The sequence below is a fragment of the Theropithecus gelada genome, chromosome 15, assembly GCF_003255815.1.
Source record: "Theropithecus gelada isolate Dixy chromosome 15, Tgel_1.0, whole genome shotgun sequence".
Taxonomy (NCBI): domain Eukaryota; kingdom Metazoa; phylum Chordata; class Mammalia; order Primates; family Cercopithecidae; genus Theropithecus; species Theropithecus gelada.
Genome location: NC_037683.1, coordinates 60,508,799 through 60,580,887, shown reverse-complemented (window position 1 = coordinate 60,580,887; position 72,089 = coordinate 60,508,799). Strand labels below are relative to the sequence as shown.

The window sequence follows — 72,089 nt, the reverse complement described above, 5'->3', positions numbered from 1 at the left end:
ATATTTGTATATATGTGTATATAATATATATTGTATATATAATATATGTTCATATATATATGAAAAAAATCCTTTTCGCTGTTCTAGAAACAAAATTTTAACCCTTAACTTCCATTTTTACCCTTCTTACTTTACATAGGAAGTCAGGCCCTATTTGCTTTAGGATATACAAGATTATCTGCAGCAAATAAGCTCTTTAGAACCAAGAACAGGATTTTGCTGTTGTTTGTTTGTTTGTTTTTTAGAGATATTAGAGATGAGGTCTTAATCTGTCACCCAGGTTGGAGTGTAGTGGCATGATCAGAGGTCACTGCAGCCTTTAACTCCTAGGCTCAAGCAATCTCTGTGCCTCAGCCTCCTGAGTAGCTGGGACTACAGGTGTGCACCATCATGTCTGGCTGATTTTTTTTTGTTGTTGTTGTTAGAGATGAGGTCCCACTATGTTGTTCAGGCTGATTGCAAACTTCTGGCCTGAAACTGAGGCCTCCTGCCTCAGCCTCCCAAGTAGTTGGAATTACAGATGTGAGCCAAAAACGCGGGTTTGTTTGCTGTTTTATTCACAACAGAGGATGATGATGATTAGCGAATGAGCTTCTCTAATGTTTTTCTTCCTTCTAGAAAACATTCATGCAGGTCCATGTGGTTACGCTTCACTGGGACCACAGGTGAGGATTAATATACATTGCCTTTTCTTTCCATCATTTGCTTACTGAGGACAATAGTGCTCCCCTGTCTGTGTCAATATCACAGCTGGAATCCTGATTCTTTACAGGTGCATATGGATGTGGAGATTCTAATTCTCAGATATTTTACTTTCCCAGCATCTCCTCACTCACAAGATATTTATCACATCTAGTAATACCTTTTCCTCTAGAGTAACAAGTACTCTCAACCCAAACTCTTCCAGACTCACTCCCAGGGAGCAGTCTCACAACATCCTGATAACTTCAGAACTCTTTTGGTGAGAGAGGAGTGGTTACTTTGTGAGCAAAACAATTAACCCTCCAGGACCCTTGCCAGTGTCACTAGAGTGTTTGTCTGAAGGACCCTACCTCTCAGGGACGATCTCCTTTTCTCCTGACCCGTGTGTCCAGGTGTCAAAAGTTTTGACAGCCCTCAGATACTGATAGCAAAGGTTTCTTTTGTCTAAGGAAGGTGAAAGGATTACCCAATTATAATCATTTTACCTTCATTAGTCAAATAATTTTCCACCATTTGCTGACTGAGGTCAATAGTGCTCTTCTGGCTATGTCAGTATCCTAGCTTGGAATCCTGATATGGTTTTTATTGTTCAATTCTTTTACGTAAGCTATTGAACATTTCTTATCCTCAGTGTTTCTCAGGTGGGCACAGGGGATCAATGATGGTGTTGTCTTTCATTAGAAGCTTATATTACAGAAACTAGTGGTCTTCAGCTGCTCATCCAGTCACTGCAATTCTATCTAAGGGTTATTTCCTCCTCTATCTCTGACTCACTCTGACAGTGCAGGGAAGTTAGACCCGGACTTTGCTGTCAGGGAGAAAGAGTCTTCCTTACTTTACTTATTTGTAATTTTTTATTTTAAAATTTTGTATCTTATTTTTACATAGTGGTTTACTGGGCAAGGTTTGTCTTGCTGCTTCTGCATTACATTCTAGTTCATGACAAAATAATACAAATTAAAGGAAGTAAAAGAAAGACAAAGGAGCCATGCTATTTTTATCTGTAATTTACATGACTTCGGATTTTTTTCTTTTTCATTTCAACTTTCTTAGAAAGCAAAACTTGATAGTTGTTTTGGGGCAAGAAAGAAAACAGAATACGTAAGTCTGAATATCATGAAAGTGAAAGAAGGGAAGTGGCTTTCTGCTCATAAAATGGCCAAGTAAAAGCAAAATAAAATGCAGCAACATCGATGACTAGGGATTCTGGCAGAGGGGAAGAATGAGCCCAATGTTGAGGTACACAAAGACAGGGAAACGACTGTTTCTGCTAGAGGCTCAGAGAAGATCAAGTCCTGGGTCAATGAATTGCTCTTAGCTTTGCAAGACCAGACACTTGCTCTTTTGTTTCATTTAATATACATAGGACCAGTTCTGAGGAGGAAAGGGAGGCGTCACGCCAACCAGCTCACAAGAGATTGTCAACCAGTCCCCAATTACTAGAACAAGCAGCCTCCTCTGGCAGGATAATAGATGTCAGCCTTGCCTGAGCACGCTACCAAGTTAATAAAGCCACCTAGGCAATGAAAAGAGTGCTTTGAGAAACCCAGGGTAAAAAATAAAGAGAACTGGATAATCCCAAAGATTCTGCTCTTTATCTGGATAATAATGATGACGATGATACTAAAAATGATAACATTGGAATTTGTTGCATATTGACTAAGACCAGTCTCTGTTCTAAGATATTTGAAAATATTAACTCAATCTTTTCAATAACCATATTTAGATTCTACTCATTTATGCAACTTTCTGGAGAGAAATATATATCTGGAGAGATGAGCTATTCTGAAAACGCCAATGATTTAAGGTGAAACCTTTAGGGGTAGTCAGTATAGTGGCTTCTCTGGAAGACCCCATCAATGGAAGTGGAGGGTGGATATGAGCAGAGAATTTATAAACCAAGGAGAGGTCAGGGCATGAAGTCAGGTGAGCAGGACGGGTGAGATGATAAGGGATTCAGAGTTCCACATCACATACCAATGTGTTGCCATCTATTACTTTGTAGACAGAGCAAGGGGTGTGTGTTGTGAGTAAATTGAACTAATTTTAAGTCCTAAGTAAAAGTAGACCTTTTAAATAATCAAAATTGAGTATCTTTTTCTGCCAATTGTAAAAAAGGGCTAAGATTTAATGAGTAATTAATTCACTGAATTACAGTAAAACCTTTATTGACTCATCAACTGCAGACACTTAGAAGCCTTTTTATATTTGACTCTTGAGGTTTTCTTTTGTCATTTTAAGAATAAACAGAAAGGACCTAACAATTTCTAGTCTAACAATAGCCCAGCCATATGGGTTCTGAGTTTCTCCCTGAGGATGTCATTGATTCCCCAGGACATTTCCTTCAGGTCAGCCTACTGTTTTTATTTCTGAAAGGGACAACTCACCTCCAGGCCAGACTTTGTTTTGTCTACTGATAGATTCCAAGTAGGAATTTCTTCTCCTCCTAATCTTACCAGACAATGGTTGAGTATCCAGTGCCAAAAAGACCTATCGTATAAGCCAGATGGCAGACTCTATGTACTTTCTATATAGAAGCAGTGAAGGGATACTTACCAAGGATAATCTTATTTTAACCCCAAACTCCACCACAGTACTTAGTATAGTTGTCTTTATTTTTCTAACCTCATCATATTAAAAAAAATCCTAAAATACAATGACAGGATTGAAAGAAACTTGTCATCAAAATCACCATTGGCTGGACATGGTGGCTCTTCCCTGTAGTCTCAGTACTTTGGGAGGCCAACGCAGGAGTTCAAGACCAGCCTGAGCAACATAGCAAGACACTGTATCTACAAAAATACTTAGCTGTGCATTGTGGCATGCACCTGTAATCCCAGCTATTCAGGCAGTTGAAGCGGGAGGATCACTTGAACCCGAAAGCTGGAGATTACAGTGAGCTATGATCCTGCCACTGCACTCCAGCCTGGGAGTCAGAGTGAGACCCTATCTCTAAAACAAAGTAAAATAAAATAATATAATAATCACCATTAATGGATAAAATGATCAAGGCATTTTTTGGAATAGTTTCAATAGGATTGGTATCAGTTCGTTTTTTGTCTAGTAGAATTTGGCTGTGAATCCATCTGATCCAGGGCTTTTTATTGTTGGTAAGTTTTTTTTTTTTATTGATTCAATTTCAGAACCTATTATTGGTATGTTTGAGTATTCAATTTCTTCCCGATTCAATCTTTGGAGGTTAAATGTTTCCAGGAACGTATCCGTTTATTCTAGGTTTTCCAGTTTGTGTTCATAGAAGTGTTCAAAACAGTCTCTGGAGTTTTTTGTATTTCTGTGAGGTTGGTGTAACATCATTTTTGTCATATCTGTGTTTATTTGGATCTTCTCTCTTTTTCTCTTTATTAGTTTAGCTAGTAGTATATCAACCTTATTTATTCTTTCAAAAATCAAACCTTTGTTTTTGTTTCTTTTTTGTATGGATTTTGATATCTCAATTTCTTTCAGTTGAACTCTGATTTTGGTTATTTCTTTTCTTCTGCAAGCTTTGGAGTTGTTTTACTCTTGTTTTCATAGTTATTCTTGGTGTGATGTTAACTTGCTAATTTGGGATCTTTCTGACTTTTCGATGTAGCCATTTAATGCTATTAATTTTCCTCCTAATACTGATTTAACTGTGCCCCAGAGATTCTGGAAGGTTGTATCTTTGTTTTCGTTAGTTTCCAAGAATTTCTTCATTTTTGCCTTAATTTCTTTGTTTACCTTAAAGTCATCCAGGAATAGACTGTCTCATTTCCATGTAGTTACATGGTTTTGAGAGAACTTCTTGGTATTAATTTCAATTATTGTTGCACCATGGTCCAGGAGTGCGCTTGGCATTATTTTTTTTTAATTTGTTGAGAATTGCTTTATGGACAAGCATGTGGTCAACCTTAGAGTATGCGCCATGTGCAGACGAGAATGTGTATTCTGCTGTTGTTGGGTGGAGTGTTCTGTAGATATCTGTTAGGTACATTTAATCAAGTGTTGCATTTAGGTCTCAAATGTATTTGTTAATTTTCTGCCTTGTTGATCTGTCTAACACTGTCAGTGGGGTTTGGAAGTCTTTTGCTATTATTGTGTGGTTTTCTAAGTCTCTTTGTAGGTCTCTAAAAACTTATGACTCTGGGCACTCTAGTTTTGGGTGCATACATATTTAGGGTAGTAAGTCTTCTTGTTGAATAGAGCTCTTTATGTAATGCCACTTTTTGTTTTTGTTGATTGTACTGGTTTAATGTCTGTTTCATCTGAAATAAGAATAGTAACCCCTACTCTTTTTATTTTTCTGTTTGTTTGATAGATCTTTCTCCATCTCTTTACTTTGAGTCTATGGATATCATTTCATGTAAGATGGATTTCTTGATGACAGCATACATTTGGATATTGCTTCTTTATCCATCTTGCTACTCGGTCTTTTAAATGGGGGCATTTAACCCATTTACATTCAAGGTTAATATTGACATGTGAGGATTTGATCCTGTCATTGTGTTGTTAGCCTGCTGTTATGTAGAGTTGGACTACAGTTGGTTTATAGTGTCAGTGGCCTATTACTTAAGTGTGTTTTTGTGATGGCTGATAATAGTCTTTCATTTCCATGTTAAACACTTTCTTAAGGACCTCTTATAAGGAAAGTCTGGTGGTAACAAGTTTCTTTAGCATTTGTTTATCTGAAAAGGATTTTATTTCTCCTTTGCTTAGGAAGCTTAGTTTGGCTGGATATAAAATTCTTGGTTGGAATTTCTTTTCTTTAAGGATGCTGAATGTAGGCCCCCAATATCTTCTGGCTTGTGAGGTTTCTGCTGAAAGGTGTGTTGTTAGCCTGATGGGGTTCCCTTTGTAGGTGACCTGCCCCTTCTCTCTAGCTTTCTTTAATATTTTTTCTTTCATGTTAATGTCAAAGAATCTGATGACTATGTGACCAAAGTCACATATGTCCATTTTGTATAGTTTCTTGCTGGGGTTCTCTGAATTTCCTGAATTTGTATGTCAACATCTTTAGAAAGGTTGGGGAAGCTCTGAGTCTTCAAGCTCTGAGATTCCTTCCTCAGCTTGGTTTATTCTGCTGTTAATACTTCTGACTGTGTTATATAATTCTTGTTTTTCAGCTCTAGAAGATCAGCCGTTTCTTTTTCAAAATGGCTGTTTCATCTTTCAACTCTTGTATTGTTTTATTGGATTCTTTACATTCCTTGGATTGGATTTCAACTTTCTCTTGAATATCAATGGTCTTCATTTCCATACAGATTCTGAATTCTATGTCTGTTGTTCTAGCCATCAATTAAGAACCACTGCTGAGAAGCTAGTGTGGTCATTTGGAGGTAAGAAGACACTCTGGTTTCTAGAATTGCCAGAGTTCTTGTGCTGATTCTTTTTCATCGGTATAGGTTGATATTCCTTTAGTCTTTGAAGTTGCTGTCCTTTGGGTGGGGTTTTAAAATTTTACATTCTTTGATGCCCTTGAGAGTTTGACTATGGTATAAGTTGGGTTTAGTTGATTGGTTTCATTTCTGAATGATTTCAGGGGTACAAGTTTCAGCTCAGCACTCCTGAACTTCATGTTTTAATGCTGGGGTGTGGGGGTGCTGGGATCAGGACTATGGCTTTTTTTCTCTGGTCCCTCAAGGTTAAGCATCTGCTATGCTATGCTTAACCTTGAGGCCAAGGTGTTCCTTGTATGCTGGCAACAGCACTCCAATGAGGGGTGCTGCCCAAAATACTTCAGTGGGGAGGTGGTGGGCAGCAGGGACCCCCATGTACGACATGCTGGGAAAGCAGCAGGGAAAGTCTACAGTGAGTGAGCCCTGGTGGGGGAGGGCTGTGGGTGGGTGCTTGCCAGCAGGGGCCCATTTGCAGATCTCTAACTATTAGGTAGGGTCTGTTGGTGAAAGAACTAAGGCAGTGCCCACTGGCAAGTGCCTCGGCTTGGCAGTAGAGGCCATGCTGAAAGTGGGTGTAGACAGGCAGAGTCACTGGGATAGGCTGGTAGATCTTGGGGTGCTCACATTGGACTGGTCCATCCCGTGGGAAAGATAGACCTGTTCCGTCCAGGACCAGCAGCCAAAAAAGGCTAAAGCCACCTAGAGGAGCATGTGAGCCTTGGGGAATGAGCTGTGCTCCATTGCAGCTCTTCCTACACAAACCCTCAGCTCCATGCAGGCTGGAGTTCTGTCTTTTTCAACTCTCCAGGTAGCTAACCCTGCCAGCTCAAATGTGTATGGGGGTTATGGGGTCTCCTGAAGCTAGGGTTCCAGAGGTCCATGACAAGAGTGGCTCACTCTATGCCTATTTTACTCACCCCTTCCCCAGAAGCTGCTTCAAGTCAGGAATAAGTCCTGGAGCTTGGCAACCAAATGCAGGGTTCCCAACTTCCTCCCCTTTCAGCCTGGGGTCTGTGTCATCCCTCCATCCACTCTTCATGCCTTCTTTCCAAAGATCTGTTTAAAATGTGCCAGTCTACTTGATGATCTGGTCTTTCTTGGTGAGAGAAGTTCTTCCTGGCTGTATCTAGTTGGCCATCTTGGCTCTCTCTCTGTCTCTCAGAAGTTTTTCATGATCCACCAACTGAGGACAATCAAATTCTTCATGACCTAGAACCTAGAGTTTGTGTCTTTTAGAAAAGACATCAGAGGAATACTGACTTTGAACTCCATTTTAAGGGACCATACCAAGTTCTTCTTATTACCTACACTGCAGTAAAGCTTCAAGGCCTCAAACCTTTGGTCCACATCTCACAACTCAAAAAAACTCCTTCAGATTCTTGGAACTGCATACCTAACTTCATGCTGTCCTAATCATTCCTCTTTTTTTTTTGTACAGGAACGTACATGGAACCATAATCAGTGCAAGCTTTAGCTTAAGCTTATGTTCTAACACAAAACCAGAGCAATTGTTGGGTTTGTGGGCTACTACCAAAAAAAGTCAGAAAACAAATCTACTAATGCCAATGTCTGTGTTCTCAATGAGAGTCACGCTGACACTTCAATGGAAGAGTGAAAAGCTAATCTTGAAGCTCTGAACATCACTGTTACTTATTTTTTACACTCAGTAGAAACAGCACTCTAACCTTTCCAATTAATAATCTGATCATTACCAAATATAGAAAACCTGTTCAAGTGTTGCCTGAAAAAAAGGATATTTTGCTTTCAGGTAATACACTTTTGAGACTTAGGAATTATCATGTTGGTAAAAGTAATTGCTTGTATAATGTCACCAGGTTAAATCCAATAAAGTCCTTTTTCAGCAAATGTGGTTATACATCCTTACAGCATGCTATAAATAAACCACACACAAAAAAATAAATTTCCATTGGGCTTTGTTCAGTAGCTATGAAGATTTATGGGTAAATAAATTTAACTGATCCTTGCTCAAGCACATCTAGGTTTTCCTTTTTCCAGTCACTGAGGGTTGGGTCTGTGGAGAATCTGCTTATTCCATTCTGCCTCCTCACTGGTTTGGATCATTCTATTTGGCTTGGCTCACTCCTGCCTTTTGATTAACTTTCCCTGAACGTCCCATAATAGCTCATATGATCAGAGGCCAAAATAGTCAACAACCAGAATTAGGACTAACCTTTAAATAGACAAAGACAAGCTAGTTTCCCTAGTGGGACTCCTGGGGTCTTGCTCTTGGTGGTAGTTGGGTACTGATTATGTAAAATTGGAAGCTAATTTTTAATTTGGGAAAAAATTAGACTCAAATAGTGCTTAACTGCCTACATTGTCTGCACTTTGACTTGTTTGATTTGGTTCAGTTTATTTCACAAGGACTTTTGTTAAGGAGTACCCTTTGGATTTTTGAAATTATCCTCTTGATAGTCATCATAATATTCCCTGTGGTGCACTGTATCCTCTCAAGTCGTAAATGTTTTGTATGCAGTCATCCATTGAACATTTAATGATCTTACTTTAACTAGATCAGCAAGAACATAAAGAATTTTTCAACTAATGTGTTGTTGAAAATTGTGAATTTCATACTGAGACCAAAGACGTCCATTTAAAATGATAACAGAGAGTGGCAACAACACCAAAAGTTATGGTCAATTTCTCAAAATTGAGAGGCTAACCACAAAGAAAAGTTTGTTAAACTACATTTAGCCTGAGAAAGCTTCTGTACTCACGTAGTTCTTACGTAATGAATTGTAATGTAACTTAGTACCTAAATAATCTGAAAGCCTAATTTGGAGTATACTTCTGTAATGAATAGCTGAGTCCCAGCCAATCATCACACTTGTGCTTCGGTCAATCACAGGTGGCTGCTTATTCAAAACATGTTCAAATAAGGCTAATGCCAAGCTATAACCAATCTAACTCTTTATGTACCTCACTTCTTTTTTTTCTGTATATCACTTTTTCGGTTGATAAATGTAATCCTATCATAGGGCAGCCTCAAATTTCTCTGAACATGTTCTGCTCTGAGAGCCGCCCCATTTGCAAATCAGTTTTTGCTCAATCAAACTCTGCGAAATGTAACTTGCATAATTTTTTTCTTTTAACATTGGATATAACTGGGATATAATTACAGAGTTTTTCAGGGTAAGGTGAGAATGCAGAGCAAAATCATGGAATGTTTGCCCACTGAACATAAAATGACGAACAACAAAAAAGTAAAATTACATTAGAAAAATAAGCAGCATCAAGAAAAAAACCAAAGAATTGAAGGGGTCATAATATTTGAAAGGTGTTAAGCAATGAGAGAGAGAGAGAGAGAGAGAGAGAGAGAGAGAGAGAGAGAGAGACTGACCCAGATGAGTCCAGAAATATTTTTTTTGCCTGCTCCTGAACTGAACGCCCATAAACAGCCATAAACATGGACAAAGAAAGAAAGACAAGGATAAAAATATTGTCAAATACTATAACTTTGAGTTTCCCAACTCATCCCTCCTCCCATCTAGCAAGAAGAAATCTAAACATTGGGTTTGTAATGTGAGCAAACATTTGAAAGATTCCTCCTCCACCGAAGTCCCTTCCTGCTAGCTGAGCAATTCACATAAACTTCCTGATTAACTTCTTCAATTACAACATTGCACAAACTAATGCTTCCTAAATTTTACCCAATGGACCACATGCTTTCATTTGGCAATTATTATAGTCTCTGAAATTCCTTTACTTACGTCTTGCTGTATCTTACTACTACTGGAAGGGATACAAGTCTGTCAAAATTCAAAGCAACAATGAGAATTTTCTCCTAACTACAAAATCAAGTGACATGATCTCATAGGAGTGAATTTGTAAATTAGCAAGGTATCTTTTAAAAAAGAATTCATGTAATATCAAACAAGAGTTTTTTCTTTATTTTCCTTGCAGTTCTATACCCAGATGGGCAGGCTGTACAGATTCCTAGTGTAGCTCAATACATGTCAAGAGGTCCTGGAAGCCTGAGCAGGCTGGCGGCAAGGGACACATCCTGACCCTTTCTTTCTCCACATAGCTGCCCATTGCCCAAAAAGGAGGCCCTGTCCTGCTTGAAGCTGGCACATTTCCCTTCTGTAAGACACAAAGCTAAGGAAATGAACTTTCAGAATTGAGGTCAATTCTTTTCAGGAAAGAGCCCCTTTTAGCTTTGGAGAAAAATCTCCTGCCAGGGAACAGGATTGTGCATAGAAGAGAAGGCTGCCTGCCAGACTTGGCTGCTGTTTCTGTCCGTCACGATCAGTAGGTGGCTCTCTTCCTCTGTAAATCTTTTGATAACCTCCAGGGTAAAATGCATCCTGCCCTCTATTTCCTTTTTGCTACAACTGCTATTATGTCATTGTAACAGGAATATTCCCTTAATTCCAAAAATACTTACCAGGAGAGAAAAAGGCCTCTCATACGTGAGTTTCTGAAAAACCAAAAATTTGCACTCAACTATTGCTTTCAATTGGTAATTGTGTACACTTTAGGGAGAAATTGACAGCCAGAAACCACAATGGAAGAGAAAGCAGCTATATGAGTGGGCAGTGCAGGTTAATGAGGAGTGAATGTGGAGGGCACACTGGAGATTCCTACACTGGAGAGGGAGGAAACTATTACGATATGGGAATGAAAGAATGGGATCCGCTAAGCAGGGAGGAAAGAAAAGTGTGGCAGGCAACAGAATTAGCAAATGAAGTGTGTGTGCGCTTGTGTATATGCACACAAATGTGCAAAGGCATTTATATACACACATATATACACATATCTGTATATATTATGTATTACCTACTATATATTATATGTATTGTGTACTATATATTATGTACTCTATAATATATTGTTAAAATATTTATTATTATATTAAAATATATGTTATACATAATATAATAATATATAAAATATACACTTTTAACTTCAGTTTAGGAGACTAATCCCTGTACCAGATATTTACAAACCATCAATTTTTGATTAAATATTAATTATATATCTTCAGTGTCAAATGGTATCTAACTTTGAGTCTTCTTCAGAACTCCCATTTCTCTTTTTTTAGACTGTCAGCATTTTGCAGCCACTTACAGACAGTGGAATAGGAGAGTTCACTATTCTTATATAGACCTGTATGAATCAATAAGAAAATAGTCACCATCTCTTAAGCACTCTGGAAGATACTCTGCTAAGTGCTTTAAAATGTTTTAGTTTTTCTGATACAGAAACTCCAGGACTATTTCCATCTTATTTTACATTTGTGAAAACTGAGGCTCAGAGGGGCTAATTGAATTACCTAGGATCACAGATGTGTCCTGGCCGAATCTAGATTGAATGCAGAATTCTATATTGCATAAGTAATTAAATTTTATAGTTTGAAATTTTGATACATTTTAATCCCCAAATTATACACTCTTGCTCATTGGCCATCTTTCATTCATGGATGTTGCTGTATTTTTAAACTGATTTTAACTTAGTCAGAAAGAAAGGAAGTGATAGATAAGAATAATGAGAATAATAAAGATTGTTTTTGTTTTTTTTTCTTTTAGATAGTGTCTCACTCTGTTGCCCAAGCTGGATAGAGTGCAGTGACATACTCATGGCTCACTGCAGCCTCGACCTCCTGGACTCAAGCCATTCTCTTACCTCAGCCTCCCTGGTAGCTGGTACTAAAGACATGCGCCACCATGCCCCACTAATTTTTGTTTTGTTTTGTTTGTTTATTTTTGGAGAGATGGGATTTTTCCATGTTGCCCAGGCTGGTCTCAAACTCCTGGCTCAAGCAATCGGCCTGCGTTGGCCTCTCAAAGTGCTGAGATTATAGGTGTGAACCACTGCACTCGACTGAGGCACATTTTTAAATAACAGTAAAAACAATGTGACAAAAAGAAAACTTAGGTAACTAGATTGTTAAAATACATGATTCCTAAAAAATGTTATATTATAGTGGTAATGAGATTTACAAGAAAGAACTTATCTGATATTAAAATGGTAAAAGTGATATTTCAATAAAATGACTCTCTGGTGATCGTGTTTACTAAAAATCAATGCAAAGTCTCCTGTCAAACAATAGATGAAAATATGATCTTGATGGAATACAGGACAGACATAAGATTTTTTGAAAGAGAACTTGTACAGTACAAGTTTTATTAACTATTAAGAAGGTTAGAGCTTGTCCTACTACCTTAACAATGACAGAACTGACAAAAAAATATATGCAGCATAATTTTACAGAAATTGGATGACAGACAGCTCTGGAATGTGACCCTAATGCAAGCAAGCAAACAAATAAACAAACAAAAATCTTGTGTTTCATAACTTACCTGACTTTCTTCCTGGAGGTTTAGTGAAGAAAACAAACAGAAGACATAAATAAAAATCAATATCAAGTTTTTGAGATAAAAAATGTAATACTTTAAATGAGATAATTAAGTGTAGAGGTAAAGCTGAGTTACTTTAAAGACAAACAGTAGAATCTGTCAAAAAGGAAGCATGGAATGAAATGAACCTCTGATACTTGGAGTGCCAGAAGAAGGAAGAGGGAAGTTAATGAAAATATTTGAAGAAATAATGTCAGGTGATTTTCTGAATTGGATTAAAACAAAACAAAAAAATTTATGAATTCAAGAAGCTCAATAAATTTCAGGCAGCATAAACACGAATATATATTTAAAACCACAACAAAACACATCATTATAAAATTGCTGAGAACAAGTGATAAAGAAAAATCTTAAAAGCAGTTACTGATACAAAACACATTACATATAAAGATAAGAATGCTTTCAAACATCTCATTAAATAGCATGCAAGGTAGATGCCAATTAAATGGCATGTTTAAAAGTTGAAAGGAAAAAATAACACCAAACTTGTTAATCCGGAATGTTATATCCAGCAAATATATACTTCAAAAATGAAAGTAAAATTAAGACTTTTTCAGGGAAACAGAAGTTAAGAGAATTCATCACTACCAGACGTATACTACAAATATCATTTAAAAATCTCTTCAAGCAGAGATGAAATCATATCAGATGAAAACTTGGAGCTACACAAAATAATGTAAAGTATTAGACTGTTTAATAAAAAAAAAAAAATTTATTCAGTGATATAAAACACATGTAGCAGTAATAAATACAGCACAACAGCTCAATTTCTAGGTAGTATATGATAACTTAAAATATTATGTGATGAATACTACAAAAAAACTAAAATTTAAACAAAACAGACTAGAAGAATAGCAGATAAAATGATAGTGGAGATAAGAGGGAATTATTAAAAACAGTAAACTAATTTAGGAGAAGGCAAGAAATTAAGAAAGAAGGGAACCAGGACCACAGGAAGAAATAAAATAAGCAAGATGGGAAACATACACCCAAACATATACATAATTAGATTAAATGTTTATTGTCTAAACTTTCCAATAAAAGAGTAGAGATTGCTATACTGGGAAAACAAAAGCAAAATAAAAACCAAAAACCAAGCAAACCAAGACTCAAACAAAAAGATCCAACTTTATATATAAAAACACAGATACGTTAAAGTTAAAGATGGAAAAATTATACCATGAACACACTACTCATTAGAAAGCAGAATTGACTTTATGTTTTGATACACATAGTAAAATGGTTGCTATATATAATGTGCTTTTCTACAGACTTCTCAAAGTTTCTGTTTAATGAAAATAATTAAAATGATAGAGTATGCTCTTTAATTTCAAGCGAAACAAACCTAGAAAACAGTAGCATAGTCCAGGCACAGTGGCTCATGCCTGTAATACCAGCACTTTGGGAGGCTGAGGCATGTGGATCACTTGAGGTTAAGAGTTTGAGACCAGCTTGGCCAACAGGGCGAAACCCCATCTCTACTAACAATACAAAAATTAGGTTCCTGTAATTCCAACTACCTGGGAGGCTGATGCAGGAGAATCGCTTGAACTCGGGAGGCGGAGGTTGCAGTGAGCCGAGATTGCGTCATTGCACTCCAGCCTGGGCGTCAGAGTGCGACTCCACCTCAAAAACAAAATCAGAAACAAAAACAAAAACTCGTAGCATAAAGATATCTGAAAAACTCCCAAATATTTGAACATTAAATAATACACTTTTAAGTAATTCATGGATCAAAGAAGAAATGTCAAAAGATATGAGAAAATTTCAGTCAGATTATGTTTTAAAACGGCATGTTTCTATGCCATATTATGCAATTTTTCTGGAACTATGTAAGTAAATAAAGCAAATGTTTGTTTCCTTTCTTGATATCCCTTTTTCAAGCTTCCGATAAGAGAATCCCTTGTCCTCAACGTCTCGTGATTACTAATTTTGCTTTTTTCATTGAAATGGAAAGTTATGAGAGGATGTTTTGCATTTGCTCTTTAATTTCAACTGATCATTTTGGATCCAGTTTCCGCTTATTACTTCCACTTGTCCAGTTCTCATAAGGTCAGCACTGATCTGTGTTCCCACTGTAGTGAATGGTTTCAATCGACAGAGCAGTTTAATGACATTTAACATAGTATTAATCAAAATAATGAAGAAAAACAATGATAAATTATTATAATTAATTAAAATGTCATAATTTCAAATCAAAATATTAAATATATTAAAGTGGTTTGGCAGTCCATCAAATTCACAAAACCTATCCAGAGACAAATAAATTTTTTAAAGTAAAAATTATTCAGAGAAAAAAATCTACATTCTTTTCAAAGTCCCACTCTATTTCTCTCCTCCAATTCTGAAAACAAAGTTTTCAAGATCACTTTCTATATGTATTGTCACTGATTTCTCTTCTCTGATTCACTCTTTCAGCTGACTCCACTATGCTTAATTCCACCCAACTAGCTCTATAAGTGACAATGCCATCTATTTTCCAGATGTAGTGGACACTTTCAATCCACATTTTGCATGAATGCATTGATTCTTCTAAGCAGTTTCAGTGTTTTAAATATGCTCTTAACAACACTCTGTCTTGTCCCAATGCATGGCCATTCCAAATCTTTCCTGGTTCTTCTCTCCCTTTAAAGTTGAAGTTTGCAGGAATAAATTTTAAGTCTTTTTCTCGTTCTATTCAACCTATGTGACAACTTCTGTTTCCAGGCTTTCACTTCATAGCATTGCTTCTAAATTACAGACAAAAATACAGGTTGCCAATAGACACTTGCACTTAGATGTCTATTTCTCTATAATAGAGGATATCTACTACTTAAAGAAATTTTTTTTTATATGCCTTCCTTCAGTTTTACTGAATTTCATTTGTTTTTATTTCTTCTCACTATAGCAGTTAATGTACCAGGTATTAGAAAGTAGAGTTATTATTTTCCTTAAAAAATAAAAGACACAAGAAAGCGAAAACTGTGTTTGTTATGTTCACCTAGATATCCTAAGGGCAATATAAAACTTGGCTTAGAGAAAGTCAATTTTTACTTACAATTTGGATATAATGATGACGGGTAAATGAATTGTACCACCCATTCTTTAATGAGATTGCACATTTGGTCTTGGTATTTCTTTATTAAAGAATAAACAAATAATACAAGAAATTTTAATACTAAAAATTAATAAAAAAGCAAAATAATATATTGACTAAATATAAAGAAGATATTTTGATATAACAAATACAATGTAAAAGTATACATAATAATATATGGAAAAAATTTAAATCTTATAAATAAACAAATATTTTAATAGATAGATAAACAGATCTATCAGCATGCTCATCTGTAAAGGACTAGTGCCTGCACAGGTAAACATGATGTTTCCTTAAACTCCTGAAAATATTTGAAAATTTTGATTCAACTCGTGTAGTGCTCATAGCAGAAATGAGTCTTTGAAATGGCAGAAGTCAAGGAAGTGTGGAATAGTGTATTAGTCAATATGGATCATTTCCATGTAGAACCAGCTTTCATTCCTTCCTCCTTAATCTTTCTTGCAAGTTTGTTGAAAAAGAGAAGGATCTCATGATTTCTGCTCTGACAACCTCCCAGGCACAAGGGCTGTATTTCTTCTCCATCAGATAGAGGGTGATTCTTTGGAAGTATTTCCTCACAGCCAGGATGGAGTCCACATTCGTCAGTGGAGTCTCTTCCACTCCAACCTCCTGTATCACACAGGCTTCCAGGTCATTCAGTTGCTGGTAAAGTCCAGTGGAAAATTTTTCTAGGAGGTTGTGTTCCCAAGCAGCAGATGAGTCCTTTGTGCTGAAGAGATTGAAGGTCTGCTGGATCATCTCATGGAGGACAGAGATAGCTTGAGCCTTCTGGAACTGGTTGCCATCAAACTCCTCCTGGGGGAATCCAAAGTCATGTCTGTCCTTCAGACAGGAGAAAGGAGAGATTCTTCCCATTTGTGCCAGGAGTATCAAGGCCCTCCTATGACCCAGGCTGTGGGTCCGAGGCAGATCACAGCCCAGAGAGCAGATGGATTTGTAGCTGAGCACCACCACGGCCATCAGTAAAGTAAAGGACAGGGCCATTGGGATGTTGCAAATATTGCTAGGCTACTTGAGGTGGGTAACCTTGAACCTTGGACTCTAGGTTTTCTGAAGACCTTGCTCTGTGCATAGGTCTTAAATAGTGAACATACTAATTTCCATTTTCTAAATGCTCTAGTTTTACTTTCTATCTCTGTTTTTGCTTTCTTTATTCACTCTCTACATGTGTTGAAAGATGTTTTTCATCATTGCCTATTTTTCACCTACACTCAAAACTTTTTATGGTATTATTTTCTAATTGAAATCTTCATGAACTTTTAATAACACACATTTGGCGTCTCTATTTATGTATACTGTGTACACCTGTACTTCACAAATTAAAAACTATAACCTTTGCTCTTTTTATTCAATGTAAAGTTAAGAATGACAGAAAACTTAAACTAAAATCTAAGTTTAAAAGCTATTGACATTTAACCTAATTTGATGAGTATTATTGTGGAATCACTTTTAATGTAATTTGTTCATGTAAATTTTGTTGTGTGAAATTACATATGCAAAATAAAAATCTATATAAATTCACATTAATAATATGAATGTAATTATCTACCTAATCATTAAAAACTGCTAAAAATGTGAATAATTTTTTTTTGAATTTTATGATTTTTTTTTTATTTCTGTGATGAATGTCACTAAATTCTGATAGGGAATGCATAGAATCTGTAGATCGCTTTGGGCAGTGTCGTCATTTTAACAATATTAATTATTCTGATTCATATACATGAGTGTATTTCCATTTGTTTGTATATTCTTGGATTTATTTCATCAGTGTTTTGTATCTTTCCTTGTAGAGGTCTTCTCCCTTCTTGGTTATATTTATTTCTATGTATTTTACTTTTTTGTAACTATCGTAACTGGAATTTTCTTCTTGATTTCTTTTCTAGCTAGTTTGTCTTTTGTGTATGGAAAGGCTACTGATTTTTGTAAGTTAATTTGTATCCTGCAACATTACTGAATCTACTAATCAGTTCTAAGAGATTTTTGGTAGAGTGTTTAGGTTTTTCAGTGTACAAAATCATGTCATCCACAGAGACATTTTGACTTCCTCCATTCCGGTTCATATGCCTTTTCTTTCTCTTGCCCATGGCTGTGGGTAGGACTGCCAGTACTGTACTGAATAAGAGTGGTGAGAGTGGGCATCTTGTCTTGTTCCAGGTTTTAGAGAAAAAGCTTTCTACTTTCCCTCACTGAGTATGTTGTTAGCTATAAATCTGTCATCTATGACCTTTATTGTGTTGAAGTACTTCCTTTTTATTGAGAGTTGTCATCATGAAGGAATGTCGAATCTCTCGGATGCTTTTTCTGCATTTATTGAGATGATCATATGGTTTTTGTCTTTTCTGTTGATGTGATGTAACATATTTTTAAATTTGTGTATGTTGAACCATCCTTGTATCCCTAGGATAAATCCCATTTGATCATGATGTATTATCTCTTTGATTTGTTGTTGGATTCTGTTTGCTAGTATTTCATTGATGATTTTTGCATCTATGCTCACCAGGAATATTGGCCTATAAATTTTTTGTTGTGTCCTTGTCTGGTTTTGTTATCTTGGTTATGCTGGTCTTATAGAATGAGTTAGGGAGACTTCCCTCCTCTTCAACTTTTTTGGAACAGCTTGAGAAGATTTTTTATTCTTCTTAAAAATTTTCGTAGAATTCAGCAGTGAAGTCATGTGGTCCTGGGCTTTTATTTGTTGGGATACTTTTTTAAATTTATTTTTTATTTTTTACTTTTTATTTTATTATTATTATACTTTAAGTTCTAGCATACATGTGCATAATGTGCAGGTTTGTTACATATGTATACTTGTGCCATGTTAGCGTGCTGCACCCATCAACTCGTTAGCACCCATCAACTCATCATTTACATCAGGTATAACTCCCAATGCAATCCCTCCCCTCTTCCCCCTCCCCATGATAGGCCCCGGTGTGTGATGTTCCCCTTCCCGAGTCCAAGTGATCTCATTGTTCAGTTCCCACCTATGAGTGAGAACATGTGGTGTTTGGTTTTCTGTTTTTGTGATAGTTTGCTAAGAATGATGGTTTCCAGCTGCATCCATGTCCCTACAAAGGACACAAACTCATCTTTTTTTATGGCTGCATAGTATTCCATGGTGTATATGTGCCACATTTTCTTAATCCAGTCTGTCACTGATGGACATTTGGGTTGATTCCAAGTCTTTGCTATTGTGAATAGTGCCGCAATAAACATACATGTGCATGCGTCTTTATAGCAGCATGATTTATAATCCTTTGGGTATATCCCCAGTAATGGGATGGCTGGGTCATATGGTACTTCTAGTTCTAGATCCTTGAGGAATCGCAATACTGTTTTCCATCATGGTTGAACTAGTTTACAATCCCACCAACAGTGTAGAAGTGTTCCTATTTCTCCACATCCTCTCCAGCACCTGTTGTTTCCTGACTTCTTAATGATTGCCATTCTAACTGGTGTGAGATGGTATCTCATTGTGGTTTTGATTTGCATTTCTCTGATGGCCAGTGATGATGAGCATTTTTTCATGTCTGTTGGCTGTATGAATGTCTTCTTTTGAGAAATGTCTGTTCATATCCTTTGCCCACTTTTTGATGGGGTTGTTTGGTTTTTTTCTTGTAAATTTGTTTGAATTCTTTGTAGGTTCTGGATATTAGCCCTGTGTCAGATGAGTAGATTGCAAAAATGTTCCCCCATTCTGTAGGTTGCCTGTTCACTCTGATGGTAGTTTCTTTTGCTGTGCAGAAGCTCTTTAGTTTAATGAGATCCCATTTGTCAATTTTGGCTTTTGTTACTGTTGCTTTTGATGTTTTAGACATGAAGTCCTTGCCCATGCCTATGTACTGAATGGTATTTCCTAGGTTTTCTTCTAGGGTTTTTATAGTATTAGGTCTAACATTTAAGTCTCTAATCCATCTTGAATTAATTTTCGTATAAGGAGTAAGGAAAGGATCCAGTTTCAGCTTTCTACTTCTGGCTAGCCAATTTTCCCAGCACCATTTATTAAATAGGGAATCCTTTCCCCATTTCTTGTTTGTCTCAGGTTTGTCAAAGATCAGATGGCTCTAGATGTGTGGTATTATTTCTGAGGACTCTGTTCTGTTCCATTGGTCTATATCTCTGTTTTGGTACCAGTACCATGCTGTTTTGGTTACTGTAGCCTTATAGTATAGTTTGAAGTCAGGTAGCGTGATGCCTCCAGCTTTGTTCTTTTGACTTAGGATTGTCTTGGAGATGTGGGCTCTTTTTTGGTTCCATATGAACTTTAAAGCAGTTTTTTCCAATTCTGTGAAGAAACTCATTGGTAGCTTGATGGGGATGGCATTGAATCAATAAATTACCTTGGGTGGTATGGCCATTTTCACGATATTGATTCTTCCTATCCATGAGCATGGTATGTTCTTCTATTTGTTTGTGTCCTCTTTTATTTCACTGAGCAGTGGTTTGTAGTTCTCCTTGAAGAGGTCCTTTACATCCCTTGTAAGTTGGATTCCTAGGTATTTTATTCCCTTTGAAGCAATTGTGAATGGAAGTTCATTCATGATTTGGCTCTCTGTTTGTCTGTTACTGGTGTATAAGAATGCTTTTGATTTTTGCACATTAATTTTGTATCCTGAGACTTTGCTGAAGTTGCTTATCAGCTTAAGGAGATTTTGGGCCGAGACAGTGGGGTTTTCTAAATATACAATCATGTCATCTGCAAACAGGGACAATTTGACCTCTTCTTTTCCTAACTGAATACCCTTGATTTCTTTCTCTTGCCTGATTGCCCTAGCCAGAACTTCCAACACTATGTTGAATAGGAGTGGTGAGAGAGGGCATCCCTGTCTTGTGCCACTTTTCAAAGGGAATTTTTCCAGTTTTTGCCCATTCAGTATGATATTGGCTGTGGGTTTGTCATAAATAGCTCTTATTATTTTGAGATACGTTCCATCAATACCGAATTTATTGAGCGTTTTTAGCATGAAGGGCTGTTGAATTTTGTCAAAGGCCTTTTCTGCATTCTATTGAGATAATCATGTGGTTTTTGTCTTTGGTTCTTTTTATATGCTGGATTACGTTTATTGATTTGCGAATGTTGAACCAGCCTTGCATCCCAGGGATGAAGCCCACTTGATCATGGTGGATAAGCTTTTTGATGTGCTGCTGGATCCAGTTTGCCAGTATTTTATTGAGGATTTTTGCATCGATGTTCATCAGGGATATTGGTCTAAAATTCTCTTTTTTGTTGTGTCTCTGCCAGGCTTTGGTATCAGGATGATGTTGGCTTCATAAAATGAGTTAGGGAGGATTCCCTCTTTTTCTATTGATTGGAATAGTTTCAGAGGAAATGGTATCAGCTCCTCCTTGTACCTCTGGTAGAATTCAGCTGTGAATCCATCTGGTCCTGGACTTTTTTTCGTTGGTAGGCTATTAATTATTGCCTCAATTTCAGAGCCTGCTATTGGTCTATTCAGGGATTCAGCTTCTTCCTGGTTTAGACTTGGGAGAGTGTAAGTGTCCAGGAAATTATCCATTTCTTCTAGATTTTCCAGTTTATTTGCATAGAGGTGTTTATAGTATTCTCTGATGGTAGTTTGTCTTTCTGTGGGGTTGGTGGTGATATCCCCTTTATAATTTTTTTTTTTTTTTTTTTTGCATCTCTTTGATTCTTCTCTCTTTTCTTCTTTATTAGTCTTGCTAGCAGTCTGTCAATTTTGTTGATCTTTTCAAAAAACCAACTCCTGGATTCATTGATTTTTTGGAGGGTTTTTTGTGTCTCTATCTCCTTCAGTTCTGCTCTGATCTTAGTTATTTCTTGCCTTCTGCTAGCTTTTGAATGTATTTGCTCTTGCTTCTCTAGTTCTTTTAATTGTGATGTTAGAGTGTCAATTTTAGATCTTTCTAGCTTTCTCTTGTGGGCATTTAGTGCTATAAATTTCCCTCTACACACTGCTGTAAATGTGTCCCAGAGATTCTGGTATGTTGTATCTTTGTTCTCGTTGGTTTCAAAGAACATCTTTATTTCTGCCTTCATTTCGTTATGTACCCAGTAGTCATTCAGGAGCAGGTTATTCCGTTTCCATGTAGTTGAGCAGTTTTGATTGAGTTTCTTAGTCCTGAGTTCTAGTTTGATTGCACTGTTGTCTGAGAGACAGTTTGTTATAATTTCTGTTCTTGTACATTTGCTGAGGAGTGCTTTACTTCCAATTATGTGGTCAATTTTGGAATAAGTGTGATGTGGTGCTGAGAGGAACGTATATTCTGTTGATTTGGGGTGGAGAGTTCTGTAGATGTCTATTAGGTCTGCTTGCTGCAGAGATGAGTTCAATTCCTGGATATCCTTGTTAACTTTCTGTCTTGTTGATCTGTCTAATGTTGACAGTGGGGTGTTGAAGTCTCCCATTATTATTGTATGGGAGTCTAAGTCTCTTTGTAAGTCTCTAAGGACTTGCTTTATGAATCTGGGTGCTCCTGTATTGGGTGCATATATATTTAGGATAGTTAGCTCTTCCTGTAGAATTGATCCCTTTACCATTATGTAATGGCCTTCTTTGTCTCTTTTGATCTTTGATGGTTTAAAGTCTGTTTTATCAGAGACTAGTATTGCAACCCCTGCTTTTTTTTGTTCTCCATTTCCTTGGTAGATCTTCCTCCATCCCTTTATTTTGAGCCTATGTGTGTCTCTGCATGTGAGATGGGTCTCCTGAATACAGCGGACTGATGGGTCTTGACTCTTTATCCAGTTTGCCAGTCTGTGTCTTTTAATTGGAGCATTTAGTCCATTTACATATAAGGTTAATATTGTTATGTGTGAACTTGATCCTGCCATTATGATATTAACTGGTTATTTTGCTCGTTAGTTGATGCAGTTTTTTCCTAGCCTCGATTGTCTTTAGATTTTGGCATGTTTTTGCAATGGCTGGTACTGGTTGTTCCTTTCCATGTTTAGTGCTTCCTTCAGGGTCTCTTGTAAGGCAGGCCTAGTGGTGACAAAATCTCTAAGCATTTGCTTATCTGTAAAGGATTTTATTTCTCCTTCACTTATGAAACTTAGTTTGGCTGGATATGAAATTCTGGGTTTAAAATTCTTTTCTTTAAGAATGTTGAATATTGGCCCCCACTCTCTTCTGGCTTGTAGAGTTTCTGCCGAGAGATCTGCTGTTAGTCTGATGGGCTTCCCTTTGTGGGTAACCCGATCTTTCTCTCTGGCTGCCCTTAAGATTTTATCCTTCATTTCAACTTTGGTGAATCTGGCAATTATGTGTCTTGGAGTTGCTCTTCTCGAGGAGTATCTTTGTGGTGTTCTCCGTATTTCCTGAATTTGAGTGTTGGCCTGCCCTACTCGGTTGGGGAAGTTCTCCTGGATGATATCCTGAAGAGTGTTTTCCAGCTTGGTTCCATTTCCCCCCTCACTTTCAGGCACCCCAATCAGACGTAGATTTGGTCTTTTTACATAATCCCGTACTTCTTGCAGGCTTTGTTCATTTCTTTTTCTTCTGTTTTCTTTAGATTTCTCTTCTTGCTTCATTTCATTCATTTGATCCTCAATCGCTTTTACTCTTTCTTCCAGTTGCTCTAGTTGGTTACTGAAGCTTGTGCATTTGTCACATATTTCTCGTGTCATGGTTTTCATCTCTGTCAGTTCGTTTATGGCCTTCTCTGCATTAATTATTCTAGTTATCAATTCTTCCACTCTTTTTTCAAGATTTTTAGTTCCTTTGCACTGGGTACGTAATTCCTCCTTTAGCTCTGAGAAGTTTGATGGACTGAAGCCTTCTTCTCTCATCTCGTCAAAGTCATTCTCCGTCCAGCTTTGATCCGTTGCTGGCGATGAGCTGCGTTCCTTTGCAGGGGGTGATGCGCTCTTATTTTTTGAATTTCCAGCTTTTCTGCCCTGCTTTATCCCCATCTTTGTGGTTTTATCTGCCTCTGGTCTTTGATGATGTTGACGTACTGATGGGGTTTTGGTGTGGGTGTCCTTCCTGTTTGTTAGTTTTCCTTCTAATAGTCAGGACCCTCAGCTGTAGGTCTGTTGGAGATTGCTTGAGGTCCACTCCAGACCTGTTTGCCTGGGTATCAGCAGCAGAGGCTGCAGAAGATAGAATATTGCTGAACAGCGAGTGTACCTGTCTGATTCTTGCTTTGGAAGCTTCCTCTCAGGGGTGTACTCCACTGTGTGAAGTGTGGGGTGTCGGTCTGCCCCTAACGGGGGATGTCTCCCAGTTAGGCTACTCAGGGGTCAGGGACCCACTTGAGCAGCCAGTCTGTCCGTTCTCAGATCTCAACCTCCGTGCTGGAAGATCCACTGCTCTCTTCAAAGCTGTCAGACAGAGTCGTTTGCATCTGCAGAGGTTTCTGCTGCTTTTTGTTGTTGTTGTTGTTGTTGCTGTTGTTTAGCTGTGCCCTGTCCCCAGAGGTGGAGTCTACAGAGACAGGCAGGCCTCCTTGAGCTGCTGTGAGCTCCACCGAGTTCGAGCTTCCCAGTGGCTTTGTTTACCTACTTAAGCCTCAGCAATGGTGGGCGCCCTTCCCCCAACCTTGCTGCTGCCTTGCCGTTAGTTCGCAGACTGTTGTGCTAGCAATGAGGGAGGCTCTGTGGGCATGGGACCCTCCCGGCCAGGTGTGAGATATAATCTCCTGGTGTGCCTGTTTGCTGAGACCCTTGGTAAAGTGCAGTATTGGGGTGGGAGTTACCCGATTTTCCAGGTGTTGTGTCTCAGTTCCCCTGGCTAGGAAAAGGGATTCCCTTTCCCCTTGCTTCCCAGGTGAGGCGATGCCTCACCCTGCTTCGGCTCTCGCTGGTCTGGTTGGGCTGCAGCAGCTGACCAGCACCGATTGTCCAGCACTCCCTAGTGAGATGAACCCAGTACCTCAGTTGAAAATGCAGAAATCACCTCTCTTCTGTGTCGCTGGCGCTGGGAGCTGGAGACTGGAGCTGTTCCTATTCGGCCATCTTGCTCCGCCCCCCGCAAATGTGAATAATTTTTAAAAAATTTCTCATAGTGAATGAAGCTTTGAATTTTCCTTTATATGAGAAAATAATTTGTAAACTTCACTAGCTGCAGTGTTCATCCAGTTATTGCCAATACTTTTTTCTTTTCAGTACTTAACATAAATATTGATGTGTTGACTAACTTTAGTAGACATAAATCATATAATATAAGCTATTTGCATTTAATTCTCAAAGTCTACAAAACACCCTGAAAAACTGAGGATCAAACATAAGTAATAACCATCAGATAGTCAATGGCAGCCCAAAGTTATGCAGGCTAAAGCTACAAATTGTGATAAGACTTTAAGATCCAGCAAAAAATGGACAGAAAGTCCTCCAATCACGGTCATCTATTTGCCCTAGGTTTGTGACACTGATCTTGCACATATTTTGTGTATCTTCCTGAACTCAATATCAGTGCTTCTCATGTGATACACAACAAAACCCAATGAGAAAGATGTATATTAAGCAATCAAATTTTGTTGGATAGACTTGTTGGAGAGTCACAAACTATTGTAATATGTCAGATTTGTTTATACTACGAGAACTAATTTTTGTACCTTTCGAAGAAGTATCACTCCAATAAACGTATGTGACTTAGAAAATATTATCAATTAAATCATTGTCATTTTTCAAAGGTTTTCAGTTCTTATCCAAGTCAATTCTTATCGAATAAAAAAGACCATCTTTGCTCTAAAATCATAAATTTACAAATATTGAATATTATCATGTAAAGAATTAACTTTCAGGGCGGTCCTGAACTCTAACTCTAACTTTTTATTTTGCATAAGAAGTCAGTTTGTCTTGGCCCTATAGATACTGAGTCCTTAAATGGAATGAGGTTTGCTTCAGCAAATCAGCTATTTAGTAAGTGGAGTTTTTACTAGTTTCTCATGTTCTCTTCTACTAGGAAGTGTTCAAGAATGAAGCTATTTTGCTTCATCATGGCCATATTTGCTGGGATTATAATAAACAATGACAAAAGTTTCCATTCAGCTCTTATTGAGAGTCAATAATGCCCATTTAGTTTACTGCTAAAACTACTGGGATTCTAGTTTTTTTAAGGTGCATGTAGATCTGGGGATCCCAATTGCAAGAGCAGCACAATATCATCCTCTGCCCAGCACTATATTAACCATTTATGACTTCATCTCTGATCTGCCCTCTACTTTGTTATAATTGAAAACAACCAGCCTGGTGTCAAATACAGATTCACATATCTAAATTCAAACTCTCCCATTCACACAGTTTATAGGAATCAGACAATTTACTATTCCCAAAAGTAGAGAATAATAGCCTCTTTCCCCCAGATAATCCTACAGCTTTCCTTCCCTGTATCAAATCCCCAGAATGTGTATGTGAACTGTAAATACTTGTGACATCATTTTTTATGACTGAAAATACTTGTGACATCATTTTTCCACCACTGGCTTGGGCCCACAGCACAGATACCCCCATTCCAGGCAGATTGCACTGAGTGATTGCTGGCCTGCATCTCTGGGGTGCAGCCCCCAGGAGACAAGCAAAAGACCCTCAGTTACAACTACTATTAAGGTCTCATCCTTTGATGCCTCCAAGATGGGGAGAAAACATTAACCCTGACATAACCCCAGAGCTGTTGTGGGCAGCCCGGGAGTGACAAGATACAAGCTACAGTCAGCACTCAAGTGGGAGAGGAGCCCACACTTACATAGCATTGAGCAGGAGCACGGCTGCAACCATGAGGAAATATAGGGGAGCCACATGACTGAGCAAGAGCCTGACAACTGACCACCACACCTCAGAGTCACCTACTAGATCATGCCCAAAGCTTCAACACTAAGAAATCTCACTAACATACCCTCATTAAACCAAAGACAAGTCAGCTACAAATAAAGGCCCTGCACAAAGCTACAGCCCTGTGAAAACATCCAGAAAAGAAGTCTACTTATTGATTGAACTCAAGCTACCCTCCCATATGCAGAGATGAGAAAGAACCAACGCAAGAACTACAGTAACTCAAATACAGTTTCTTATGTCCTCCAAATAATCACAACTAGTTCTCCAACAAGGGTTCTTAACCAAAATGAGTTAGCAACAATGACAGAAATATAATTCAGAATATGGATAGAAGGGAATTTCATTGAGATTCAGGAAAACAGTAAACCCTAAACCAAGGAAACTAAGAATCACAAAGGATACAGGAGCTGAGAAACAGTCAGTATGAAAAAGTACCCAATGGACCTAATAGATCTGAAAAACACACTGCAAGAATTTCACAGTGCAATCACAAGTATTAACAGCAGAATAGACCAAGCTGATGATAGAATCTCAGGACTTGAAGACAGGCTCCCTGAAATAAAACAGTCAGACAAAAGTGAAAAAAAAAGAATGAAGAGCAATAAACAAAACCTCCAAGGAATAGGGGATTATATAAAGAGGCCAAATCTAGGAATCACTTCCATCCTTAAAAGAGACAGGGAGAAAGCAAACAACTTGGGGAAAGTAATGGATAAACCCACAAGAGAACTGAAGACAGCGGTATGAAGCGGCAGTGCAGGCTAATGATGAGTGAAGAAGAGAGCACAGTGCCGATTTCTAGAGGAAGAGGAAGGAAACTAATGTGATAAGGGAGTGAAAATGGAATACAGAAAAGCAGGGAGGAAAGGGGAAAGTGTGTTAGCCACCAGAACCAACATAAATGTATGTATGGTTTTAACTATACATAAAAGATGTATATTTTACTTAAGTTTAGGAGACTACCTTCATATGGGAGTGTGCTCTGGAATTTCGAGAGCCAGGAAACCAATGTGCCCAGGTGCCAGAATCAGTTAACCATCAACACGTGTATTCTGCACTTCAATCTAGATGCCGCTCCTCTGTCAGGTATTTCTACAAGCCACCATTTCCTGACTGAATATAAATAGGACTTTGAAATGAGGTGAGACAATTTTTCAGCCCCTCCAGAATTTATGACAGAATTCTGTTTTGTTTTTTGTTTTTTGTGGTTTTTTTTAGGCTGCCTAAAAAATTATATGCAAGCAGAATGGAATTTCAATGTAAAATAATTTATTGTTATTTATACCTGATGTGCAAATTTTGTATTGGGATTTCCTAAATAATTATTAATCTTCTCTTTTCCTCAATTATACACAACCATCTCCTGCTCTCTCAAATTCCTTGGTTCATGTTGTATTTTCACCTGATTTTGACCAACTTCCTTTCTTTCATTCTTTATTTATTTATTTATTTATTTATTTATTTATTTATTTTTGCTTTAAGTTCTGGGATACATGTGCAGAACGTGCAGATTTGTTACATAGGTATATGTGTGCCATGGTGGTTTGCTGCACCTATGAAGTCGTCACCTAGGTTTTAAGCACAATCTTTTTTAATCCTGTCTGTCATTGACGGGCATTTGGGTTGGTTTCTTGTCTTTGCTATTGTGAATAGTGCTGCAATAAACATACACGTGCATGATTTTATAATAGAATGACTTATGTTCCTTTGGGTATATACTCAGCAATGGGATTGCTGGGTCAAATGGTGTTTCTAGGTTCTAGATCCTTGATGAATCGCCACACTGCCTTCCACAATGGTTGAAGTAATTTACATTCCTACCAACAGTGTGAAAGCTTTCCTAATTCTCCACAGCTTCACCAGCATCTGTTATTTCCTGAATTTTTAGTAATTGCCATTCTGAGTGGCATGAGATGGTATCTCATTGTGGTTTTGATTTGCATTTCCCTAATGATCAGTGATGTTCAGCTTTTTTCATGTTTATTGGCTGCATAAATGTCTTCTTTTGAGAAGTGTCTGTTCATGTCCTTTGACAGCTTTTTGATGGGGCTTTTCTTTTTGTAAATTTGTTTAAGTTCTTTGTACATTCTGGATATTAGACCTTTGTCAGATGGGTAGACTGCAAAAATTTTCTCCCATTCTGTAGGTTGCCTGTTCTCTCTGATGATTCATAGTGTCTTTTGCTGTGCAGAAGCTCTTTAATTACATGCCATTTGTCAATTTTAGCTTTTGTTGCAGTTGGTTTTGGTGATTTCATCATAAAATCGTTGCCCATGCCTATGTCCTGAATGCTATTGCCTATGTTTTCTTCTAGGGTTTTTGTCGTTTTGGGTTTTACATTTACGTCTTTAATCCATCTTGAGTTAATTTTTGTATTAGGTGTAAGGAAGGGGTCCATTTTCAGTTTTCTGCATATGGAAACCAGTTTTCCCAGCACCATTTTTAAAATAGGGAATCCTTTCCCCATTCCTACAGTACTGAGAAAGAGAATCTCTTTTCCAGTTTCCGATTTTATTTTATGAAAGAAATGTGTTAGTTTTACTGACATTTTCCAGAGTATTAATCAAAATAATGATCAATTGCTATTGTTAATAATTTTATATTTTGTGCTTTAAATATATAAAAATTAAATGTATTAATATGATTTACCAATGCATCACATTTATGAAATTTATTCAGTAACATATATTTTCAAAAAGGAAACACTATGCGGATAAAAGATAATCCACATGTTTTGGGATTCCAACCTTATTGCTTCCCTCCATTGCAAAGGCAGATCTCTCACAATTTTCCATATGTGTTACCTTGATTTTTCTTTTCGGATTCACTCTTTTACCTACCCCAGTATGACTTCTGCTGAGTAATTCTATCAATCCAGCTCTCAGTAAGCTCTGCACTGTCATCTATTTTTTTGCTGTAGTGCTCAGTTTTAATTCATATTTTCCGTAAGTCTGTTGATTCTCCTTCTAAGCACATTTATTTTTTAAATACGCTTTTATCACCGCTCCCTCTTCTCCTTCTGATATTAAGGTATTCCACCTCTGTTTTCTTTGTGTCTCTTCTGTTTCCGCACTTTAATGTTGGAAGGTCCTCAGAAACCAGTTTACGTCTTTTTTTTTTCTCTCCCCACTTGCTCCCCACATGACAGCCTTCATTTTTGGCCTTTCCATTGCCAGTTAGGAACTTCTAGATATGGTATTCCTTGGAAACTGCAAACTCATATATCTGACTGGCAGTGTACATTTTCAATTACATGTTTGAAAGTCAGTTTACAGAGAATATCTCTGCTTTTAATTCCAGACATGTCTCAATTTACCTTCTGCTATGCATAATTCATTGTGTTTTTTTTACTTCCTCACATTACAGCAGTTAGCATAACTGATATTAATTCAACATTATTATTATTTTTAGATTTCTTTCTGGATAAAATCAAAGATACAAGAGAACAGGAGCTGTATTTTTTATGTTCCCGTTTATATTTTGAAGGCAACATATAACCGGGTATAAAAAAATGTATTTTTCCATATTTGAATAAAATTATGATAGGTAACTTAACTAAATCATCTATTTTTAACTCAGGTTGTGCAGTCAGGCTTGGCATTTAATCTTAAAGAATAAACAAACAGTGCTTACTCCTGCAGCACATATACTAAAATTGGAACCATACAGAGAAGATTAGCATGGCCCCTGCGCAAGGATGACATGCAAATTTGTGTAGCGTTCTATATTTTTAGCAAACTATTGCAAGAACAGAAAACCAAACACTGCATGTTCTCACTCGTAGGCGGGAATTGAACAATGAGATCACTTGGACACAGGAAGGGGAACATCACACACCGGGGCCTGTTGTGGGGTAGTGGGGAGGGGAAAGGGATAGCATTAGGAGATATACCTAATGTAAATGATGAGTTAATGGGTGCAGCACACCAACATGGCATATGTATACATATGTAACAAACCTGCACATTGTGCACATGTACCCTAGAACTTAGAGTATGATAAAAAAAAAAAGAATAAAAAACACAAGAAATTTTGTATAGTAAAAATTTAATGAAAAAGGAAATTAATATACTGGCTTAGAATATGAAGAACATATGTTATTACATTAACCACAATGTAAAGGTACACATTATATTACATACAAATAAGTTAAATCTTAAAAATAGTTAAATAAATAAATATTTAAATAAATAGATGACACTGCACTCGAGCCTGGGCAACAGAGCGAGACTGTCTCAAGAAAAAAAATAAAAATAAATAATAAATAAATAAATAGATGAACAGAGACATCAGCATGGTCATCTGTAAAGGACTAGTGCCTGCACAGGTAAACACGATGCTTCTTTACACTCCTGAAAACATTGGAAAATTTGGATTCAACTTGTGGTGGTTATAGGAGAAATGAGTCTTTGAAATGGAAGAACTCATGAAAGTGTGAGATGATGTATCAGTCAATGAGGATCATTTCCATGTTGAACCAGTTTTCAATTCTTCTTCCTTAATCTTTTTTGCAAGTTTGTTGAAAAAGAGAGGGATCTCATGATTTCTGCTCTGACAACCTCCCAGGCACAAGGGCTGTATTTCTTCTCCATCAGATAGAGAGTGATTCTTTGGAAGTATTTCCTCACAGCCAGGATGGAGTCCTCATTCATCAGTGGAGTCTCTCCCACCCTGGCCTCCTGTATCACACAGGCTTCCAAGTCACTCAGTTGCTGGTAAAGTTCGGTGGAAAATTTTTCTAGGAGGTTCTGTTCCCAAGCAGCAGATGAGTCCTCTGTGCTGAAGAGATTGAAGGTCTGCTGGATCATCTCATGGAGGACAGACATGGCTTGAGTCTTCTGGAACTGGTTGCCATCAAACTCCTCCTGGGGGAATCCAAAGTCATGTCTGTCCTTCAGACAGGAGAAAGGAGAGATTCTTCCCATTTGTGCCAGGAGTATCAAGGCCCTCCTATGACCCAGGCTGTGGGTCTGAGGAAGATCACAGCCCAGAGAGCAGATGGATTTGTAGCTGAGCACCACCACGGCCATCAGTAAAGAAAAGGACAGGGCCATTGGGATGTTGCAAATATTGCTAGGCTACGTGAGGTGGGTAACCTTGAACCTTGGCTTCTAGGTTTTCTGAAGACTTTGCTCTGTGCATGGGTCTTAAATAGTGAACATACTAATTTCCATTTTCTAAATGCTCTAGTTTTACTTTCTATCTCTGTTTTTGCTTTCTTTATTCACTCTCTACATGTGTTGAAAGATGTTTTTCATCATTGCCTATTTTTCACCTACACTCAAAACTTTTTATGGTATTTTTTTCTAATTGAAATCTTCATGAACTTTTAATAACACAGATTTGGCATATCTATTTATGTATACTATGTACACCTCTACTTCACAGATAAAAACTATAAACTTTGCTCTTTTTATTCAATGTAAAGTTAAGAATGACAGAAAAGTTAAACTAAAATCTAAGTTTAAAAGCTATTGACATTTAATTTAATTTGATGAGTATAACTGTGGAATAACTTTTAATGTAATTTGTCCATGTATATTTTGTTGTATCAAATTAAATATGCAAAATAAAAATCTGTATAAATACACATTAATCATATGAATGTAATTACATACTTAATCATTCAAAACTGCTAAAATTATGAATCAATAATTTTTAAACATTTTTCTCACAGTGTATGAAGCTTTGAAGTTTGCTTTATATGAGAAAATAATTTGTAAACTTCACTAGCTGCAGTGTTCATCCAGATATTGCCAAGACTTTTTTCTTTTCAGTACTTGACATAAATATTGATGTGTTGAATAACTTTAGTAGAAATAAATCCTATAATATAAGCTATGTAATTCTCAAAGTCTACAAAACATCCTGAAAAACTGAGGATGAAACATAAGTAATAACCCTAAGATACTCAATGGCAGCCCAAAGTTATGCGGGCTAAAGCTACAAATTGTGATAAGACTTTAAGATCCACCAGAAAATGGACAGAAAGTCCTACAATCACAGTCATCTATTTGCCCTAGGTTTGTGACACTGATCTTGCACATATTTTGTGTATCTTCATGAACTCAATATCAGTGCTTCTCATGTGATACACAACAAAACCCAATGAGAAAGATGTATATTAAGCAATCAAATTTTGTTGAATAGAGTTGTTGTTGGAGAGTCACAAACTATTGTAATATGTCAGATTTGTTTATACTATGAGAACTAATTTTTGTACCCTTCGAAGAATTATCATTCCAATAAACATATGTGACTTAGAAAATATTATCAATTAAATCATTTTTGTCATTTTTCATTGATGTTCAAATTCTCTAAAGGTTTTCAGAAGTTCCTATCCAAGTCAATTCTTATTGAATAAAAAAGACCATCTTTGTTCTAAAATCATAAATTTATAAATATTGAATATCATCATGTAAAGAATTAACTTTCAGGGTGGTCCTGAATTCTGGCTCTAACTTTTTATTTTGCATAAGAAGTTAGTTTGTCTCGGCCCTATAGATACTGAGTCCTTAAATGGAATGAGCTCTGCTTTAGCAAATCAGCTACATAGTAAGTGGAGTTTTTACTAGTTTCTCATGTTTTCTTCTACTGGAAAGTGTTCAATAATGAAGCTATTTTGCTTCATCATGGCCATATTTGCTGGGATTATAATAGACAATGATAACAAAGTCCATTCAGCTCTTACTGAGAATCAATAATGCCCATTTAGTTTACTGCTATAACCAGTGGGATTTTAGTTTTTTAAGGTGCATGTAGATCTGGGGATCCCAATTGCAAGAGCAGCACAGTATCATCCTCTGCCCAGCACTATATTAACCATTTATGACTTCATCTCTGATCTGCCCTCTACTTTGTTATAATAGAAAATAACCAGCCTGGTGTCAAATACAGATTCACGTATCTAAATTCAAACTCTCCCATTCACACAGTTTATAGGAATCAGATAATTTACTATTCCCAAAAGTAAGGAATAATAGCCTCTGTCCCCTAGATCATCCTACAGCTTTCCTTCCCTGGATCAAATCCCCAGAATGTGTATGTGAACTGTAAATACTTGTGACATCATTTTTCCATCATTTATAAATTTCAGCTTCAAATCATGTGATAATCTTTAGAAGACACTAGTAGAAAATGAGCCTGTTTATATAAAGGTAGAGATTATGAAATGGATCAATTTTAGAAAATAACCAAACACATTTTATTATTCATTATTTTAAATAATTCAAATTCTTCATATCTCTGAACAATTAAAATATTCTACATTGTGAAATGTGCACAGTGGTTTCCATAATAGAGGAGTCTTCATTTCACAAATGCATATTTTGTACATGAATTTAGTAGTTTATACAGTCGACAAATTTGTATTGAATTTTGAGCTTATCCTTTTTATCAGACCCTGAGAATACAGGGCAATTTTGCCCAAGTTATTGTTCTTAGTCTTTGAAACACTGGGAGAGAGAGTATTTTTCCTTTGTTCACTTGAGATTGTGTTGGGAATTTTTGCATATTCATTTTTTACATAGTATGTTACTGTGAAAATTTGTTTTTCTATACTTTGATTTCTTTGATTTTCATATTCAGGTTAGTGTCAATGAAAGAATATGAATATAATTTTTAAATGGGCTATACAGTAGTTCTGTGTGGCATTCATGACAACCAATATATTTATATTTCTCACTTCACTTTTCCTAGAAGGTAAAAGTGGTCTGATTTTTCATCTTAATTTATGGGAACAAAAAGAAAACAAATGTATGTCTAAATGTGATAAGCATGTAAGAGGAGAAATACCTAATGTAAATGATGAGTTAATGGTGCAGCACAGCAACATGGCACATGTATAGCTATTTAACAAACCTGCATGTTTTGCACATGTACCCTAGAACTTAAAGTATAATAAAAGAAAAGAATGACCAGAAGGGAACTTAGAAAATATCTTGAGACAGATGAAAATGTAAACACAACATAACAAAATGTATGTGATGCAGTGAAAACAGAGCTAAAGGGGAAATTGAAAGCTATAAAAGTTTATATTTAAAAAGAAGAAAGACCTCAAACCAATGAACTAACTTTACAAATTAAGGAAGTAGAAAAAGTAGAAATAAACACAGAGCTAGGAAGAGGAAGAAAATAAGAAAGACTAAAGCAGAAATTAATAAAATACAGAATAGAAAAGCAATTAACTTGAAATACCATTTGACCCAGCCATCCCTTTACTGGGTTTATACCGAAAGGTATTATACATCATGCTGCTATAAAGACACATGCACATGTATGTTTATTGTGGCACTATTCACAATAGCAAAAACTTGGAACCAACCCAGATGTCCCTCAATGATAGACTGGATTAAGGAAATGTGGCACATGGCTGGGCGTGGTGGCTCACACCTGTAATCCCAGCACTTTGGGAGGCCACGGCGGGCGGATCACAAGGTCAGGCGATCGAGACCAGCCTGGCTAACATGGTGAAACCCTGTCTCTACTAAAAATACAAAAAAGTTAGCCAGGCATGGTGGCGGGTGCCTGTAGTCCCAGCTACTCGGGAGGCTGAGGCAGGAGAATGGCATGAACCCAGGAGGAGGAACTGGCAGTGAGCCGAGGTCACACCACTGCACTCCAGCCTGGGCGACAAAGCGAGACTCCGTCTCAAAAAAAAAAAAAAAAAAGAAAGAAAATGTGGCACACAGACACCATGGAATACTATGGAGCCATAAAAAAGATGCGCTCATGCCTTTTGTAGGGACATAGATGAAGCTGGAAACCCTTATTCTCAGCAAACTATCACAAGGACAAAAAAACAAACACCGCATGTTCTCACTCATAGGTGGGAATTGAATAATGAGAACACTTGGAAACAGGAATGGGAACATCACATACCAGAGCCTGTGGTGGGCTAGGGGGTAGAAGGGAGGGATAGCATTAGGAAATATACCTAATGTAAATGACGAGTTAATGGGTGCAGCACACCAACATGGCATATGTATACATATGTAACAAACCTGCACATTGTGCACAAGTACCCTAGAACTTAAAGTATAATAAAAAAATAATAATAAAAAGGAAAGAAAAGCAATTAAAAAATCAATGGAAGTGAACATTGGTCTTTTGAAAGGATCAACAAAATTGACAAACCCTAAATTATATTAAGAGATAAGTAGAGAAAAATCACATGAAAGTCAGAAATAACAGAGGACATAAAACAACTGACGGCATAGAAGTAAAAAGGATTGGCCAGGAGCGGTGGCTCACGCCTGTCATCCCAGCACTTTGGGAGGCCGAGGCGGGCAGATCACAAGCTCAGGAGATCGAGACCATCCTAGTTAACACAGTGAAACCCCATCTCTACTAAAAATACAAAAGGAAATTAGCTGGGCATGGTGGCAGGTGCCTGTAGTCCCAGCTACTCAGGAGGATGAGGCAGGAGCATGGCCTGAACCCGGGAGTCAGAGCTTGCAGTGAGTGGAGATCATGCTACTGCACTGCAGCCTGGGTGACACAGCGAGACTTGGTCTCCAAAAAAAAAAAAGAAGAAGTAAAAAGGATTATAACAGACTACTATGAGCAATTATACTCCAACAAAGTGATTAAGCTATAAGACATAAATAAATTCCTAGAAACAAACAACTTACCAAGACCAAATCATGAATAAACAAAAAATCTGACTAGACCTATAACTAGCAAGGAGATCAAATCAGTCATCAAACTTCCCAATAACAACAACAATATAGGGGAGCCACATGACTAAGCCTGACAACTGACCACCACACCTAAGGGTCACCTACTAGATCATGCCCAAAGCTTCAACACTAAAATATCTCACTAACATACCCTCATTAAACCAAAGACAAGTCAGCTACAAATAAATACCCTGCACAAAGCTGCAGCCCTGTGAAAACATCCAGAAAAGAAGTCTATTTATTGACTGAACTCAAGCTACACTCCCATATGCAGAGATGAGAAAGAACCAATGCAAGAACTACAGTAACTCAAATGGACGGAGTTTCTTATGTCCTCCAAATAATCACACTAGTTCTCAAACAAGGGTTCTTAACCAAAATAAGTTAGCTACAATGACAGAGATACAATTCAGTTTATGGATAGAACGGAATTTCACTGAGATTCAGGAAAACAGTAAAACCTAAACCAAGGAAACTAAGAATCACAATCAAAGGATACAGGAGCTGACAGACAAAACAGCCAGTATGAAAAACAACCTAATGGGCCTAATAGATCTAAAAAACACTATAAGAGTTTCACAATGCAATCACAAGTATTAACAGCAGAATAGACCAAGCTGAGGAAAGAATCTCAGGTCTTGAAGACTGGTTCTCCGAAATAAGACAGTCAGACAAAACTAAAGAAAAAAGAATGAAGAGCAATGAACAAACCTCCAAGAAACAGGGGACTGTATAAAGAGGCCAAATCTAGGAATCACTTGCATCCTTAGAGGAGACAGGGAGAAAACAAACAACTTGGAAAATATATTTCAGGATATCATCTATGAAAAGTTCCACAACCTTGATAGAGCCCAAAAGTCAAATTCCCTTGAAGTTCTACACCCAGATTGGGAGGCTGTTCTAATTCCTAGTGTTGCACAATACATATAGGAAGGGATAAGTTAGGAAGCCCCGGGGAGGCCGGGCAGGCTGGAGGAAAGGCACACATCCTGACCCTTTTTCTTTCCCCATAGCTGTCCATTGCCCCAAGAGGACACGTCCTGCCTGAAGCTGGGAGTATTTTCTCTCTCTAAGATCCAAAAGTTAAGGAAATGGGTTAATTCCAGTACCGGGGTCAGTTCTTTCTTGGGAAGAGCCTCTTTTTAGCTATGAAGATACATCTCCAGTCAGGAGGCCTACTTATGCATTAGCAGCCTGTTCACAAACTTGGTTGCCGTCTTGATGCATTTTGACCAGTTGGGGGCGCTCATTCCCTGTAAATGTTGTAATAGTCTCCAAACCTGCCTTTTATTTCCTTATTTGCTAAGCTACTGTTATGTCATTGTAACAGAGACATTCCCTCTTTGTCAGAAATATTCATCATAAGAAAGGAAAAGGAGTATTTTATAAAAGAGTTTCTGAAAAACCTAGAACTTTTATTGAACTTCTGCTTTCATTTGTGATTTTGTACTCTTAAGGGGAAAGTGATGGGTAAAACCCACAAGAGAACTGAAAACAGGTGTGTGAAGAGTCAGTGCAGGCTAATGATGAGTGAAGAAGAGAGCACAATGCCGATTTCTAGAGGAAGAGGAAGGAAACTAACGTGATATGGGAGTGAAAAACGGGATACAGAAAAGCAGGGAGGAAAGGGGAAAGTGTGTCAGCTCCCAGAACCAGCAAAGATGTATATTTTACTTAAGTTTAGGAGACTATCTTCATATGGGAGTGTACTCTGGAATTCTGAGAGCCAGGAAACCAATGTGCCAGGTGCCAGAATCAGTTAACCATCAACACGTGTATTCTGCACTTCACTCTAGATGCTGCTCCTCTGTCAGGTATTTCTACAAGCCACCATTTCCTGACTGAATATAAATAGGACTTTGAAATGAGGTGAGACCATTTTTCAGTCTCTTTAGAATTCATGACAGAATTCTGTTTTTTGTTTTTTAGGCTGCCTAAAAAAGTATATGCAAGCAGAATGGAATTTCAATGTAAAATAATTTCTTGTGATTTATACCTGATGTGTAAATTTTGTATTGGGATTTCCTAAATAATTATTAATCTCCTTTTTTCCCCAATTATACACAACCATCTCCTGCTCTCTGAGGAGATGTTGCATTTTCAGCTGATTTTGACCAACTTTCTTCCTTTCTGTTTTTTTGACATTGCTTTAAGTCCTGGAATACATGTGCAGAATGAGCAGATTTGTTACATAGGTATACGCGTGCCATGGTGGTTTGCTGCACCTATCAACTCGTCACCTAGAATTTAAGCACATTTTTTTTTTAATCCCGTCTAGCATTGATGGTCATTTGGGTTGGTTTCTTGTCTGTGCTATTGTAAATAGTGCTGCAATAAACATACACGTGCATGTATTTTTATAATAGAATGATTTATATTTCTTTGGGTATGTACTCAGCAATAGGATTGCTGGGTCAAATGGTATTTCTGGTTCTGGATCCTTGATGAATTGCCACACTGTCTTCCACAATGGTTGAACTAATTTACATTCCTACCAACAGTGTAAAACCTTTCCTATTTTTCCACAGCTTCACCAGCATCTGTTATTTCCTGACTTTTTAATAATCGCCATTCTGAGTGGCATGAGATGGTATGTCATTGTGGTTTTGATTTGCATTTCTGTAATGATCAGTGATGTTGAGCTTTTCTCATGTTTATTGGCCACATAAAAGTCTTCTTTTGAGAAGCATCTGTTCGTGTCCTTTGCCAAGTTTTTGATGGGGCTTTTTGTTTTTGTAAATTTGTTTAAGTTCTTTGTACATTCTGGATATTAGACCTTCGTCAGATGGGTAGACCGCAAAAATTTTCTCCCATTCTGTAGGCTGCCTGTTTGCTCTGATGATTGATAGCTTCTTTTGCTGTGCAGAGGCTCTTTAATTAGATGCCATTTGTCAATTTTAGCTTTTGTTGCAGTTGCTTTTCGTGATTTCATCATAAAATCTTTGTCCATGCCTATGTCCTGAACGCTATATTGCCTAGGTTTTCTTCTTGGGTTTTTATGGTTTTGGGTTTTACATTTAAGTGTTTAATCCATCTTGAGTTAATTTCTGTATAACGTGTAAGGAACAGGTCCAGTTTCAGTTTTATGCTTATGGCTCTCCAGTTTTCCCAGCACCATTTATTAAATAGGGAATCTTCTCCCCATTCCTAAAGTATTGAGAAAGAGAATCTCTTTTCCAGTTTCCGATTCTATTTTATGAAAGAAATGTGTCAGTTTTTACTGATATTTAACAGAATTAATCAAAATTTTGATCAATTACTCTTGTAAATAATTTTATATTTTATGCTTTAAATATATAAAAATTAAATGTATTAATATGATTTACCAATGCATCACATTTATGAAAATTATTCAGTGACATATATTTTCAAAAGGGAAACACTATGCAGATAAAAGATAATCCACATTTTTGGAGAGTGCAACCTTATTACTTCCCTCCATTGCAAAGGCAGATCTCTCACAATTTTCCATATGTGTTATCTTGATTTTCTTTTCTGATTCACTCTTCTACCTACCCCAATATGGCTTCTCCTGATTAATTCTATCAATCCAGCTCTCAGTAAGCTCTGCACTGCCATCTCTTTTCTTGCTGTAGTGCTCAGTTTTAACTCACATTTTCCATAAGTCTGTTGATTCTTTTTCTAAGCACATTTATTTTCTAAATACACTTTAATCACCATTCCCTCTTGCCCTTCTGATATTAAGGTATTCCACTTCTGTTTCCTTTGTGTCTCTTCTGTTCCCCCACTTAAACGTTGGAAGGTCCTCAGAATCCAGTTTAAGTCTTTCTTTCCTTCTCCACTTGCTCCCCACATGACAGCCTTCATTTTTGGCCTTTCCATTGCCAGTTAGGAATTTCCAGATATGGTATTCCTTGAAAACTGCAAACTCATTTATCTGACTGGCAATGTACCTTTTCAATTACATGTTGAAAATTACAAAGTTTACAGAGAATATCTCTGCTTTAATTTCCAGACATGTCTCAATCTACCTTCTGCTAAGAGGAATTCATTGCCTTTTCACTTCTTCATATTACAGCAGTTAGCATAACTGATATTAATTCAGCATTATTATTGTTTTTAGATTTCTTTCTGGACAAAAATCAAAGATACAAGAGAACAGGAACTGTATTTTTTATGCTCACGTTTATATCTTGAAGTCAACATGTAACCTGGTATAGAAAAATATATTGTTCTATAACTTGAATAAAATCGATAGTTAATTAAATCATCTATTTTTAAGTCAAGGTGTACAGTCAGGGTTGGTGTTTTATCTTAAAGAATAAACAAACACAAGACATTTTGTGTAGTAAAAATTTAATGAAAAAGAAATTAATATATTGGCTACATAAGAAGAACATATATTGTTACATTAACCACAATGTAAAGGTACACATGATATTACATAAAAATAATTTAAATCTTAAAAATAGTTAAATAAATAAATATTTAAATAAATAGATGAACAGAGACATCAGCACGGTCTTCTGTAAAGGACTAGTGCCTGCACAGATAAACGCGATGTTTCTTTACACTCCTGAAAACATTTGAAAATTTGGATTCAACTCGTGGTGGTTATAGGAGAAATGAGTCTTTGAAGTGGAAGAACTCATGAAAGTGTGAGATGATGTATAGTCAATGAGGATCATTTCCATGTTGAACCAGTTTTCAATCCTTCCTCCTTAATCTTTTTTGCAAGTTTGTTGAAAAAGAGAGGGATCTCATGATTTCTGCTCTGACAACCTCCCAGGCACAAGGGCTGTATTTCTTCTCCATCAGATAGAGAGTGATTCTTTGGAAGTATTTCTTCACAGCCAGGATGGAGTCCTCATTCATCAGCAGAATCTCTTCCACTCCAACCTCCTGTATTACACAGGCTTCCAGGTCATTCAGTTGCTGGTAAAGTTCGGTGGAAAATTTTTCTAGCAGATTCTGTTCCCAAGTAGCAGATGAGTCCTTTGTGCTGAAGAGGTTGAAGGTCTGCTGGATCATCTCATGGAGGACAGAGATGGCTTGAGCCTTCTGGAACTGGTTGCCATCAAACTCCTCCTGGGGGAATCCAAAGTCATGCCTGTCCTTCAGACAGGAGAAAGGAGAGATCCTTCCCATTTGTGCCAGGAGTATCAAGGCCCTCCTATGACCCAGGCTGTGGGTCTGAGGAAGATCACAGCCCAGAGAGCAGATGGATTTGTAGCCGAGCACCACCACGGCCATCAGTAAAGAAAAGGACAGGGCCATTGGGATGTTGCAAATATTGCTAGGCTCCTTGAGGTGGGTAACCTTGAACCTTGGCCTCTAGGTTTTCTGAAGGCCTTGCTCTGTGCATGGGTCTTAAATAGTGAACATACTAATTTCCATTTTCTAAATGCTCTAGTTTTACTTTCTATCTCTGTTTTTGCTTTCTTTATGGACTCTCTACATACGTTTAAAGATGCTTTTCATTTTTTTCATCATTGCCTACTTTTCCCCTGCACTCAAAGCCTTTTATGGTATTTTTTTTCTAATTGAAATCTTCATAAAATTTTAATAACACAGATTTGGCATATCTATTTATGTATACTGTGTACACCTCTACTTCACAGATAAAGACTATAAAGTTTGCTCTTTTTATTTGATGTAAAGTTAAGAATGACAGAAAAGTTAAACTAAAATCTAAGTTTAAAAGCTATTGACATTTAACTTAATTTGATGAGTATAATTGTAGAATAACTTTTAATGTAATTTGTTCATGTAAATATTGTTGTATCAAATTACATATGCAAAATAAAAATCTATATAAATACACATTAATCATATGAATGTAATGACATACCTAATCATTCAAAATTCCAAAAAAATGAACCAGTTGTTTAAAATTTTTCTCACAGTATATGAAGCTTTGAATTTTGCCTTGTACGAGAAAATAATTTGTAAACTTCACTAGCTGCAATATTAATCCAGATATTGCCAACACTTTTTTCTTTTTAGCACTTGACATACATATTGATGTGTTGTATAACTTTAGCAGAAATAAATCATATAATATAAGGTATTTGCAATGAATTCTCAAAGTCTACAAAACATCCTGAAGAACTGAGGAGAAAACATAAGTAATAACCATAAGACAGTCAATGGCAGCCCAAAGGTATGCAGGTTAAATCCATATATTGTGATAAGACTTTGAGACCCAGCAAAAAAATGAACAAAAAGTCCTCCAATCACAGTCATCTATTTGACATAGGTTTTTAACACTGATCTTGCAAATATTTTGTGTATCTTCATGAACTCGATATCAGTGCTTCTCATGTGATACGCAACAAAACCCAGTGAGAAAGATGAATATTAAGCAATCAAATTTTGTTGGATAGAGTTGTTGGAGGTCACAAGCTGTTGTAATATGTCAGACTTGTTTATACTATGAGAACTAATTTTTGTACCCTTCAAAGAAGTATCATTCTAATAAACATATGTGACTTAGAAAATATTATCAATTAAATCATTTTGGCATTTTTCATCGAAGTTCAAATTCCCTAAAGGTTTTCAGAAGTTCCTATCCAAGTCAATTCTAATCGAATAAAAAAGATCATCTTTGTTCTAAATTCATAAATTTATAAATATTGAATATTATCATGTAAAGAATTAACTTTCAGAGGGGTCCTGAACTCTGACTCTAACTTTTTATTTTGTATAAGAAGTTAGTTTGTCTCAGCCCTATAGAGGCTGAGTCCTTAAATGGAATGAGCTCTGCTTTAGCCAATCAGCTATTTAGTAAGTGGAGTTTTTACTAGTTTATCATGTTTTCTTCTACTGGAAAGTGTTCAAGAATGAGGCTATTTTGCTTCATCATGGCCATATTTGCTGGGATTATAATAGACAATGACAAAAATGTCCATTCAGCTCTTATTGAGAGTCAATAATGCCCATGTAGTTTACTGCTAAAACCACTGGGATTCTAGTTTTTTTAAGGTGCATGTAGATCTAGGGATTCCAGTTGCAAGAGCAGCACAATATCATCCTCTGCCCAGCACTATATTAACCATTTATGACTTCATCTCTGATCTGCCCTCTACTTTGTTATAATTGAAAATAACTAGCCTGTTGTCAAATACAGATTCACATATCTAAATTCAAACTCTCCAATTCACACAGTTTATAGGAATCAGACAAGTTAGTATTCCCAAAAGTAGGGAATAATAGCCTCTGTCCCCCAGATAATCCTACAGCTTTCCTTCCCTGGATCAAATCCCCAGAATGTGTATGTGAACTGTAAATACTTGTGACATCATTTTTCCATCATTTATAAATTTCAGCTTCAAATCATGTGATAATCTTTAGAAGACACTAGTAGAAAATGAGCCTGTTTATATAAAGGTAGAGATTATGAAATGGATCAATTTTAGAAAATAACCACATTTTAGAAATTTAGAAATTTTAGAAACAAACACATTTTATTATTCATTATTTTAAATGATTCATTTAAATTCTTCATATCATTGAACAATTAAAATATTATACATTGTGAAATGTGCACCGGGGTTTCCATAATAAAGGAGTCTTCATTTCAGAAACGTATATTTTATACATTAATTTAGTAGTTTATCCAGTCAACAAGCTTGTATTGAATTTTGGGCTCATCCTTATAATCAGACTCTGAGAATACAGGGCAAGTTTGCCCAAGTTATTATTCTTAGTCTTTAAAACACTGGGGGCGAGAGTATTTTTTCTTTTTTCACTTGAGATTGTATTGGGAATTTTTGCATACACATTTTTATGTAGTGTTTTACTGTGAAAATTTGTTTATATTTTGATTTCTTTGATTTTTATATTCAGGTTAGTGTCGATGAAACAATATAAATATAATTTTTAAATGGGCTATACAGTGGTTCTATGTGGCATTCACAACAACAAATATATTTATATTTGTCACTTCACTTTTCCTAGAAAGTGAAAGTGGTCTGATTTTTCATCTTAATTTGTGGGAACAAAAAGAAAACAAATGTATGTCTAAATGTGATAAACCTGTAAGAGGAGAAATACCTAATGTAAATGATGAGTTAATGGGTATAACAAACCAACATGATACATGTAGGGCTATTTAACAAACATGCACGCTTTGCACATGTGCCCTAGAACTTAAAGTATAATAAAAGAAAAGAATGACCAGAAGGGAACTTAGAAAATATCTTGAGACAGATGAAAATGAAAATACATCTTACCAAAACATATGTGATGCAGTGAAAACAGAGCTAAAGGGGATACTGAAAGCTTTAAAAGCTTATATTAAAAAAGAAGAAAGGCTTCAAACCAATGAACAAATTTCACAAGTTAAGGAAGTAGAAAAAGAAAAAATAAACACACAGCTAGGAAGAGGAAGAAAATAAGAAAGATGAAATTTTACTAATAAGAAATTAATAAAATACAGAATAGAAAAGCAATTAAAAATCAATGGAACTAAGCGTTAGTCTTTGAAAGGATCAGTTGAAAGCTATAAAAGCTTATATTAAAAAAGAAGAAAGACCTCAAACCAATGAACTAACTTTAAAAGTTAAGGAACTAGAAAAAGAAGAAATAAACACATAGCTAGGAAGAGGAAGAAAGTAAGAAAGACGAAAGAGCTTAGAAAATATCTTGAGTGAGATGAAAATGAAAACACAACATACCAAAATGTATGTGATGCTGTGAAAACAGCTAAAGAGGAAATTGAAAGCTATAAAGGCTTATATTAAAAAAGAAGAAAGACCTCAAACCAATGAACTAACTTTACAAGTTAAGGAAGTAGAAAAAGAAGAAATAAACACATAGCTAGGAAGAGGAAGAAAATAAGAAAGATGAAATTTTATTAATAAAGAAATTAATAAAATACAGAATAGAAAAGCAATTAAAAAATCAATGGAACTAAGCGTTGGTCTTTTGAAAGGATCAACAAAATTGACAAACCCTGAAGTGTATTAAGAGATAAGTAGAGAAAAATCAAATAAAAATCAGAAATAACAGAGGACACATAACAACTGATGGCATAGAGGTAAAAAGGATTGGCCGAGCGCGGTGGCTCACGCCTGTCATCCCAGCACTTTGGGAGGCCGAGACAGGCGGATCACGAGGTCAGGAGATCGAGACCATCCGAGCTAACACAGTGAAACCCCATCTCTACAAAAAATACAAAAAGAAATTAGCCAGGCTTGGTGGCGGGTGCCTGTAGTCTCAGCTACTCAGGAGGCTGAGACAGGAGATGGCCTGAACTCTGGAGGCAGAGCTTGCAGTGAGTGGAGATCTCGCCTCTGCACTCCAGCCCGGGCGACAGAGAGAGACTCCGTCTCTAAATAAATAAATAAATAAATAAATACATACATACATACATACATAGATAAATAAGTAAAAAGGATTATAACAGACTACTATGAGCAATTATACTCCAACAAATTGATTAACCTGGAAGAAATATATAAATTCCTAGAAACAAACAACTTACCAAGACCAAATTGTGAATAAACAAAAAATCTGACTAGACCTATAACTAGTAAGGAGATCGAATCAGTCATCAAACTTCCCAATAACAAAAACAACAACAACAACAACAGCAAAACATAATCGGATGGCTTCAGTGGATAATTCTATCCAACATTTAGGGAATTAACACCAATCTTTCTCAAAATCTTCCAAAAAATTGAAGAGGAAGGAATAGTTTCAAACTCATTTCATGAGACGAGCATTTCCCTGATGTCAAAGCCACACAAGGATACTGCAAGAAAACTACAGATCCATTCCCCCGATAGATATTCATACAAAAATCCTCACTAAAATACTTGTAAACCAAATTCAACAGCACAATAAAAGGATTATACATCATGACCAAGGGGGACTTACTACTCGGTTGGAAGAATGTTTCAGCATATGAAAATTAATCAATGCAATACATCACATTAACAAAATGAATGAAAAATATACATAATAATCTCTATAGATACAGAAAAAGAAATTGACCAAATTCCATATCCTTTCATGATAAAAAACATTCGACAAACTTGGAATAAAAGGAAGTTAGCTCAACATAATAAAGACCATATACGAGAATCCCACAATTAACATTATATTCAATGGTGAGAAACTGAAAGCTTTTCCTCTAAGATGAGGAACAAGGCAGGGAGGCCACTCTTACCACTTTTATATAACATAACATTTGTAGATCTAGCCATAGCAATTAACAAGAAAAAGAAATAAAAAGCGTTCATATTGGAAAGGAAGAAGTAAAATAATCTTTTTTCAGATAGCCTGATCGTGTATGTAGAAAACTCTAAGTTTACACACATACACACACTCACATACAAACTATTAGAACTAATAAATGAATTCAGCAAAGTTGTAAAATATAAAATTAAGATGCAAAAATAAGTAGCATTTTTATATGCTAACAATGGACAAATCTGAAAAGGAAACTTAAAAAAAAACCCATTTGCAATAGCATCAAAACAGTAAAGTACTCAGGAAAAAACTTAAACAAAGTGGAAAAAGATTTATATATTGAAAACTAGCAAACACTGCTGAAAGAAATTAAGAGAAATGAAAAGACATTTCTGTTCGTGGATTGGGAAGCCTGTCATTGTTATGATTTTCAAACTATCCAAAGCAATACACAGATACAATGCAAGCCCTCTGAAAATCACTAAGGCATTTTTGGAAGAATTTAAAAAATCTGTCCTATTTTTCTACAGCTTCACCAGCATCTGTTATTTCCTGACTTTTTAGTAATCGCCAGTCTGAGTGGCATGAGATGGTATCTCACGGTGGTTTTGGTTTTCATTTCTCTAGTGATCAGTGATGCTGAGCTTCTTTTATGTTTATTGGCCACATATATATCTGTTTTTAAGAAGTGTCTGTTCATGTCTTTGCCCACTTTTTGATGGGCCTTTTTTTTTTTTTTGGTAAATTTTTTTAAGTTCTTCGTACATTCTGGATATTAGACCTTTGTCGGATGGGTAGACTACAAAAATTTTCTCCCATTCTCTAGGCTGCTCGTTCGCTCTGATGATAGATAGTTTCTTTTGCTGTGCAGAAGCTCTTTAATTAGATGCCATTTGTAAATTTTAGCTTTTGTTGCAGTTGGTTTTGGTGATTTCATCATATAATCTTCGCCCATGCCTATGTCCTGAATGCTATTGCCTATGTTTCTTCTAGGGTTTTTATGGTTTTGGGTTTTATATAAGTCTTTAATCCATCTTGAGCTAATTTTTATATAAGGTGTAAGGAAGGGGTCCAGTTTCAGTTTTCTGCATACGGCTCTCCAGTTTTCCCAGTAGCATTTATTAAACAGGGAATCCTTTCCCCATTCCCAAAGTATTGAGAAAGAGAATCTCTTTTCCAGTTTCTGATTTTATTTTATGATAGAAATGTGTCAGTTTTTACTGACAATTAACGGAGTATTAATCAAAATAATGATTAATTACTATTGTTATATTTTATGCTTTAAATATATAAAATATTAAATGTATTAATGTGATTTACCAGTGAATCACATTTATGAAATTTATTCAGTGACATATATTTTCAAAAGGGAAACACTATGCAGATAAAAGATAATTCACTTTTTTTGGAGTCCAACTTATTACTTCCCACCTTTACAAAGGCAGATCTCCCACAATTTTCTATATGTGTTATCTTGATTTTTCTTTTCTCATTAATTCTTCTACCTACCCCAAAATGGCTTCTGCTGATTAATTCTATCAATCCCGCTCTCAGTAAGCTCTGCACTGCCATCTCTTTTCTTGCTGTAGTGCTCAGTTTTAATTCACATTTTCCATAAGTCTATTGATTCTTTTTCTAAGCACATTTATTTTCTAAATATGCTTTTATCACCATTCCCTCTTGTCCTTCTGCTGTTAAGGTATTTCACCTCTGTTTTCTTTGTGTCTCTTCTGTTCTCCTACTTTAAAATCGTGGAAGGTACTCAGAATCCAGTTTAAGTCTTTTTTTTCCCTCTCCACTTGCTCCCCAAATGACAGCCTTCATTTTTGGCCTTTCCATTGCCAGTTAGGAACTTCCAGATAGGGTATTCCTTGGAAACTGCAAACTCATATATCTGACTAGCAATGTACATTTTCAATTACATGTTTGAAAGTCAGTTTATAGAGAATATCTCTTCTTTTAATTCCAGACATGTCTCAATCTACCTTCTGCTAAGAAAAATTCATTGCTTTTTGACTTCCTCACTATACAGCAGTTAGCATAACTGATATTAATTCAGTATTATTATTATTTTTAGATTTCTTTCTGGACAAAAGTCAAATATACAAGAGAACAGGAACTGTAGTTTTTATGTTCATGTTTATATCCTGAAGGCAACATATAACCTGGTATGGAAAAATGTATTTTTCTATAACTTGAATAAAATTATGATAGGTAACTTAATTAAATCATCTATTTTTAAGTCAGGTTGTACAGTCAGGCTTGGCATTTTATCTTAAAGAATAAACAAACACAAAAAATTTTGTATAGTAAAAATTTAGTGAAAATGGAAATTAATATATTGGCCAAATATGAAGAACATATATTATTATGTTAACCACAATGTAAAGGTACACATGATATTACATAAAAAACAATTTAAATATTTAAAATAGTTAAATAAATAAATATTCAAATAAATAGATGAACAGAGACATCAGCATGGTCTTCTGTAAAGGACTAGTGCCTGCACAGGCAAACACGATGCTTCTTTACACTCCTGAAAACATTTGAAAATTTGGATTCAACTCGTGGTGGTTATAGGAGAAATGAGTCTTTGAAATGGAAGAACTCATGAAAGTGTGAGATGATGTATCAGTCAATGAGGATCATTTCCATGTTGAACAAGTTTTCAATTCTTCTTCCTTAATCTTTTTTGCAAGTTTGTTGAAAAAGAGAGGGATCTCATGATTTCTGCTCTGACAACCTCCCAGGCACAAGGGCTGTATTTCTTCTCCATCAGATAGAGAGTGATTCTTTGGAAGTATTTCTTCACAGCCAGGATGGAGTCCTCATTCATCAGGGGAGTCTCTTCCACCCCAGCCTCCTGTATCACACAGGCTTCCAGGTCATTCAGTTGCTGGAAAAGTTCAATGTAGAATTTGTCTAGGAGGGTCTCATCCCAAGCAGCAGATGAGTCCTTTGTGCTGAAGAGATTGAAGGTCTGCTGGATCATCTCATGGAGGACAGAGATGGCTTGAGTATTCTGGAACTGGTTGCCATCAAACTCCTCCTGGGGAAATTCAAAGTCATTTCTGTCCTTCAGGCATGAAAAAGGAGAGATTCTCCTCATTTGTGCCATGAGCATCAAAGTCCTCCTGTTATTCATGTTGTGGGTTTGAGACGGATTACAGCCCAGAGAGCAGCTTGACTTGTAGCTAAGCACCAGCAGGGCCATCATTAAAGCAAAGGGCAATGCCATTGGGAATCCTGAAGATGCTGCTGGGCTGGTTGATGAGGAGTAACCCTGAACCCTGGGCTGTAAGTTTTCTGAAGACCTTGCTCTGTGCATAGGTTTTAAATAGGGAACATGCTAGCTTCCATTTTCTGAACGTCTTCATGTTTCTTTCTACTTCTCTTTTGGCTTTCCTTTGTGTCATGTCTACATGGGTATAGAGCAGTTTCTCAACCACTTTTATTTTCATTATTACCTCCTCTTTCCCTGCCCCATAGGCTTTTTAGAAATTTCTTTCTAATTCAAAGTCCCATTAAGTTTTAATAACAGGGATACACCATATATTTGTTGAGGTACTCTACATATCTATTTATAAGGAGTGTAAAGTTTAATCTTTTAATTCAACTTAGTGTTAAGAATGACCAAATGGGCTGGGCCCAGTGGCTCACACTTATAATTCCAGCACTTTGGGAGGCCAAGGCAGATGGATCACGAGGTCAGGAGTTCGAGACCTGCCTGGCCACCATGGTGAAACCCCGTCTCTACTAAAAATACAAAAATTAGTTGGGCATGGTGGCAGGTGCCTGTAATCCTAGCTACTCGGGAGGCTGGAGCAGGAGAATTGCTTGAACCCGGGAGGCAGATGTTGCAGTGAGCCGAGATTGCAACATTGCACTGCAGCCTGGGCGACAGAGTGAGACTCCATCTCAAAAAAGAAAAAAAAAAAAGAAAAAAAGAGAAAAAAAGAAAAGAAAGAAAGAAAGACCAAATGAAATTTTTAAGCTAAAAGTTAATAGTTAAATTTAAAACCCATGGGCATTTAACTCAATTTGTTTTTGTCTTTAAAGTGATTTATTTACCTATATAAAATGTAATATGTTCAATTACATCAGCAAATTAACAAATTATAAAAATACATAATAATACTTAATACAATAAAATACTTAAAAACATTTAAAACTGCTAAAGACTATTAAAATTTAATTTTTTTAACATTTTCTTTTAGTCTATTTACCTTTTAATTTTCCTTCATGTTAGAAAATGTTTAACTTCACTAGCTGCTAGATATTCATCCAAATATTGTCTAGATTTTTTTCTCTTCAGTGCTTGACAATTATTGATGTATTTGAACACCTTTAGTAGAATTAAATAATAAAATATAAAGTATTTGCATTTAATTCTTAAAGCCCACAACACAGTCAGAAATGCTAAGGATTAAACATAAGCAACATTCATAAGATGGCTGCTGACAGCCCATTTGTATACAGAGGCCACCTGAGATGATATGACTTTGACATCTAGTAAACCTTGGAAATTCCTCCAATCACAGCACCCATTTGACATAGGTGTGTAACGCTGATCTTATATACCTTGTATCTTCCATGAACTCAATGTCAGTGCTTTTCATGTGACACACAAGAAAACCCACTGGAAAAAAAAAGTACTAAGGAATAAGGTTTTGTCAGATAGAGTTGAGTTTTAGAGTGTTACCAATCACCGAAATACCTGAGATTTGTTTCCACACTCAGAAATAACTTTTACACCGTTGGGAGCAATATCATACGGAATGAGAATATGTAGTTAAGAAAAAAACATTAATTTGATTAAACAAATTTTTTGGCACTAAAATTTAAATTTCCAAAGGACCTGCAGATGTTCCAATTCTGGTTCATTTTTATCAAACTAAAGGAAACCCTTTTTGTCCTGAATGTCCATAATAGGATGTAAATGTGATCACATAAATGTGTTGTACAATTGTTTTACATGCAGGACAGCAGAAACCTTTATTTCTCATTTTCATTTTCATTTTTATTGAAAACAAAGGTTGTCCACTTTTTGCATCCTAAAGAAGTGGGACAAAAGAAACCCCAAAACAAATGTATATCTAAATTTGATAAAAGTATAAAAAGGAAGCAATATATTAATGGGAAAAAAACAAGGACAAAAAGCAACTTACCCACATTCAGCCCAGCCAAGGTAGAGATTAAGGAATGGAGAAGAAAAGAGGCAAGAAAGTGGAACAGATGTAGATCAAAGGCAGCAAATGATCATGGGCTAGAAGAAAAGTAATCATTTCTGATCAAGGGTGTCTTTTTGTTTTGCTGAATACAGCCTTCACAGAGAGTCATGGGACACACACCAACTGCATGAGTTTGTGCATTAAAAAGGCAAATTTAAAAGACTACAGTATACTCTCCACATAATGGTTAAGTGTTATTTCTCAAGCTCTCCCTTAATGTATACGTAAACTCAAGAGGTCAATGTTTTTCTTATCATGTCTCTTAGAAGGGAATTGATTATCTCAAAGGACACTTCTCCCAACTTAATGTGTGTGTTGTCAATGTTTTGGAATTTAGCCATTCTAATATGTATGTAGTGGTATCTCATTATTATTTTAATGTGCAATTCCCTAGTAGTGTATGATGCTGAGCATATTTTCATATGTTATTTTCCATCTTTATATCTAGTTTGGTTAGGAGTATATTCGGAGGTTTTTCCTAATTTCTAATTGGGTTGTTTGTTTACTTATTGCTGAGTTTTAAGTATTCTTCGAATATATGTATACACACACACACACACACACACACATATATATGTTAATTTTTAATTTTTGTGGGTATATAGAAGTATATATTTAAGGGATACATGAGATGTTTTGGTACAGGCATACATTGAGTAATAATTTCATCAGGGTAAATGGGTAAATCACCTCAAGCTTTTATCCTTTCTTTGTGTTACAAATAATGTAATTATACTCTTTTAGTTATTTTTAAATGTACAATAAATTATTGTTGACTGTAGTCACAATGTTATGCTATCAAACTTGATCTTATTCATTCTATATAACAGTATTTTTGTATCCCTTAGCCTTTCCCTCTTTCCTCCTCCACTACCCTTCTCAGACTCTGGTAACTACACTTCTACTCACTATCTCCATGAGTTCAATTGTTTTAATTTTTAGCTCCTACAAGTAAGTGAGAACATGTGAAGTTTGTCTTTCTATGCCTGGCTTATTTCACTTAACACAATGACTTCCAGTTCCATCCATGTTGTTTCAAATGACAGGATATCATTTTTTAAATGTGTCAATTGTACTCCATTTTATATGTATATGTATTATTTGTATATTTTGGATAACGGCCATTTATTAGATGTCTTTGCAAATATATTCTCCCAGTATGTGGCTTTTCAAATTCTCACGACAGTGTCTTCTGCAAAGCAGAAGTTTTAATTGTAATAAAATCCAATGTATCATTTTTTAAAATGAATCATACTTTTGGTATTTTATCTAAAGTTATCACCAAACACTAGGTCATCTAGATTTCCATGTTTTCACAAGGACATGTTTTTGGAAAACATACCTTATTTTCTTACTAGGTACGATTCTTTCAGTTGGTGCCAATATTCGGAGTGCAAATCCAAGTTATACTCAGGTATAATGGGTGTGGGAATTTAAATTACAAAACCAATATTATTTTCATCCTTTTCACAGTACCATCTCACCTTAAAATCCTGAGGTTTCACATCTCTAGTGACACCCTCTGTTCTGAAGTGACAAAGTGTAGCTTGATTAATATGGGATCAGGAGTTAATCCCATTTAATTCTAACAGGGAATTAGATTCCAGAATACACAAGGAACTCAAACATCTCAAGAGCAAAAAAAAAATAATGTGATTATAAAATGGGCAAATTACTAGGAGTTTGAGAGAGTTTAATAATAAACAGAAAATGCCAAACAAGTTTTGGTATACTGATAGTACCGCCATATAGGGCCTGCCTTATCTCCTTGAAGACCTCACTAATTCCACAGGAGAATCAGATTTTTATAAATCAAATAAATGTTATTATCCCTTATTTTGATGATTAAAATAAACTTTTCCTATAATTAAACAATTAAAATGTGCAAAGTTTTGAAATTGGCATACAAGTTTCTTTTATAGGTGAGTATTCTGTTCAGAAATGTATTTTGCAAAAATTGGTAACTTTTACTAGTTTATCCAATCATTTTTATTAGATTTTAGAGTTCATTCTAATCATCACATCCTGAGAATATTCATTATTTCTGAGCAAGCTATTTTTCTTAGTCTATCCAACACTGGGAAAGCAGCATTTTTTTTCTTTGTTCACTTGAGATTCTATTGAGAAATTATGTATAACCTCTCTTCATGTGGTGTTTTACTGTGCAAATTTGTTTTTCTACCCCAGGTTCTTTTCCTTTATATATTCAATTTTATATTAATGAAGGGAGGTGAGCATGACAAAACAAATGAAATGTACAATGTTTCCATATAGCATTCACAAGGCCAGATCTTTCTTTCTTCATTCCACTTTTTTTTTAGAAAGTAAAAGTGGTCTGATTTTGCATCCCAATGCACAGGAACAGAAAGAAAACACATGTATATCTAAATGTGATAAAAATACAAGGATCACAAATTTAAAAAGGAAATTAAAACATATATTAAGATAAATGAAAATTTAAACAAAACATTCCAAATGTTTTGGAAACCAGTACTAAGTGGAAAATTTACAGCTGTAAAAGCATACACTTTTACATACACTTTTACAACTATAAAAACATAAATAGAAGAGATTCAATCAACAACCTAACTTTAAACTCTAAGTAAAAAAAGAACAAACTAAACCCAAAGCTAAGAGAAGGAAGGAAATAAAGACCTGAGCAAAGTTAATGAAATAGAGCATGGAAAAACAGAAAAAAATTAACAAAATTGAGTTAAATTTTTGAAAAAATTTACAAACCCTTAACTAGATTATGAAAAAAGAGACATAACTCAAATAACAAAAACTAGAAATTCAAGAAAAGAGATTACAACTGATGGTACAAAATGTGTCCAGAATTGGTGGGTTCTTTGTCTCGGTGACTTCAAGAATGAAGCCACGGACTCTCGCAGTTGAGTGTTACAGTTCTTAAAGATGGTGTGTCCGGAGTTTGTTCCTTCAGATATTCAGATGTGTCTGGAACTTCTTCCTTGTGGTGGGTTTGTGGTTTCACTGACAGGAGTGAAGATGCAGACCTTTGCAGTGAGTCTTACAGCTCTTAAATGCAGCACGTCTGGAGTTGTTCCTTCTTCCTGGTGGGTTCGCGGTCTGCCTGGCTTCAGGAGTGTTAACAGCTCATAAGTGTTAACACCTCATAAAAGCAATGTAGACCCAAAGAGTGAGCAGCAGCAAGATTTATCCTAAAGAGCAAAAGAATAAAGCTTCCGCAGTGTGCAAAACGAGGCCAGCTGGTTACGGCTGGTTGGAGCCAGCAGCCTGCTTTTATTCCTTTATCTGGCCCCACCCACATCCTGCTGATTGTTCCATTTTACAGCGAGCTGATTGGTCTATTTTACAGAGAGCTGATTGGTTCATTTTACAGAGAGCTGATTGGTCCATTTTGACAGAGTGCTGATTGGTGCATTTACAATCCCAGAGCTAGACACAGAGTGCTGATTGGTGCGTTTACAATCCTTTAGCTAGACACAGAGTGCCAGACAGAAAAGTTCTCCAAGTCCCCACTAGGTTAGCTAGATACAGAGTACTTATTGGTGTATTTACAAACCTTGAGCTAGACACAGAGTACTGATTGATGCATCCACAATCCCTTAGCCAGACATAAAAGTTCTCCAAGTCCCCACTAGATCCAGGAGCCCAGCTGGCTTCACCCAGTGGATCCTGCACCAGGGCTGCAGGCAGAGCTGCCGGCCAGTCCCGCGCTGCGTGCCTGCACTCCTTAGCCTTTGGGCGGTCGATGGGACTGGGCCTTGCAGCACATGGAGCGGTACTGGTCGGGGAGGCTCGGGCGGCACAGGAGCCCACAGTGGTGGGGGGAGGCTGGGGCATGGCGGATTGCAGGTCCTGAGCCCTGCCCAGTGGGGAGGCAGCTGAGGCCCGGCTAGAATTCGAGCAGGGTGCATGCCAGCTGGCAGTGCTGGGGGACCAGGTGCAACCTCCACAGCTGCCAGCCAGGGTGCTAAGCCCCTCACTGCCCTGGGCTGGCAGTGCAGCCCGCGCCACCCCCACTCCCCATGCCCACCGGAACTTGCGCTGGACTGCGAGCACTTTGTGCAGCCTCGGTTCCTGCCCACGCCTCTCCCTCCACACCTCCCAGCAAGTAGAGGGAGCTGGCTCTGGCATCGGCCAGCCCAGAGAGGGGCTCCCACAGTGCAGTGGCGGGCTGAAGGGCTTCTCAAGTGCCACCAGAGTGGACGCTGAGGCGCCGAGAGCAAGGGCTGCTAGAACGTTGTCAACTCTCAAAAACGTTAAGGCTCACAAAAGAGTCCTATAAACAATTAAACACCAACAAATTATATAACCTAGAAGAAATTGATTAATTCTTAGAAACACACTAATTCATGAAGAAATAAAACATTTGAACCAACTTATTACTTGTGAGGAGATTTAATTAATATACAAAAACTTACCCACCACTACCAACAAAAAGGCCCATGATCATGTGGCTTCACTGCAGAACTCTACCTGCCATTTTAAAAAGTATCACTAATTCCTCTCAATTTCTTCCAAAACACTGAAGAGGAAGGCAGATTTCCAATATCATTTGATAAGGCTGTCATTACTCTGAAATCAAAGCCAGACTAAGATACTATAAGAAATGAAAACCATAGACTAAAATCCCTGTTGAATATTGATGCAAAAATCCACAACAGAACACAAGCAAACCAAATTCTATAGCACATTAAAATGATTATACACTATGACCAAGTGGGACTTAGTTCTGGAGTACAAAGCTCAATACATGAAAAATCAATCTATGTATCACACTGCATTAACTAATGAAGAAAAAAATGCATGATTATCTCAACAGATGAAGGAAAAGCATTTGACAAAATTCCCCTTTCATGATAAAAACACTCAATGAAGTTGAAATAGAAGCAAATTGCCTCAAAATGATAAAGGCCATATATAAAAATCCCACAGCTAACATTGTAGTCAATAGTGAAAAATGGAAAGCTTTTCCTTTAAGATCAGGAACAAGTCAAGGCTGACTTTTGCAAACGTCTTTGCTTCATTAGAAATTGTGATCTTGCAATGTCGACATTAATAATACCTGTCCTCATGGGAAGGCTCTGTCCCCTCCCTCTCTTGCTAGTAAATGTACTCAAACACCTGCCTATCTCTGCTCTGTTAAGGTATTGTTTCATTTTGTTTTGTTTTGAACAAAGTCTCCATCATGACCAAAATTCATGAGATTCCTGCACTGGGATGACTTGCTGGGCCCTAGGGAGGAAGTAGAAGTTTGCAGCTGGCACTGGAGTAACTCTTACCACTTCCAATTCTTTCAAGTTGAGAGAGCATCAAGGTCACCCATGCTGGAGACACTGATGTTGGCCACATCTCTGTTAGAGAACATGTGCTGTCAGCATTCACTTCAGTCTTCTCTCCTGATCACAATGATTTGAACAGTTGACTTAGGGCTCCTGTTGGAATTGTTCAGTCTCCCGAGGTCTGTCTTTAATTTCATGATGTGTACTTTCGGTTGCTAAAAAAATGAGAGAGCCCTGTCCCTTCTGCAGTCTCTTCTAGTGGAATTAGAACTTGGAAGCTTCTGAATAGAGGCACAGATGAGATTCTGCACCCAAAGAGCTGGTAAGAATGCAGAATTGCATCTGTGCCTCCATTCAGAAGGACAGGGGTTGTCTCCGTTTACCATGGTTGTGCTGGATTGGGCTTCAATAGGTGTTGACCTCTGCAGCTCATGAATCACCTGGCAGGAAGACTGGAAGCAAAGCCAAGTTCCTACCCTTGCTTCTGAGGCTTGAAAAACATGGCTGTCTCCAGTTGTTCCTACATAGTAATCCCTCGCCCTGTCTCCCTAGGCACGGGGGCACTGATCCCTACTCTCCACACCCCTTCTAGATCTACTAGATGTGCTTTGGCTGGGGTGAGGGTAAGAAAAGTAAAATCAAGTCCACAGTGGGACGTGGGTGGGGCGGCCAGCTCAGCGCTCACGCTGCCTATGACACCCCTGCACAGTCGGTCCAGATCTGCTGCTCAGTTCCCCAATACTGTAGAATATATAACAAATTAGTATCTCCAAGATATAAAACAAGATATGGCTATTGAGATTTCCAGGTCAAGGTGCCAGTAATGAGCCAAGTCATGAAATAGTTGCACCCTAAAAGGTAATGGGAAAAAAAAAGCACATAAAAAAATCAACGAAATAATTAAAGGGGTCATAATATTTGAAGTTTTTATACAATTACAAAGACAGAGATAGGTTTACGAAAGAAGGACAAAAGAAAGAAAAGAAAAAGAGAGAAGAAAGCAAAGGAAGGAAGGAAGGAAGGAAAAGAAAGAAAAAGAAAGAAAGAGAAGGAAAAGAAAGAAAGAGAAGGAAAGGAAGGAAGGAAGGAAGGAAAAGAAAGAAAGAAAAAAAAGAAAAGAAGAGAGAGGAAGGGAGGGAGGGAGGGCAGGCAGGCTGTGTGCTCCTGCTCCTGTCCTGGTTCCCCATAAGTGGTGGGGGAGGAAAGGAAGGTAAGGGACAAAAACCCTTTAACATGTAAATTAGCATCCTCTAACCCATCAATAGGATAGAAGCAATCTAATGGTTGGGTCTCTAACCTGAGGTAGAGATTTGAGAGATGCCTTCCAAATTGAAATCCCACCCTGCTGCCTGAGAAATTCACATGGGGCCAATTTACACACGTTTCCTGAGGAACTTCTTCAATTACAATTTTGAGCAGGTTACCTCAGTATATTTCAATTCTACCCAAATAGATAGTGCACAGGTGTCAACTGGCAATCACTGTAATCTCTGAAATTCCTTTACTTACGCTAGTGCTCTAACTACTAAGTCTAGGTAGAACTGATGCAAGCTCATTCATTATTCAAAGTGAGAGTAAGAATTTTCTCCTGATTATAAAGTCAAGGGACAGAATCTGATAATAGGAAGGAATTTGTAAAACTGGCAGCTTAGTCTTAAGAAAGAGCTAATGTAGCTTCAAACAGGAGGTTTTTTTCCTGGTTTCTCTTGCAGTTCTACACCCAGATTGGCAGGCTGTACTGATTCCTAGTGTAGCAGAATACGTAGTGGGAGGGATGAGACAGGAGGCCCTGGGAGGTTGGGCAGGCTGGAGGCAAGGGAAACATTCTGTCTCTTTCTCTCTCCTCATAGCTGTTCATTGCCCTTAGAGAATATGCCCTGCCTGAAGCTGGGAGTATTTTCTCTCTGTGTGATACAAAACCTAAGGAAATGGGCTTATTTCAGTACTGGGGTCAGTTCCTGACAGGAAAGAGCCTCTTTTTAGCTCTGAAGAAAAATCTCCTGCCAGGAACACACTTCTGCATAAACAGAAAAGCCTGCTCCCCACAGACCTGGCTGCTGTCTTGCTCTGTCATGGCCAGTAGGTGGCTGCCTGCTTCTGTTAATGTTGTAATAGCCCCCAAGTAAAACGGAACCTGCCTTTTATTTTCCTACAGCTGCTGTTACATTGTTGTAACAGGGGCATTCCCTCATTTCTGGAAATATTCATCAGACGAAAATAAAAAGAGGTTTTTTATATATAAGAGTTTCTGAAAAACCTAGAACTTTCATTCAACTTCTGCTTTTAATTAGTGGCTTTGTACTCTTAAGGGGAAATTGAAGGACAAAACCCACAAGAGGACTGAAATCAGCTATATGAATAGGCAGTGAAGGTTAATGAGGAGTGAAGAGGAGAGAACACTGGGGATTTCTAAAGGAAGAGGACGGAAACTAACGTGATATGGGAGTGAAGAATGGGATCCAGACAAACAGGGAGGAAAGGGGGAAGTATGTCAGATATCGGACTTGAAAAATGGGTACTATGTGCAGGTCTATTTTACTTCAGTTTAGGAGATTAACTTATCTTTCAGATATTTCTACAAGTTGCGTTTTCCTGACTGAATATACAATTCAGACTAATCTTCCATCTGAAGGGTGACTATTTTTCAGTCTTCTAGGAACACTTCCTAGAATGCAGTTGTTTAGACTGTCATGTTACTGAAAGGAGGTGGGAGAGTTCAGTATTCTGATATTTATATCTATATAAAAAATAGAAAATAACCATATTTGAGCCCTTGCTCAGTGGCAAATACTCTTAAGTGCTTTAAAATGTTTTTGTTTGTTTAATACAACTGTATGAATATTTCTACCCTATATTTACTTAAGGGGACTGAGGCTCAGAGAAGTTAAGTGAATTTCCCAAGATTATACATAATTGGTGGCAGAATCAAGATACAATGTAGAGTCCTGAATTGCATATTATGCACAATTTTTAAAGTTTCATATTTTAGAATTCTATTAAGTTTTAAAACGTGCTTTGACTCCAGAATTAAACATCTGTCTTGATCCCTTGTCTTTATTTTATTGGTGCATGTGCATGCTGTTGTATTTTTTGCTGGTGCTCACCTATTCTCTACCTTAGATATTGGGGAAAAGAAATTCCTTGATCCACTTTTACTCTTCCATTGTATGAAGATATTGTCCCAGAATATTGTATTCATTGCAATTTGTTTACTCGTTCATCCTCAAGGGCCAGTGATTTTTTGTGAAGTTTATGCTCTACATGGTAGATAAAATATGAATTTAATCAGGAATAATACATTATAATAATGTAAAAGTATAGAAGAAGAATTCTTGGCATAACTATCCCTACTAGAAAATGAAATGAGTCTTTAATAGTAATGCTGGAAACAGTGTGATATAGGGGAATATTAGATAAACCAACTTTTAAAGTATATAGTCTTTGAAATTATGTGTAGTAATTAGATTTGGGAATATATATATATATAATGCTAATGTGGCAGAAAGGAGTTTTCCATAAGTGGTTCTAAAATGATGAATTGGGAATAAAGGCAGAAGTCAATGTAAAATCTCATTCTATGCCATAGATGATAATAAAATTTTGATGGAATGGAGACTTGAAAATAAGATTAGATTTTAAATAAAGAAGAGGGGTCCTGGGCTGTTATTGTAAGCTCATGAAAAATAGTTAAACTACAAAAATATGTGGTTATTTTTAATGTACAAATATTTCTGACTTCTTCCTATGAAACAGAGCATGGCTAAGAGACTTTTCCTAGTAAGATGATGGAGTGGACCCTGATCTTAGGATTTGCTCACCTAGAAACAAAAAAGGTAGGAAAATTATGTAAAATATATAAAACACACAAACCACTGTCGAAGAATGGAAGAGGAATAATATTTGAAAAGTGTTAGAACATCAATTAGAAAGGGGCAGTATGATGGTTAATTTTATATGTCATCTTGCCTAGGCCAGGGAACCCAGATGTTTGGCCAAACATTCTTCTAGGTGTTTCTGTGAAGATATGTTTTAGATCAGATTAACATTTAAATTAGTAGACTTTGAGTAAAGCAGACTATCCTCCATAATGTGGGTGGGCTTCCTCCAATCAGTTGAAGGCCTTAATAGGGAAAGATATACCTCCTCTGAAGAAGAGGGTATTCTGCCAGCAGACTACCTTTGGACTCCAATTGCCACTTTGTCCATGGTCTCCACCCTGCCAGACTACCCTACACATTTGAATCTGCCAAGATTGCACAATTATGTGATCCAATTTCTTAAAATAAATCTCTCTCTCTCCATCCTCTTTGTTCTGTTCTCTGGAGAACCCTCACATATACAGCGTGGAAAGCTATGCCATGTCCACCTCCTAAATTTCTTCATCCTCCCCTCTGGAGGACAGAAGAAGTCTACAAAGGACAAAATGTGTTGAACTTTATCTAAGGCTCGGGTCAACTCCCATTTGGAAAGCAGCAAATTCAAATGTTGAGTGTACAGCCTAAGGAAAACATTCAAGTCCCCTCTGCAGTTGCAGGCCCTCCCTCCCTGCTATCTTAGCAATTCATGCACTTCCTGGTGAAATACCTTCGTAAAAATATGGTGCCTATTATAAGGATGCCTCTAAAATTATACCAAATTTGATATATTTGAATAAATAAGTCATACTAGCTCTCAGGTAAAATGACAGTATTCTTTCATATTCCTCAGCTTTCCTGAAACTTCTGTTTTTTGCTACCTAGGCAGTGTTTTTACTACTAAGTAAAAGAGATGTCAAAATCATTATTCAAAGCAACAGTGAAAGTATTCTACTATTTGTTAATATTTGAAGTCTGATATTAGGAATGAATCTGTGAAACTAAGATTGTACTGTTGAGAGTTTAATGCGCCCTATTAACATGAGATTTTTACAATGACCATTGAGTTCCATGCCAAGATTGGCAGCTCTGCCTATCCCTTGGAGTCCCAAAGTATGTAGAAGGGGTGATTCCAAGGAGGGTAGACTGCTTTGCACCATAGACTCTAGGCAGGGGTACAACCCTTTCTGTTTCTCTAACTGCCAATCCTAAGGATTCCCTGCCCTGCCTGAAGCTGGAGAGTCACTGTCTTTGTAAGGAAACAAACAGGGTAGGAAACAAGCTTATGACAATATTTGAATCTGTTCTTGCCAAGAAGTAGCCTTTTTCCACATAAAGATAAATCCCCAGAAGTGATAGGGTTTCTGAATAAATCAGCCCTCTAGTCTTGGTGGCTGCCCTTGTCACCTTTGACCATCTTCCCCTGAGAGGTTTTCAGGAGCACACACATAAACTGGATTGTCTTTTCTCTTTCCTTTTTACTAAGCTACTATTACATTATAGTCAACGGAAATTCAGGAAAACCTCTCTTATAGATGTTTCTGCAAAACCTAGAAATTTTATTTCACTTCCGTTTAGCATTTGTGGCATTTTGCTCATTTGGGAACCCATGAGGTCAAAAGCACAACAGAACTGAAAGCAGCTGTGTGAATGGGCAGGAAAATGAAGGGAGTGAATGACCTGGGTCCCATGGGGAATCCACCCTGGAGAGGAAGGAATCCCTAGTGATATAAGAGTGCATCCTGGAATGCTGAGAGCCAGGGAGGAAATGTATCAGGTGCCTGAATCAGTAAATAAACATCATGTGTCTTCTGCACTTCGATCTACATGCTTATTCTCCTGTGTCATGTATTTATACAAGCCACCATTCCCTGACTGCATATAAATAGGACATTTCTTTGAAATGAGGAGTGACCATTTTTCAGCCTCTCTAGAGATAACAGAATCTAGTTTTTTAGGCTGCCTTTCTGGGAGGTCAGTTATTGAAAGGTAGGACATAGTTCCTAAGAATTTTACAGAAACACAAATAATATTCTTATTTACAGCTGAATGAAGAAAAATAGGGAAATACCTCCCATATTTTAACTCCTTACTCAATGGGAGGTACTATGGTAGGTACTTTAAACTGCATGGGTTCCTTTAATATTCACAAGTATCTAAATAGTTTGAACCCATTCTATTTATGAGAAAACTAAGGCTCAAAGAGATTAGACGCCTTGATCAACATCACACTTACGTCTAAGCAGAATGAAATTTTAATGTCAAATTCTTTCATGTAAATTACAGGTGATTTTGTCAGTTTTGTATTCAGGATCTCTGTGCAAATTGTTAAATTTCCTTTTACTCATGAATTACACAGAACTTTTTCTTGCTGTCTGAATTTCTATGGTTCATGCTGTATTTTCAACTGGTTTTGACCAATTTTTTTTCTTCACTGTATATTGGGAAAGAGATTCTTTGATGCAATTTCTTACTTTTGTGAAGGAAGTTTATCACTAATGTTTATAGTAATTTGGTTATTTTGGGATCAATATAAGACTCCAATATTCATAAAATCTGATAAAATTACCAATTACCAATATAAAAGAATTCTTATCATATCTACATCCACCAGAGAGCAGCAGTAAAACTAGTAAATCAATGATGTAAGTAACTTAATTAATAAAGCCAATAATTCCAGTAACTATTATATTAACAGTATTAATGTAATATTTTCATTGAATTAGTCATATATTCTAGCCCAACAAATTAACAAAAACTGATCAGCTTTGATATTCAAGGTAGTATTAAAATAATAATAAATTATAATTATAAGTTATTGAATGTCATGATTTATAATAAGTATATATAGCATATCATATAATTTGTCACTACATCAATTCTATGAAATTTATCCAGAAAAAATATTGCAGAAAAGGAAAACCTATGTACAGAAAAAATAACCTACGTTTTTTCAAGATTTCATCCTATTTCCTTCTTCTCTCCCTACCTTCTCTTATTTACACTTCCACCTTCTTCATTATGGTTTCTGCTGATTAAATCTACCAAAACAGCTGTCACTGCAATTGCCAGTGCCATCTATTTTTCCATTGCAGTGGGCAGTTTCAATCCACACCCTTCATGAATCCAGTGACTACTCTTCTAAGCATGTTTATTTTCTTAAATACGCTTCATCACCTTTCTCTCTCATTGTTCATAGTCTCATATGGCCATTCCACTTGTTTTCTTTGTTGCTCTTCTCTCCCCTTCTTTTAAGGGTTGAAGGCTCTCAGAACCAAATTTAAGTACTTTTCTCCCTTTACACTCTCTCCCCACATGATCACCTCCATTTCTGTGCTTTCAGTTACCACACATGAACCTCTCCCAGTTGCATTTCTTGTAAATTGCAAATTCACATAACAAACTAACAGTGCACATTTGCACATAGATTTCTACCAGTCAACTTATAGAGGATATCTCTGCATTAGTTTCTATTGCCTTACATGCCTCAGTCTACTTTCTGCTGAGAGAAATTCATTGATCCTTCTTTTTGTTATAGTATTTAACATAACTGATATTAAGTAAAATTACTATTTGTAGGGATTTTTCCCTACAAAAATCAAAGACATCAGAAAGCAAAAACTGTATTTGTTATGTTCTCTTAGATATCCTGAGGCAGCATATAATCTGGCTTAGACAGAGTCCATTTTTACTTATAACTTGAATATAATAATGGCGAGTAAATGAATTGTGCCACCTATACTTTTATCAGGTTGCAAAATCAGGCTTAGGGTTTCATTTAAAGAATAAACAAATAAGAGAATTTTCTATAGTAAACATTTATTAAACAAGGTAAAATACATTAAGTAAATATAAAAACCATATTCCTGTTACATAATTCACAATATAAAGGTGCACATGCTATGTGAGCAAGAATAATTTAAGTTGTATAAGTAGTTAAATAAACAGATACATCTGCATGGCCATCTGTAAGTCTTTAGTACCTGTATAGCTGAACAGGATGTTGATTAACACTCGCGAAAACATTTGAAATATTTGATTCAATTCATCTTGTGTTATAAATGAGTCTTTTCTTCCTCCTTAATCTTTCTTGCAAGTTTCTTGATGAAGAGAAGGATCTCATGGTGTCTGCTCTGACAACCTCCCAGGCACAAGGGCTGTATTCCTTCTCTGTCACATGGAGAGTGACTCTTTGGAAGTATTTCCTCACAGTCAGGATGGAGTCCTCATTCATCAGGGCAGTCTCTCCTACTTCCACCTCCTGCATCACACAGGTTTCCAGATCATTCAGCTGCTGGTAAAGTTCTGTGTAGAATTTGTCTAGGAGTGTCTCATCCCAAGCAGCAGATGAGTCCTTTGTGCTGAGGAGATTGAAGGTATGCTGGATCAGCTCATGGAGGACAGAGATGGCTGGAGCCTTTTAGAACTGGTTGCCATCAAACTCCTCCTGAAGAAATTCAAAGTCATGTCTGTTGTTCAGACAGGAGAAAGGAGAGATTCTCCTCATTTGTGCCTATATAGTCCTCCTGTTATCCAGGCTGTGGGTCTGAGGCAGATCACAGTCCAGAGACCAGCTTGACTTGCAGCTAAGCATCACCAGGGCCATCAGTAAAGAAAAGGGCAAGGCCATTACAGATGTTGCAGATGCTGCTGGGCTTGTTGACATGGGTGACTCTGCACCTTGGGCTCTAGGTTCTCTGAAGACCTTGCTTTGTGCATAACCTTAAATAGGGAATATATTAGTTTCCATTTTCTGAATTCCCCTCTCTTACTTTTTACTCCTGTTTTTGCTTTCCTTTATGCACTCTCTATGTGGGCTTAGACTAGTGTTTCTCAGCCATTTTTTTTTTTCACTATTGCCTTCCCTTTCCTTACCTCCAGAGCCTTGATGAAGAGAAGGATCTCATGATGTCTGCTCTGACAACCTCCCAGGCACAAGGGCTAGATCATTTTACCTAATTGATTCCCTCATGATAATAACACATATATATTGTATATGTATTTATACGTTGCATTTATATCTGCATTTTATACATTTGAAAAAGTAGAAGATATGGCTTTTAATTTAATGTAGAATTATGAATAACTAAATAAAAAATTTTAAGCTAAAATTTGAATTTTAAAGCTACTGACATTTAACTTGAATCCTTAAAATTTAATTTTCTAAGTAACCTTTAGTATAATTTATTTACTGATATAAGTATTATTGAATAATTTATATATACAAAGTTGCAATCTATAAAAATATATAACACCAATATAACACTTTAAATTATTTCAAAACTGCTAAAAATTATTTATAATTAAATGATTTTCTCAATATTTATTTGTAGTGTATGTAACTTTTAATTCTACTTCATACAGAAAATAATTTAAAACTTGACTGGCTGCTAGATATTCATCTAGGTATAATCAATTTTTTTTCAGCCCTTGACTTAAGTATTGATGTGTTAAATAACTTTAGTAGAATTAAATAATTTTATTCTCAAAGTCTATCACACATTCAGAAGCACTGAGGATCAAATATAACCTACATCAGTAAGACAGCCAATAGCAGCCCATATGCAAATGGAGGACACATCTCGTGGTATAACTTTGGGATTGAACAAATAATGGAGAGAAAGTCCACTAATGGCAGCCATCTATTCCACATAGGTTGGTAGCTCTGGTCTTGCATTCATTTTGTGTATCTTCCCTGAACTCAATGTCAATGCTGTTCATGAGATACACAAGAAAACCCAAATGAAAGAAAATAAATAATAGAGTCATGATTTGCTAGAGGTAAGCTTTGAAGTGTCATAAGCCATTGTAATATATATGACTTTTTCACAACCCCAGGAATTGATTTTTGCAGCTTTGGGAGCAATTTCATCCCTAATGACAGTATACAATCGAGAAAACTTCAATTAATTAAAAAAATTTATTGACATTAAAGTCTCAAATTTCCATTGAGACATTTCAATCCTAATTGAGTTTAAAAAAATCTCATCTTTTTTCTAAATATCAATAATGGTATGTAAATAGTATAAATGGACAGTACAGTTGTTCTATATAACACGTAAGACACCATATATCTTTCTCACTTCCTTTTTTATAGGAATCAAAAGTTGTTGCTTTTTGCATCCCAATTAATGGGGACAAAAAGAAAACAAACGTATAAGTAAATATGATGAAAATGTAAGAATGACAACAATATCCCACTGGAAAAAAAAATGACAAAATGTAACTTAGCTACATTCAGCCCAGGCAAGATGGACATTAAGGGATGGGAAGGAGCAGAAGCAAAATTATAAAAAGGATGTAGATCAAAGGTAGCATATGGAAATGGGATTGAAGAGAAGTAATCATTACTGGTCCAGTGGGTGTTTTGGTGAATTCAGCCTTAACTGACAGTTGTGGTAGACACACCACACAGAAGACGTTGTACACAAAAAAGGCAAATTTGTGAAAGCACAATATTCTCTCTGAAGAATGGACAAGTGTAATTGCATCAAGCTCTCCCCTGGTGTCAATGATCTTCATGTGATACACAAGAAAATCCAATGAAAGAACATAAGTACTAAGAGATAAGGTTTTGTTAGAGGGGAGCTTTGAAGGGTCATAAGCCATTGTAATATCTACCATTTGTTTGCACCCCTAATAATTAATTTTTGCACTGGTAAATAAACTCAGAAGATCAACACTTTTCTTGTCATGGCTTTAATATTAATAAGAAGAAAGGGAATAGATGATGTCAAAGGAAACTTCCTTAAACTTAATAAAGATACGAAAAATAACATTAATAAAAAGAATAGTAAGTAGCTAAATTGTTTAGTGTTTCTTATCAATCAGATATTGTTCTTAGCACTGACAAAATCTACCCTAATTTTATCTAATAAGGAATACCCTCATTTTTCATATTTATTGAATATTTACTATGTACCCAGCCCTATTTAGTCGCTAGAGGTATCAGTAACCAAAGCAGATAGTGATAGGTTGCACTATTTTCCCCATTTACAAAAGAAAAACCCAGAAGCACAGGGAGCTATTGAGTTGTGGAGCCACAGCTGGAATCCAGAAAATTAGACTCTCAATCCTCAGCTCTTACATGCTTTCTGGAATATTTCTGGCCATAAAAACTAAAGCTGATTTCTAGAGTCTGATCAATATTTTCTAAGTACAGTCCTGCCTAAAGCATGGCATTGTCCTTCTTTTCATCTCCTTTTCCTCTCCTTCATTTGCTTATGCCTGGTATGCTGCACTATGATTAAGAAAGGCCTCAATTTACTTACATATGTTATATACTAGTTTTGTCTTCTTGAGAACGTATCTTCATAAACTTAAATGTACTTGTAAAACTCACCCTAGTAATATATTAATAAGTAGCTCCTTGAAAAGCTCAGCATATGTCTACCCTTTTGTTCAAATATCCATAAGGCTTTAGATTTCTGTTTGGCACAAGCCTAAGTAAGACTAGGTCATGACAAGGCTAGAGACATGAGCTAAATAAGAATGAAACCAATAAGCTAAGTCTCAGAGCTCAGGGAGACCACATCTAGAAGGGCTCACTAGAGGGACTAAAGGAGAAAATGGCAGCGCTTCTGGAGAAGCGAGGAGAGTCCAGCGCATTAGAGTAGGAGGACTGAGATGTGAAAAGGCTCTGAGTCACTTGACTTGCCTGCTGTTTGATACCTTTTATGTTGTAGGCCAGCAGAGTTTACTGCTGTGTTAATTTTACCCACTTGCTTTGAGAAACAGAGCTGACATGATGGGCAATACCTGGATAGAACTAAAGAAAAAGGGTTGGAAAAAAAAGTGTTTGCACAGGTGGGAAGTAATTTGGCAAAAGTGAGCATAGAATTGGAGCAAAGTTTGACTTCAGCCTTTCATTTTTTGGTGTGTCTTAGACGTGATAGTTACCTATCCTTATCCTGTAATTATTTCTATGTTCTCATCACACACAGAAAATATGAATGACCTTGTTATCACCATCCATTTTACATGTGATAGTAGTGTCCATTTCAGTTTGATTTCCAAAATATGGAATGTAGTATTCAGAATGCCACTTCAGGTAGATAAACCAAGATTTTGCAATTTGAGTCCTTGGCCAAATTTTTTGCCTGGAAATGTTTTCATTCTTTATACATGACTATATTCTTTTTTGCTTTTTCAATTTAGTATTGTGGTTTTCCATGGCTGAAAATCAAGATAGTCCCATTTCCAATCCCCCTCCCTCCAGAAATATATGTGTGTATATATATGCTTATATACACCTAAATTTTATGTAACATAAGTTTATATACTTATATTAAATATATATTACATTTTTAGATTATGTATTTTGTATTTAATATGTGTAAATATAATTATGTATACTTAAGTATATACAGCTTTAAGTACTATATACACTTTTACAATATCATATAATTTAATATATGCTTATTAAATTATACTTAATATATTAAAATATATTAAATTTGTATATTATTAAATACAAAAGTATACATAATTTAAGCATATGTTTTTAAATATACATAAAGAATATATAGGCCTGGTGTGGTGGCTCAAATCTATAATGCCAGCACTTTAGATGACCAAGGCAGGAGGATTGCTTGCAGCCAGGATTTACCAGCCTGGTCAACAGGAGACACCATCTCTACCAAAAAACAAAACATTAGCCAGGTGTGGCAGTTCACACCTGTAGTCTCAGCTATTTGGGATGACAAGGTGGGAGGATCACTTGGGCCCAGGAGTTTGAGGATGTAGTGAGGTATGACAGCACCACTGCACTGCAGCCTGAACAAAAGAGTGAGACTTTGCCTCAAAAAAAAAAAAAGAATATATATTTATATATCTTATATATGTTTTTGTACATTTAAAAATCCATATGTAAATATAATGTACAAAAATATGTATACATTTGTATATTTTAACTTATATACTTCAATATATACCTTATATGGAATTATAACATATATACTGATTACAATATTTACTTATTTATATGTATTTAAATATGTATAAATATGTAAGTGTATATTCTGTATATATCTATAGGTAACTATATAATACTATATTCAGTTAGTTTCAAATCACCTTTTTCTTTTAGGGTTGAATTAAAGAGTTGTAAAGACTGGGAAAATGGTTTACAAAATATTTTTTACTTGGGCCTAAAAATAATCATCAATGGTGATTTGAAACTAACTGAATCTGAGTAAAGGGATTATTTTATTTATTTATACTATTCACAGAGCAGCCGTTTTCTGTCACAACTTGCTGAGACACTGGTTCCCTGGAACAAGCTTCACGGGGGCTGTACAATTTTTCTTCTGTGCAAGGCACTACTCTGACAATGGAAACCTGGGCTCTACTCCTTCACAGTTTTACAGACAGTCCCCTTTCCTAGAGTTTGGGACATCAATGTGTTAGACCTCAGGAATGTTAGGGGAGCTGCAATCAAAACTTCTCTTGTCTGGATTTGGTGAAATGTGGACTATACACAGGATTATGTTATTTATTACATTGAAATTAAAGGTAACTATCATTTACCATGTTCAGAGTCTCAGCCAGTAATTTGCAAACTTTATTTAATCTTTTCAATTTCCTATGTGACAACTATTAAAATTGTCTCAATTTTGCAGAAGAGGAAACAAAAACCTGATGTTGTTTAAGCTCCTAGGAGCCACAGATTTTGTCAGAAAGTGGCAGTTTCTGCTGACTCCCAATTTCCCTCTTTATTAGCTTTTAGTTCGTCCTCTTGGCTGCACTGAGCATGCTAGTGTTTAATTAATCACAATCATGTCTTAAATGCCATTCTTTGAATCCATGGAGGGTAGTTATCATCCTGTTTTACTTATCTCTTAATCCAAATTACCAAGCCTATTGTCTGTCACATATATGCAGTAAGACATTTTTAGTGACAGAATAAAGACAACTGGATGACTTAACCCTGGGTTTTCAAGTTTTATGCCACCGTTATCTACAGATTATGAGCTGTGGCTCTTGTAAAGAAGGGTGGAAGAAATCAAATCTAGTGTATTAGTTCATTAAAAGGGAAATGCAGAGAAGTGAGGAAACATGTATTTCAGTGCAGTTTAAGAAGTAAAAATGTCCAAGATGAGACCTCTAAGTACCATTATTAGAATTTTAAAAGAGACATAGATTGAGACTCAGATAGGCTTTTATTTCAACATTGAGTCTCATTTGGATGGGTATATCCTATTAGATTGAGAGTTCTGCCATTTTCTGAGTGTGTTTAATTTCCATTGTCATAATACAAAAGAAGTGTTGAGGTCATGACATTATCTGAGACCCGTAAATAGAAGAGGTGAACAAAGTGGAAATAAAGTTGAGATAAGTACAAAAACTGAAAATCCTAATCTGGTTATGTAAGAATCTCACAACAAGGAAGTGCTGAGACAGGCGGGTAAAGACTCAAATGACCTAGCCAGCTGCATCCCACCAATGACCCTGCCAAACTCTTCCCTAGTGACACTGAGGATGATATTCTGCAGTTCTCTCTGCACCCTTAGCTGTGGCCTAGCCCAGAGCCATGGGCTACCATAAATAGGTGACCTTCAAAGTTCTGCACCAAACTGGGAGAATCTTTCTTTTCTTCCTGTCTGAAGAACAAGAATGTTTTCAATTTTCCCCTGGAGCAGCTGCATGGCACCAAATTCCAAAAGGCTCAGGCCACCAATGTTCTTCATGAGATGATCCAGCAGATGATCCAGCAGATCTCCAGTGTTTTCAGCACAAAGAACTGAAATTCTTTACTGGGCTTGATCAGTAGCTAGAATTTCTGGAGACCTGTTTGGGTATAGGAAATCAAAGAGACCTTGAGCAGGAGAATTCCAGCCTGGCTATGAAGTAGTATTCACAAGGAATCAGTCTCTATGTGAGAAAGAAAGAACACATCTGTTGTGCCTGGGACATTGTCAGACTGCAAATTAAGAAAGGAAAATCAATAAATGCCTTTTCTGTGTTAATAGGCTCATCAGAACTCCCAGGAGGTTGGAAAGGAAACTTATATTTAGACCCAATATCAGTCAATTGGGTCTCATCTACTGATTATGTGGCTTCAAGTTTGTAAATATTCTTTCAATTCAAAGACTTTCTGCTTCATTTTTCAATGTATTGAGTCATTTTTGTAAGATTGTGTTTCAACAATAAGAAGAAATTGTACTTTTTTGTTTGTTTGTTTTTGACAGAGTCTCACTCTGTCACCCAGGCTGGAGTGCAGTGGCAGAATCTCGGCTCACTGCAACCTCCGCCTCCCAAGTTCAAGTGATTCTCATGCCTCAGCTTTCCAAGTAGCTGGGATTACAGGCATGCACCACCATGCCCAGCTAATTTTTGTATTTTTAGTAGAGATGGGTCTTTGCCATGTTGGCCAGGCTGGTCTCAAATTCCTGACCTCAAGTTATCCACTCACCTTAGCTTCCCAAATATTGGGGTTGCAGGCATGAGCCACTGCACCTGGCAAAATTGTACTTTTGAATAGGGAGAAATTACATTTTTAGCTCGTAATAATTAAAATATATCCAATGATAATTGCTGTGTATTCAAAATGTATTGTTTATAAATACAGTCAGCTTTGCCTTCTGGTTTCGT

The 72,089-nt window shown here is 36.6% G+C and overlaps 4 protein-coding genes, 1 non-coding gene and 1 pseudogene across 5 annotated transcripts; 1 reads left to right on the top strand and 5 right to left on the bottom strand.

The window, feature by feature from the left end:
• Positions 1-15,566: 15,566 nt before the first annotated feature.
• Positions 15,567-16,586, bottom strand: IFNA21 (interferon alpha 21). The gene has a single exon (XM_025360005.1). The coding sequence runs from the start codon at positions 16,536-16,538 to the stop codon at positions 15,969-15,971; it is 570 nt and encodes a 189-aa protein (XP_025215790.1). The 5' UTR covers positions 16,539-16,586; the 3' UTR covers positions 15,567-15,968.
• A 13,343-nt stretch (positions 16,587-29,929) lies between these two features.
• LOC112608835 lies at positions 29,930-30,036 on the top strand. The gene has a single exon (XR_003116109.1). It is a non-coding gene; the product is annotated as a U6 spliceosomal RNA (small nuclear RNA).
• A 606-nt stretch (positions 30,037-30,642) lies between these two features.
• On the bottom strand, positions 30,643-31,494 carry LOC112608216 (interferon alpha-17). Its single transcript, XM_025359998.1, has one exon. It carries the CDS (start codon positions 31,356-31,358, stop codon positions 30,789-30,791), a length of 570 nt encoding a protein of 189 aa, XP_025215783.1. The 5' UTR covers positions 31,359-31,494; the 3' UTR covers positions 30,643-30,788.
• Positions 31,495-40,294: 8,800 nt separating this feature from the next.
• LOC112608232 (interferon alpha-10) lies at positions 40,295-41,354 on the bottom strand. Its single transcript, XM_025360023.1, has one exon. It carries the CDS (start codon positions 41,220-41,222, stop codon positions 40,653-40,655), a length of 570 nt encoding a protein of 189 aa, XP_025215808.1. The 5' UTR covers positions 41,223-41,354; the 3' UTR covers positions 40,295-40,652.
• Positions 41,355-48,454: 7,100 nt separating this feature from the next.
• LOC112608259 (interferon alpha-14) lies at positions 48,455-49,433 on the bottom strand. The gene has a single exon (XM_025360053.1). It carries the CDS (start codon positions 49,381-49,383, stop codon positions 48,814-48,816), a length of 570 nt encoding a protein of 189 aa, XP_025215838.1. The 5' UTR covers positions 49,384-49,433; the 3' UTR covers positions 48,455-48,813.
• A 15,109-nt stretch (positions 49,434-64,542) lies between these two features.
• LOC112607721 lies at positions 64,543-65,127 on the bottom strand (annotated as a pseudogene).
• Between the last annotated feature and the right edge of the window lie 6,962 nt (positions 65,128-72,089).

Excerpts from the sequence above, each read along its gene's own strand:
- LOC112608232 (XM_025360023.1), bottom strand. The coding sequence starts at position 41,222 with ATGGCCCTGTCCTTTTCTTTACTGATGGCCGTGGTGGTGCTCGGCTAC.
- IFNA21 (XM_025360005.1), bottom strand. The coding sequence starts at position 16,538 with ATGGCCCTGTCCTTTACTTTACTGATGGCCGTGGTGGTGCTCAGCTAC.
- LOC112608216 (XM_025359998.1), bottom strand. The coding sequence starts at position 31,358 with ATGGCCCTGTCCTTTTCTTTACTGATGGCCGTGGTGGTGCTCAGCTAC.
- LOC112608259 (XM_025360053.1), bottom strand. The coding sequence starts at position 49,383 with ATGGCATTGCCCTTTGCTTTAATGATGGCCCTGCTGGTGCTTAGCTAC.